At 40.9% G+C, this 72089-nt stretch overlaps 1 protein-coding gene across 2 annotated transcripts; it reads right to left on the bottom strand.

Moving 5' to 3' along the window:
- Nucleotides 1-28472: 28472 nt before the first annotated feature.
- Nucleotides 28473-50036, bottom strand: INSIG2 (insulin induced gene 2). Of its 2 annotated transcripts, none has more exons than XM_081142515.1 (6): nt 49983-50036; nt 41825-42205; nt 35350-35474; nt 31748-31914; nt 31480-31579; nt 28473-30416 (listed from the first exon to the last, which is right to left on the bottom strand). In XM_081142515.1, exons 2-6 carry the CDS (start codon nt 42066-42068, stop codon nt 30375-30377), a joined length of 678 nt encoding a protein of 225 aa, XP_080998641.1. In that variant the 5' UTR covers nt 42069-42205; nt 49983-50036; the 3' UTR covers nt 28473-30374. The 2 variants fall into 2 exon arrangements, with proteins under 2 accessions (XP_080998641.1, XP_080998640.1); XM_081142514.1 differs by having other exon boundaries at nt 49862-50031.
- Between the last annotated feature and the right edge of the window lie 22053 nt (nt 50037-72089).

Here is a 72089-nt window from a genome sequence, read left to right as displayed (position 1 = left end):
TTTTTTTCTTTTTTCTTCTCCTTCTTTTCCTTCTTTCTTTTGTTTTCCTCCCTTCTGTCTTCCTGTCTTTTTGTTAGATTGTTCGTTTCTCTTATTCTCTTTATTGTATTTTTAGTTTTTCATTTTCAACTATTATCCTATTCGTATTCTCTCCCTCAATTGTTTGCTGACCCTTCTTTCAGAATCTTTTCTCTGCCTCTATTATCTCCCAGTAGCTTCTCTATTTTTTACACTTTAGTTTATTATTATTATTTTTTAAATTTTAGTCACTATTAACAATATACTTCTCTCTCTAAGCTTTACTTTTCTTTTTCTTTTTTTTAAGCTATTTTTTTCCCCCTCTAGAACTTGTGTTCTCCCTTCACTCTCTCATTTCTGTTTTCACTTGGGTTATCTTCATTGTGACTGTCAAGATATTTTTGTAAGATACCCCTTGTTTCCTGGAAGTTTAGTTGTGTATTGTCCTGCCTTGCCAGCACCCATACAACAGCTTACACGATGAGGTGGGGGCTGAGACACACAGTTAGCCAACCTGAGAGGAGAGTCCTCCCAAGGACTGGTCAATACACTCTAGACCCAACCACAACAGGAGAACACAAAGAACCCACAAAAGAGGCACTCACAAAAGGGACATTCCTAGGGCAAAGAGCTCAGAAGTATAAGAAAAACACACCTCTGGGCTCCACTGGTCTCACAATACAAAATCCCTTCCCACAAGACTGGGAGACAGCAAATATACCTAATATATAGATACAAACACTAAGACCTACCAAAATGGGGGGACAAAGAAACAACCCCCAAATTAAAGAAAAGAAAACATCATCAGAAAAAGACTTTGATGAGATGGAGTTAAGCAAGTTATCAGAAACAGAGTTCAGAGTATTGATTATGAAGATGTTCAAGGAACTTAAGAAGATGCTAGATGATAAGATCGAGGACCTTAGTGAAAACATGAAAAAAGAGATACATACCATAAACAAAACTCAGACAGATAAAGAATGCTGTATCTGATATCAAGAATGCACTGGAGAGAATAAAAAGCAGGCTCAATGAAGCAGAGGATAGAATAAGTGACTTAGAAGAAAAGGTAGGAAAAAAATCACTCAATCAGAGCAGCAAAAGGAAAAAACACTTAAAAAGCATGAGGACAGTCTAAGGGAGCTTTGGGACAACATGAAGTGAAACATCATTCGCATTATAGGAATGCCAGAGGGGGAGGAAAGAGAGCAAGGGATAGAGAACTTGGTGGAGGAAATAATGATAGAAAACTTCCTTAGGCTGGCGAAGGAGAAAGCCACACAAGTTCAGGAAGCACAGAGGGTTCCAAACAAGAGGGACCCAAAGAGACCCACTCCAAGACACATCATAATTAAAATGGCAAATGTCAAGGACAAAGAGAAAATATTAAGGGCTGCAAGATAGAGACAAGCAGTGACCTACAAGGGAACCCCCATAAGGCTGACAGCTGATTTCTCAACAGAAACCCTTCAGGCCAGAAGGGAGTGGCATGAAGTTCTCCAAGTAATGAAAAGCAAGAACATGCAACCAAGATTGCTTTATCCAGCAAGGCTATCATTTAAAATTGAAGGTGAAATAAAGAGCTTCCCAGACAAAAAAAGACTAAAGGAATTCAGTACCACCAAACTAGCATTGCAAGAAATGCTAAAAGGACTGCTCTAAGAAAAAGAAGGAATAGTGAGAGAAAGATACATCACCATAAAGAGGGAAAATGGCATTAAGTAAGTTTATATCAATAGTAACCTCAAATGTAAATGGAATAAACAGTCCAATCAAGAGACATAGAGTAGCTGAATGGATAAGAAAACAGGACCCAAATATATGCTGTCTACAAGAGACCCACCTGAGAGCAAAAGATTCACACAGGCTAAAAGTGAAGGGATGGAATAAAATATTACATGCAAATGGAAAAGAAAAGAAAGCTGGAGTAGCAATTCTTATTTCTGACAAAATAGACTTCAAAATAAAGACAATAACGAGAGACAAAGATGGTCACTACATAATACCAAAGGGATCAATCAAACAGGAGGAAATAACCCTTATAAACATTTATGCACCCAACATGGAACAACTAAATATATAAAAAATTTCTCCATGGACTTTAAGAGGGAGATTGACAGCAACACAATCATAGTGGGGGACTTTAACACCCCACTGGACAGATCATCAAGACAAAAAATCAACAGGGAAACACAGACCTTAAATGACTCAATAGACCTAATGGATTTAATTGACATTTACAGAACATTTCACCCCAAAGCAGCAGAATACACATTCTTCTCAAGTGCACATGGAACATTCTCAAAAATATATCACATGTTAGGGCACAAGGCAAGTCTCTACAAATACAAGAAGATTAAAATCATATCAAGCATTTTCTCGGATCACAATGCCATGAAACTAGAAATCAACCACTATAAAAAAAAAAAACTCAAAAATATTCAAATACATGGAAGCTAAATAGCATGCTATTAAATAATCAATGGGTTACCAACAAGATCAAGGAAGAAATCAAACACTTCATGGAAAAAAATGAAAATGACCACACAACAACCCAAAATCTATGGGACACAGAGAAAGCAGTCCTGAGAGGAAAATTCATAGCATTACAGGTCTATCTCAAGAAACAAGATAAAGATCTAATGAACCATCTAAAGAAACAAGAAAAATATCTAATGAACCATCTAAAGAACTGGAAAGAGAACAGCAAGAAAAGTCCCAAGAAGTAGAAGGAAGGAAATAATAAAGATCAGAGTAGAAATTAATGACATAGAAACTGAAAAAAACAATACAAAAAATCAATGAAACCAAGAGCTGATTCTTTGAAAAGATCAATAAGACTGATGAACCTTTAGCCAGACTCATCAAGAAACAAAGAGAAAGGACCCAAATAAATAAAATCAGAAATGAAAGAGGCAATATAACAACTGACCCAACAGAAATACAAAGAATTGTAAAAAAACACTATGAGCAACTATATGCCAACAAACTGGACAACATGGGGAAAATGGACAAATTCCTAGAAGCATACAACCTTCCAAAGCTGAATCAAGAAGAGGCACAAAACCTGAGTAGGCCGATAACAACTAATGAAATTGAAGCAGTAATCAAAAAACTCCCAGCAAACAAAAGTCCTGTACCAGATGGATTTACAGGCAAGTTTTACCAAACATTCACAGAAGAATTAACACCTATTCTATTCAAACTATTCCAGAAAATTCAAGAGGAGGGAAAACTCAAGACCTCTTTTTATGAGGCCAGCATCATCCTAATACCAAAACCAGATAAAGATACTACAAAGAAAGAAAATTACAGGCCAATATTCCTGATGAACATAGATGCTAAAATCCTCACTAAAATACTTGCAAACTGGATCCAGCAATACATTAAAAAGATCATACATCATGACCATGTGGGATTTACTCTGGGGATGCAAGGCTGCTACAACATCTGCAGATCAATAAATGTGATACATCATATAAACAAAATGAAGGACAAAAATCATATGAGCATATCAATAGATGTAGAAAAAGCATTCGACAAAATCCAGCACCTATTTCTGATAAAAACTCTAAGCAAAGTGGGAATAGAGGGATCAGACCTCAACATAATAAAGGCCATATACGACAGACAACATCATACTCAATGGTCAAAAACTAAAATCATTTCCCTTAAAAACAGGAACAAGACAGGGATGTCCACTTTCACCACTTTTATTCAACATAGTACTGGAAGTTCTCGCCACAGCCATCAGACAGGAAGAAAACATAAAAGGTATCCAAATTGGAAAGGAGGAAGTAAAACTGTCATTATTTGCAGATGACATGATATTGTACATAGAAAACCCTAAAGACTCCATCAAAGTACTATTAGATTTGATAAACGAATTTGGCAAGGTAGCTGGATACAAAATCAACATCCAGAAATCAATGGCATTCTTATACACCAACAATGAACTTTCAGAGAGAGAAACTAAAAAAACAATACCATTTACATTGCAACTAAAAAAATAAGATACCTAGTAATAAACTTAACCAAGGATGTAAAAGACCTGTACTCATAAAACTACGGGACACTGAAAAAAGAATTAGAGGAAGATATAAACAAGTAGAAGAATATACCATGCTCATGGATTGGAAGAATTAATATCATTAAAATGTCCATACTACCCAAAGCAATTTATAAATTCAATGCAATTCCTATTAAAATACCAAGAGCATATTTCACAGGTCTAGAACAAACATTTCGAAAATTTATGTGCAACCAAAAAAGACCCTGAATAGCTGCAGCCATCTTGAGAAAAAAGAACAGAGTGGGAGGGATCACATTACCAGACTTCAGACAGTATTACAAAGCCACTGTAATCAAAATGGCCTGGTATTGGTACAACAGACATATAGATCAATGGAACAGAACAGAGTCCCCAGAAATAGACCCACGCCTTTATGGTCAGTTAATATTTGACAAAGGAGGCAAGAGCATACAATGGAGTAAAGACAGTCTCTTCAATAAGTGGTGCTGGGAAAATTGGACAGATACATGCAAAAAATTAAACTAGACCACCAACTTTCACCATACACAAAAATAAACTCTAAATGGATAAAAGACTTCAAAGTAAGTCATGAAACCATAAAAATCCTGGAAGTAAACATAGGCAATGAAGTCACAGACATCCCACGTAGTGGAATTTTCACTGATACATCTCCTAGGGCAAGAGAAACAAAAGAAATAATAAACATATGGGACTACATCAAACTGAAAAGCTTCTGCACAGCAAAAGAAAACAGCCTCAAAATACAAAAGAACCCCACAGTCTAGGAAAACATATTTGCCAAAGATGCATCTGATAAAGGGCTAATTTCCAAAGTGTACAAAGAACTCATAGTGCTCAGCAAGAGGAAGACAAACAACCCAATTTAGAAATGGGCAAAGGGCCTGAATAGACACTTCTCCAAAGAGGACACACAGATGGCCAAGAGACACATGAGAAAATGCTCAACATTGCTAACCATCAGAGAGATGCAAATTAAAACCACAGTGAGGTATCATTTCACACCTGTCAGAATGGCTCCATCAACAAATCAACAAACAACATGTGCTGGCGAGGGTGTGGAGAAAGGGGAACCCTAGTACACTGCTGGTGGGAATGCAGACTGGTGCAGCCACTGTGGAAAATAGTATGGAGGTTCCTCAAAAAATTAAAAATGGAGCTGCCTTTTGACCCAGTGATCCACTTCTAGGAATATATCCTAAGAATCCTGAAACACGAATCAGAAAGAATATATGCACCCCGATGTTCATAGCAGCACAGTTTACAATAGCTAAGATCTGGAAACAGCCCAAGTGCCCATCAGTAGATGAGTGGATGAAAAAGCTGTGGGACATTCACACCATGGAATACTACGCAGCTGTAAAGAAGAAGGATCTCATACCCTTTGGGACAGTATGGAAAGACCTGGAGAATATTATGCTAAGTGAAATAAGCCAGGCAGAGAAAAACAAACATCACATGATCTCGCTTATATGTGGAATCTAAAGAACTTAATAAACTGATGAACAGACTTGATTTGATGACATGGAAGCATAGATCACACTGAGGAATCTCAGAGGGATGGAGGAGGGCGGGTGGGTGGAGGGGGAGAGAGTAACCAAAGAATTTATATGCATATATGCACAACCCAAGGATACGGACAATGGTGGGGAGAGGAACTGGGGAGGGGGATGGGACGGGGTGGAGAGGGTCATTGGGGAGAAAAAGAGACATCTGTAATATTTTAAACAAAAATAAAAATTAAATAAATAAATAAATGAAAATGAAAATATTTGTCTCACAACGTGTCTTCTTTGGTGTCTGCAGCTGAAACTGAATAAAATGCATTCCTATCATCTTAAAGAGCAAATTGATCTCTCAAGCTTCCAACCTAGCATTTGGCAAATGCCAAATTAGGATAACTGCAGCTGAAAAATTGGAATGGATTTATTCGAGAAGTTCTAGGCTCACCTTTCCCAGTTTTCCTAGTTTTCAAGAGACTGAAATGATTTAGTTGCAGCCTAGCTCAGGTTCAAGGGAATTGCTTCAGTGGTGTCTCCAGGTTCACTGACCTAACTAAATGTTCTGATTTGCAAAAGAAGATTCTACTTAAAAGGAAGTGTGGGCAATTCATGCTTTACAACATAGGTTATCAGGAGCCTCCTATGACAGCAAGTGCGAAAGCTGAGCTGGGAATTTTCTCACTTGGTTTAAATTCAAGTCATAAATGACAGTGTATCTAGTAAAAGTGATGAAATGGCTGGAAAAAAGGGTGAATTTTGCATGAAACTGAGAGTAGATATATTGTGAGAACCAAACACCCTCAGAACCTCAGGTTTCTTGGGGCCTCCAAGATCATTTAGTTCAAACCATACATCAAATTGCTCCAAATAAGCTTTGGGTGCTCTGTTTGTGGGCAGGCTCCTCTTCCCATTGAGGGACACAAGTTATCTGTAGGGCATCTATTGCTTACATATTACCAAGAGCCCAGCCTGACTCAGTGGAGGGAACACTACCATGTTATCTCAGCCTTGTTCATTTAGTTAAGAGAACAGAACAGCACTCAGTTTAAATCCTTTTTAACAGGGTTTATTGGAGGGAAAGTGTCGGTTTCAAGGGAAGTGGGAAGACATCAGATGGATTTCCTCTCTCTTCCCTTTCTTCATTGTCTGCTATCCCTTACTTTCCCTACAATTAGCAACTTTCTCTTGCTTTTGCAGCTTCAATTTCATTATGACTTTTTGGCTCTAATAGAGGACACCTTTTATTTTACATTTACCCTTATTTTTGTCATAGTATCCTGTCTTCTCTATGGAGAACCAGCCATGGTGATTGATTTGGCAATGGATCTGACGTGACCAGAGCCAATAAGATATGATGAGACTTTTGCAGAGACTTCTGAGAGATGGGACACGGGTGGGAGAGCATATGAGGCTGGAGCTGCCAACGCCACCCTGTCTCTGGGAAGCTGGGACAAATGCCACACAGCAGAAAGGGCAAAGGGATGGAAAGAAGCTGAATCCTGAGGGCAGTTTTTGCAAACTGAATCCCAGCTATATTGGAAGCCAGTCTCACTCTTTAGTTTTATGAGCCGATAACTTTCTCTCTTCCTTAAGTCATTTATGAATCAGAGATTCTGTCATGCATAACCCCTAAAGTCCCAACATATAGAGCTGTGATCGATCAGTAGGATTCCCACTGAGCCAATCCTTCCCTCCACGTGACCTTGTGGCTCTAGTCTCCTGACTGGCCTAGTTATGGAGGGTGTGGTTGGGGAGGAGTGGAGTTTAATATGGTACATAGGACTATCCTTTTCAGATCTAAAGGTGGGGCAGAAGGAGAGGAAATAATTAACCTCTTGCATTTATATTCATTAATTGGAGTCCTTGATCTGATAATTAGATTAATCATATTTTTTCTGTCTTGTCTTCACTAAGGTTATGAACTTTAAAATATAAGAGATAATATGTAGCAATTACTTCCAATTTCATAAATAATGCCCATGATGTTTTTTCATATGCAAGTCTAATGGAAATTTAGAAAATAATGGGTCCATTTTATTTTTATTCATTTGTGGACATTCTAACAACATTTTAAATTTTTTAAGTATGCCAACTTTAATTTTAAAATTGAAGAAGACAGAATGGCTTAGAGGTTCAAATTTAAGTCACACATGAAAATGTATCTGGTGCTTTACATCCTATTTCTTCATTATGAGAATATTTAACCCAATTCCTTGATTTAAAAAGTTCTTCACTTTAATGTCATGATGCAAATAATCTTTCCTCACACCCTTCTAAGACATCCAACTTATTTCATCAAAAAAATAATAATTCTCAGGCTCAGAACCCATTCCTTAGCCAAGAATTGTACAGTGAAGTTGTTCATTGCTCCAACTGAAATTTAAAATTGCTTAGGAAGGGCATGGGCATGATTTTCGCATATATGTTTAAGCTTCACACTCAACATTTCATAGGAATAAACCATGTTCCACCAATATATTCCTGTGTTGGCGTCACAAGCAGTGCAGGTGCAACCTAAGGAGAGCGAGGGCTGGGCTCCCTCCCCAGCTGTGGTCTCCTGTGTGACACTGGCAGGTTAAGTTTGATCTCTGCAGTTCTGTTTCTTCACATACAAAGGACTGACTTTATACTTTTATAATCATATTTACCCCATAGTTTAAATGGGTTATTAAATAAGGTAGTATATGTAAAGCATATAATAAATACTCAAGGTCATTTACTAGCTGTTACTTAAGGTAACAAATAATTGTCCTTAAACATTCACAATTCATGAATGTTCATAGCGTACCAGTTGTCAACATTGCCATAAATATTCCATAGTTATAAAATTAAATCTACCTTTCACAAGAATTGAAATGTTAATGCCCTGTTAAAGCTACTAAAATGTCTCTTTCTGCCACTAATTGGCTCTGTGACCAGGGATGAGCACTTAACCAATGTGAGTTTTGCTTCTGCATTTGTAAAATGACAAGACTGTGTGGCCCTAGGTGAAGTTAGGGTCCCTTCCAGCTCTACCATTCTTCTCTGTGAATCTCATAATTCATTAAGTGGCTGTGTGATATATATGAATCGGCTTGAGCTAACTACATCCTGATTCTAAATGAATTCATAGTCTTCTCAGTACAAAAACTTAAAACCAGTCTCTCAAACAAGTATCAGCCTCAGGATAAAGAAAAGGGGGGGGCGGTTGGAGAGAAAGAGAATGGAGAGTTCAAGAATTCATATGCTCAGATTTTGTAATTTTGGAATCTCTAAAAATTATTTCTCAAAATGTAAAGATGAATTTTGTAACACAGATGTAGTTAAGGAAAAGTGTGTCGCAGGGCATGGTGGACACCTGCCCACTAGGCTTACAAGCTACTGCTCCACTAGAAAGCTCCAAGCCCAAGTCGCCTCAGTTATTGGAAGTCCTAATGACTGGTATTTTTCTAAACCTGCAAAACAGACTTGTCTAATTAACCGTTCCTTTGGTATTTATTTTGAAATCAACCACACATTTCTTGGCATCTTAACGTACTACTGATGCCAACTGCGACGCAGTTCCACAGAATTCTCATTCGGTTCTGCCTCTACCCAGTTTTTTTACACCCCCTCTGTTACCTCATAAATGGTGACATTTCAGAAACGATGATCCCATTGGAAAGACGTGTCTACATGTTCATCTGTGGGGCACTGGAGGAAAAATTCAAAAGATGCCTTCACGCAACAGTAGAAAACAAAGGTGCAGAGTTAAGTTTCTAATGGACAGGGCGCCAGAAGAAAGTGGTGCGCAGGAAGGGCCCGGACCCTCTGGCAGACGGCACGTGGCGCACACGCTGGCTGGGCAGTGCTCGGGAGCTTGCTCCATCGCAAATACAGAAGCAAGGAAATGCCCATTGATTTTTCAGAGGTCAGTAATTAAGTATGACATTCTAACAGACAAAGGTTCACCGGGGCAGAACAGCCGGGTTTAAGGGGTCTTAAATGAGATACCGCTTGATACAAATGTCATCCCTAGGATGGCAAAACAAGAGCTCCGACTTGTGTGTGTGTGTGTGTGTCTGTGACTACACACATGCGCACAATGAGATCTAGGGCGTTTCGTGGTGTGCGCCCGTTTGAAATCCTGGTGAGCTAAGAAAAGCAAAGGTCGCCGCCCTTACGTTCAGCTGCCTTGGGCAAGCAAAAAAAATATGTCAAGACCCAGGTCTCGCTGCTAAGGCTGGAGTTGAGAAATGCCCTCCAAATGCCTTCAAGTCAACATTAGCTATGACAGAAGCAAGACTATTATTTAACAGTAGCAGCAAATGTCAAAAACAAACCGTGCCTGGCGTTTTGACAAGGCGCTATTGAAAGAAGCACTTCCTCAGCGCTGGTGTAACCGTGGGGAGAGCCTGACAATTACTACCCTGAGGTCTGGTAATGGGATTTGCGGGCTGCTGGGTGGTTTCCTTCTGATACATATGAAAGGAGCAGGCAAGTGGCGGACGTGGGCAAAGGAATCCGAACGGCTGAGGCCTCCAGAAAAGAACTGCTACGTTAGAAACAGGTACCTCGTGGCTAATTAAAACGTAACTCTCTTCAGGAAGCAGCGCTCTCACGGTGGTGACACTGTAAAGGACGTGGACAGGGCCGTCATCCCCAGTCAAAAACAAGATGCTGACAAAGCCTGTCTCCTCTTTCCCACCCCTTCCTTCCCTCCGGTGTCCTCATGCCATCCCGTGGCGCCTCGCCTTCCCCTCCGGGGGAGCAGGCAGCCTGGCCTGGCCGAAGCTCCAGCCCCGTCAAAGGCTCGCATAGGAACACCCAGCAGTTCCCTCGCCTCCCTGCTAACTGACCTGGAGAGGGAGCTGCGCCAGGAGCGGGGCTCGGTGGGTCCACGCACCCCTTCCTCTCGTTGGCACGGACACATCGGGAAGTGTCCTAATACAAGGGAAATGCCAATGTGCTGGCTCATGCCCATGCTCTGAAGGGAGGGGAGGGGAGGGGAGGGCAGCGGAGGGGAGGGCAGGGGAGGGGAGGGGCAAACATTTCACTGATGTCCACTTACAGATCATCGCATTTAATGCTAACAGCCCTCAAAGAAAGGTGGTTAGTGGGTCTCCATCTTATAGATGAGAAGCTGATGTTTAGAAAGCTTGGGAGACCGGCCCAGGGTCCCAGTCTGTAAATAACTCATCCCATGTTCCAGTCTGGAGTCCTCTGATTCCAGGGCTGACTGTTCCCTGCTAAACGTCAGGGTCTCATCGTGATCAGTAGCAGAAGGTTCTTTTTCAGTAAAAGCCTGACGACAACGTCAGTAATGGGAGTGCTATGGACTGCGATCATGCGGCAGCCCCAGCCTGCGGGCTCCTAAAGGGGCCCCCATGGGCGCTCTGCACCCTGCTTCCAGGCTTGATGGGAGCCTGTCAAATCCCCAAAGAGAAGCAAACCCCGCTAAGTCCTACCTCTGCCACCCCCTCCCCACAATCTTCACTACTTCAGAGTGGGCCATGGATCCTTCAGAGTGCGTCCACCGGTCTGTCTGTGTGGTTTCCTGTCCGTCCCACACCAGAGCGCAATGCTCTCACGTCCTCCAGCTGAGCCTGACCCTCCCTTCGAGCCCGGTCAGCACCTGCGCCCGGCCTTTCGGAGGCCTCTCCTGACCACCGCGTCAGCACCCTGGCCTTACTCCTACAGACGGCCCATCGACACAACCCATTTGCGTGGATCCCAGAGGCCAGTCCTTATGTCTTAATGGGCACATCCAAACTATACCCAGCACAATAATTCACAGACTTCTCTCACACTGAACTTTTTAAAAGGTCAGAAGTCAAAACCTGTTTAAAAAATTTATCTCCTTCTCTTCTGTCCAATTTCCATATGGGACTGTGTGCGTGGAGGCCACTGCAGACATCTCTTATGGGGAGGCGTGAGATCCAGTCCAGGCAGTCACAGCCCGCTGAAGTCGCTGGTATTAACTTTCTGAAGAACCCAGACTGCAGAGTGGAGTAACACATGAGCCCATGTCTGTGAAATCAAGGTGCATTCGTGTCCGCAATGCCCACAGTGCCAAGTCACTCCCCTCAGCAACAGCTTTGGAAACACGTTGGAAATGCACATGAAAAACCACTTGCAGGAACTTGCAGAGATGGTACAGTGTGGTCACAAGGAGAGTCCTGCATCACCGCAGCGAAGTCAGGCCAGGCTTTGAAGCCCTCTCCTGTGTTCAGAGAGGCGTGGACCCTGGCCGCTGTAAACTGGCCAACATCTGCAATATCGGCAGGGGTTGGTGGGTGGGGATGTTCGTAGCAGGCACAGAGGAAACGCCTGAGTCATTCGTGCCCCCTCACTTCCCTTTCAGATGATAAAAAACAACAAAAGTGAGCCCTTTCCTTCTTTCCCGCCCCTCCAGGGTTGGAGTACAGAATTTACATTTTATGTATTTTAAAGACTGTAATTTTAAATTTACCACCAAAAACTATTTTCTTTCTTTCTCTTTTTTTTAATCCTTACCCGAGGATATTTTTTCCATTGCTTTTCAGAGAGAGTGGAAGGGAGAGAGTGAGGAACATTGATGTGAGACACATTGATTGGTTGCCTCCCGCACACACCCCAAATGGGGCAGGGGATCGAGTCTGCAACTGAGGTACGTGCCCTTGACCAGAACTGAACCCGCAACCCTTCAGTCCACAGGCCAACACTCTAACCACTGAGCCAAACCACCTAGGGCTGTACTTTATTTTCTTATAGTTGTGTTCACTATGCATCACTTAGGTAGGAAAATAGCCTAGTGCAAAAGAGATGCTATGAAACACTACTCCAACTGTGTGTGACATTCCCAGCGACCATTTATACGCTGTGCTCCTGTCCCTCAGTGAAGGCTGACACATCTCTGTCCCCTGGCAGGGAGTTGGGGCATAAGACCAGAACTAATCCTAACCAACTTGTAAGGATCACTAGTTTATTTTTTCTGGGATAAAAAGCTGAACTTGACTCAACTTTGCTTTACATTTTATGTATGTCTTGGAAAGAGTTGCTTCAACATATGCTGCCCGGCTTTCTTTTGTACAGGCATGTTGACACACGCTAGGTCTCAGGCATAGGAAATTCCATGTAGATTTGTCTTTACACACGTCCTTACACTTCACTTTCCATTTGTCAGTCTGCAGGCTTCCCAAGCCGAGTACGGAGACTGTGAGCAGCTGCTGCCAGCTGATGCTAGGACGGTGTTGGGAGCACTGTGCGTTCTATAACAGCCTGCTGGAAAATCCCAAGCTTTTGTAAAAGCAGAAAGAATTGTTTTAAAACAGAGCTGCCACTGTCATACTTTAGCTGAGCAGACACTCCCAGAAGATCTAGGAGTGACATGTGATGACTGTAAAGGGAATAGAAATGAATTTCATTCAATGGCAGAAATTCCCAGGGAATGTATTTTAGAAACTTTTCTTCTAAAACAAACAGATCCAGCCCTTGAGCTCTTTCTTTCCTGTCTACTCAGTTGCTCATCACAATGAATCAGTCCATGATCACATTCCTCAAGAAGTGTTTCTGAAAGAAATAAATCCTGCAAATGGAACAATCTTATAGAAACACAGTAGTGCTGGGTGAACTTGTCTTCAGAACAGTAATGAAACAGGATTATTTTTAAAAGGTGATACTTTTAAGTGCTCATTGCCTATAAAACCCACCTTTGGGGAAGCCACAGCACCACGAACAGCTACAAATCCGGGTATGGGAAAGCAGACTAGGACCCAATAGTACCAGCACACAACTTCAATTTGGAATCAAAACTGCCCCTTGTTCATGAAAAGCTTCACAGAGACTGCAACCAGAGACATGGTAAAAGGAAAAATTGCCCATATATGGCAATCAGTTTTGACACAGGGCTCATCAATAGCCCAGTCTCTCCCAGGCACATCATTATCTATCTGATCTGCCAAATCTGATACTTAACAACATTGTCTTCAGAACAGTTGACATACCCTGGAAAGTCTGTCTTGTAAATCACAAAGAAAGATGACAGGTTTCACAGATTTCATCAGTGATAAAAAGAAGGGAGGCATATAGGAACAGATAATGGTATACTTACACTTCCTGCCACAATGAACTCAATGAACGAAACGTATGTCAAGGGGGGGAAATCACTATGCCCCGATTTTTATTGAAACCAAGTAAAAGAACACTGACTTCACCTTTTTATCTTAGCTCTCAACTAAATTGAGTTTTTGAAGTGTAAAGACAAATGACCAGGCAAATGGCATGATTTGTGGTGGGGAAGGTTGAACCAGGGCAGCAGACTAGTCAAGTTGTGGATCCTCTCTCCTATCCCAAACCCATAGAAATAACAACAACAAAAAATCAATTTTTAAAAAGAAAAGAAACCCCAACTATTCTGCCAAACAAAGAAAAGAATCCTCCATAGATTAAAAACTACAAGAAATGCCTGAAAGTAAGAAAATTGCGAGCACATAGGTGGAGAGAAACTGCATCCCACAACACTCAGGAGAAGACTTGCTAAAACAGAAACCAGGGACATTCAAAGCTCAGAGGTGGTTGGTGCCCATAGCCAGAAATGTCAAGGGCAAGCTATCTGACAGTTTTGAGCAAGCTCCTGCAGAAGCAGCTCTCTGGCCAACCTTCTGTACTTCTACTGACTCATCTTGGACTGGGCAGAGACAACACAGTATCTGCCCGCAGATGCGAATGTTCGTGTGAGCACTAAGGTCAGAGAAGCATGGCAGGTGCCCAAGGTAAGCCAAGGCCCTCACACCCTGAGACAAGGCCAGTCAGGTTCATCCTGCCCTTCCCTACAGTGGTTCTTTAAAAGATTTTAGAACTTTAGAAGAAAGATGATTAATATCTTCAGAAAATACAAGAAGAACAACACACACACACACACACACACACAAGAGAGATGTTGAAAATTAGAATTCAGATTACTGAAATTAAAAACTCAACTGATGGTCTGAACACTGAATGTATACAGTTGAAGAGCAACTCATGGAGCCAGAAGCTCCACTTAAGTAATTCTCCCAAAATGTCACATAGCAGAGAAAAGCTAAGGGATATATGGAAAACAGAAACAAAAGCTCAAAGATCTCTTGAATAAAGAAATTTTAGGGTTTTTGGGAAACGATGGTGGCAGACTGAGTGGAAGCTACGTTGACACTCTCCCAGGACCAAACTGGAATTACAACTAAAATACAGAAAAAACATCCTGCATAATCAATTGCAACTGAAGATGAGCTGGAGAGCACCCCCATAACCAAGGAGGAAAAGTGGAGACCACATAGAGACTGGTAGGAAGTGCGGACACGAGAGGGCTGACTGGGATCCCACAGGCAGCAGCTGAAGGTCCAGAGGAATATCTCAGCTGTGGGGGGTTCCCACTGAGGACTCTGGGTCCTAAACCCCAGACTGAACTTCCCAGCCAAGAGCACCAGAACTAAGAAAGGTGCCCAAATAACATCTGGCTGTGAAAAGCAGCCGGGTTTCTGTCTGCCAGGGAGAGACCACTGGAAATGCAGGCACCCTCTTAAAGACCCAAAGCAAAAAATTTCATGTGCAGCCACTCACCTTGGGCTCCAGCAAAGGGAGGGCAGAGTGGAATGGAGCTATGTGAGAAGAATCTAAGGTTGTGGGCTCTGGAGATAGAGCTCAGAAGGCACTCATCTGGATTCCTGTGCCGAGTCATTCCCCCATACTGCAGAGGCAGACATTTATCTTCCAAGCAGCTTTTGTCTGAGGGGGAAGCAATGGCCCCACCCTGCTGGAAAACCTCTCACCCTACCCGGTGGAGTTTCTACAGCCTAAAGCTCATAAAGAGAATCAGATTAGTCAGCCTACAGGCAGAGGAAGACCTCAGCATGCTCTGAGTCTTTGCCTGATTTGCTGCTGGACCCCAGCCTTGGAAAAGCAGACTTTGGCATGCATCTTGGTCCTGTCCAAATGCACCCAGCCCCAACAGAGAGTTGTGATAGCTCCAAACAGGGTACTCGAGGCCAGTCACAAACAGCGTCTGATATTGGCCTGCACCACAGACCTTCCAAAAAGACTGAGAGTCCTAGCAGGCCTACCTAATATGTATAAATAAACCCAAATAGGCAGCCAAAATGGGGAGACAAAAAACAAGCCCCAAATGAAAGAACAAGAAAAGTGTTCAGAAAAAGAGCTAAATGAAATGGAGATAAGCAATCTATCAGATGTAGAGTTCAGAATACTGATTGTAAGGATGCTCAACAGCATGAATAAAGATATGGAAACTATGAAAAGTGACCAGTCAGCAATGAAGAATGACATAGCAGAAATAAAGAATACATTGGAAGGAATAAAGCAGATTAGAGGAAGCTGCGGATTGGATCAGCAGATTAGAAGACAGGGTAGAAAAAAATCACTCAATCAGAGATCCAAAAAGACAAAAGAAAAAAAAAACAGTTAAAAAACAGGAAGACAGCTTAAGGGAGCTGTGGAACAACATGAAATACAATACTATTAGCATCATAGGAGTGCCAGAGGAGGTCAAAAGTAAGCAAGAGATAGAGAATTTGTTTGAAGAAATAATGGCAGAAAACATCCCTAACCTGGTGAAGGAAAAACTCACACAAGTTCAGGAGGCACAGAGAGTCCCAAGCAAGAAGAACCCACAGAGGGCCATGCCCAGACACATTATAATTGAAATGCCAAAAATTCAAGACAAAGAGAGAATATTAAAGGCAGCAAGAGAAAAGCAATCTGTTACCTACAAAGGAGCTCCCATAAGGCTGTCAGCTGACTTCTCATCAGAAACTCTCATCAGAAGGAAATGGTATGAAGTATTCAAGGTAATGCAAAACAAGGATCTGAAACCAAGAATACTCTATCCAGCAAGGCTATCATTCAAAATAGATGGTGAAATAAAGAGCTTCCCAGACAAAAAAAAAAGGCTAAAGGAGTTTATCGCCACCAAATAAGCATTGCAGAAAATGTTAAAGAGACTGCTGTAATAAAAAGAAGAAATAGAAAGAGAAAGGTAGGCATAAAGAATTAAAATGGCAATAAATAAGGACCTATCAATTATAACCTTAAGGACTTTAAGGGAGAGATGAACCACAACAGTCATAGTCATGGACTTTAACACTTCACTGCCTTTACTGAATAGATTATCCAGACTAAAGTCAATACAGAAACAGTGACTCTAAATGGCACACTAGATCAGATGGATTTAGTTGATATTTTTAGAACATTTCACCCCAAAGCTGCAGAATATACATTCCTCTCAAGTACACATGGGTCATGCTCAAAGATAGGCCACTTGTTAGGATACAAAACAAGTTTCTACAAGTTCAAGAAGATTGAAATCATATCAAGCATCTCAAATCACAATGGCATGAAATTAGAAATCAACTACAGTAAAAACACTCAAAAACATTCAAACACATGGAGGCTAAATAGCATGTTATTACAATGAATGGGCTACCAATAAGATCAAGAAGGAAATCAAAAACTTCCTGGGAACAAATGAAAATGAAAACACAATGACCCAAAATCTATGGGACACAATGAAAGCAGTTGATTCTGAGAGGGAAGTTCATAGCACTGCAGGCCTACCTCAAAAAGCAAGAAAAACTTTTTGTGAACTCTATAACCCTACAACTTAAAGAGTTAGAGGGAAAGGGAAGATGGGGGCCCTGTGAGAAGCAGCAGAGCGCCCCCACTCCCAGCCACAGACTCAATTTACTCCTAAAATCCTAAGGAGCCAGCTTGGAAAAACCAGAGAAACATACCTGAGTGGACGGAGTGCGAGTGGGGAGCACTGAGGAGACATCACAGAGTCTGGTAAGAGAGGGGGGTGTAGGAAGGGGGATCCCCCCTGAAGCCTGTGCTGGGCTCCAAGTCCCAAGGCTGAGACTTGGAGGCTACAGGGCTCCCTCCCCTTGAGAGTGCGGACCAGCCTCCAGAAGCAGGGATCTCACACCTGGAGCAACGAGAGAGGAAGGAGCGCCCTGCGCAGAGGGCAGAGAGACCCAAGGGAGCGGTGAGTCCCTCAGGGAGGGACAGCACCTTCCTAGGAAACAAAGCCTCTACTGGCAGACGGCGCCTTCCTAGGAAAACAAAGCTCCTAGTAGCGGCTGCGACAGGCGTCTAGTGCTCATGGTGCCAACCATAGGGAAGGCTGTCCCAAGGTGTGTGGCACCCAAGTAGTAAAGGACCAGAGGTTGGGACTGAGCAGCTGCACACAGGGACCCTCTGCCTCCCTGTGGGGCAGTGTGTTGAGCCCCAGAAAGAGCTGAATCTGCATGGCTTGGGGGAGGGGAGGAGCCCTCCCGCCCTGGGCTCCCGGTGGGAGACTGGGATCTGTGACCAGCCCTGAGGGGTGCTATGGTGGCATGTGAAGCCGGCCCAGCTTTGCTGAGACCAGTGGGGTGGGGAGCTGCTTGGAGCTGGTTTTTGGGTCCCCTCCCGCTGGGGGCCTTGGTGTGCCGGCCGCGGGACCTTGCAGGGTGGACTCTCTGCCTGTGTATTGCTTTGTGCGTTTGTGAGTCTGATCACGGAACTGGCTCCCACCTTCCCTGCATGCACTGGGGGACGGGCCATCCGAGGCTGGGATTGGGGTCTGCACAGTACACGGTCTGAGGGGTGGGCCTGGCACGACCAGCCAACCAGAGCTGAGCAGGGAGGGGCGAAGCCCGCTGGCCTCTACTGCAGCCGGGAGCACCGCCCCCAACAGGAAAGGGGCGGGTCCGGCTCACTGAGGCCCCAGACACCCCCTGGAGGGCACAGTCCTGAGGAGGAAGGGAGAGCAGCTCACAGGAGGACTTTACAAGAATAAGACTCTCAGGGACTGTTGTTTGGGAGCTGGAGGAAACCCTGAAAACCCCTGCTGGGGGCCAGGCAGGCAAAGGGCTCATGGGAATGTTCTTTAATCGAACTCACTGAGCCCACGCTGCTGAAACGGCCCATACAGAAAAGGCAACAGGCTGAAATCAACCTGAAGCTGCAGCAGCACAGAGCCTGGGGAACTAGAATCAGAGGACAGGGTAGGGACTGAGGAGGTGGCGGTGGAGCAGAGACTAACTCCCGCACAGTGAGCACCTGACAGCAACACCTCTAAGGGGAGTGATACCCTGGGATACACTAAAGACTCTACAGAAGGCTCTGGAGTAAGACCAGGCAACTACAAGGTTGCAAAATAGCTGACAAGAGGAGGTGGTCCACGGAGAGCCTCAGACCAACCATCTACCTAAGGGCACCAGAGCCAAACCTAGATGGCTCCTCACATTGGCGGATACACAAGTACCTCCCAGGAGAAGGGAAATCAGCACACAAAACAGTGACCGGCAGACAACACAAGAAACCCACCTGATTGACTGTCTTATTTTTCTTCTTTTCTTCTCTTTCTCACTTAGGAAGAAGAGAAAGGGAAAAAAATCATTTGTTTTTTTTTCTTCTTTTTAAACTTTATAATTTTTTTTAAAAAATTTTTAATTTTTAATTATTTTTTTCTTATATTATTTTATCTTTTCAAAGAATTTTGTTTTGCTTAGCTTGTTTTTGGTTTTGTTTCTCTCTTTTGTTTTGTTTCTTTGCTTTGTTTTGTTCTATCCTTGCTTCTAATATCAAGACTTTCCTGATATTCCTGCTTAGGGCTGGGACTTTATCATTATAACCAAGTTTACTGCTTTTCTCTATAGTTTCCCCAATCTCATTGGACTCCCTCCCTGCCCAAGCTTTATCTCTCTCTCTCTTCTCAATCCTTTGCCATAACTTTTTTTTTCTTTTTTCTTCTTCTTCTTTTCCGTCTTGCTTTTGTTTTCCTCCCTTCTGTCTTCCTGTCTTTTTGTTAGATTGTTAGTTTCTCTTATTCTCTTTATTGTATTTTTAGTTTTTCATTTTCAACTATTATCCTATTCGTATTCTCCCCCTCAATTGTTTGCTGGCCCTTCTTTCAGAATCTTTTCTCTGCCTCTATTATCTCCCAGTAGCTTCTCTATTTTTTACACTTTAGTTTATTATTATTTTTTAAATTTTAGTCACTATTAACAACAAAATACTTCTCTCTCTCTCTAAGCTTTACTTTTCTTTCTCTTTCTTTTTTTCAGATTTTTTTTTTTTCCTCTAGAACTTGTGTTCTCCCTTCACCCTCCCACTTCTGTTTTCACTTGGGTTATCTTCATTGTGACTGTCAAGATATTTTTGTAAGATACCCCTTGTTTCCTGGAAGTTTAGTTGTGTATTGTCCTGCCTTGCCAGCACCCATACAACAGCTTACACGATGAGGTGGGAGCTGAGACACTCAGTAGCCAACCTGAGAGGAGAGTCCTCCCAAGGACTGGTCAACAACACTCTAGACCCAACCACAACAGGAGAACACAAAGAACCCACAAAAGGGGCATCTACAAAAGGGACATGCCTAGAGCAAAGAGCTCAAAAGTATAAGGAAAACACCTCTGGGCTCCACTGGTCTCACAATACAAAATCCCTTCCCACAACACTGGGAGACAGCAAATATACCTAATATATAGATACAAACACTAAGACCTACCAAAATGGGAAGACAAAGAAACAACCCCCAAATTAAAGAAAAGGAAACATCACCAGAAAAAGATATTGATGAGATGGAGTTAAGCAAGTTATCAGAAACAGAGTTCAGAGTATTGATTATGAAGATGTTCAAGGACCTTAAGAAGACACTAGTTGATAAGATCGAGGACCTTAGTAAAAACATGAAAAAAGAGATACATACCATAAACAAAACTGAGACAGATAAAGACTGCTGTATCTGATATCAAGAATGCACTGGAAGGAATAAAAAGCAGGCTCAATGAAGCAGAGGATAGAATAAGTGACTTAGAAGAAAAGGTAGGGAAAAAATCATTCAATCAGAGCAGCAAAAGGAAAAAACACTTAAAAAGCATGAGGACAGTCTAAGGGAGCTTTGGGACAACATGAAGTGAAACATCATTCGCATTATAGGAATGCCAGAGGGGGAGGAAAGAGAGCTAGGGATAGAGAGCTTGGTGGAGGAAATAATGACAGAAAACTTCCCTATGCTGGTGAGGGAGAAGCCACACAAGTTCAGGAAACACAGAGGGTTCCAAACAAGAGGGACCCAAAGAGACCCACTCCAAGACACATCATAATTAAAATGGCAAATGTCAAGGACAAAGAGAAAATATTAAGGGCTGCAAGATAGAGACAAGCAGTGACCTACAAGGGAACCCCCATAAGGCTGACAGCTGATTTCTCAACAGAAACTCTTCAGGCCAGAAGGGAGTGGCATGAAGTTCTCAAAGATAGATCACACGTTAGGGCACAAGACAAGTCTCTACAAATACAAGAAGATTAAAATCATATCAAGCATCTTCTCAGATCACAATGCCATGATACTAGAAATCAACCACTATAAAAAAAAAAAAACACAAAAATATTCAAACACATGGAGGCTAAATAGCATGTTATTAAACAATGACCGGGTTACCAATGAGATCAAGGAAGAAATCAAACATTTCATGGAAAAAAACGAAAATGACCAGACAACAACCCAAAATCTATGGGACACAGCGAAAGCAGTCCTGAGAGGAAAATTCATAGCATTACAGGCCTATCTCAAGAAACAAGATAAAGATCTAATGAACCATCTAACAGAACAACTAAAAGAGCTAGAATGAGAACAGCAAGAAAAGACCCAAGAAGTAGAAGGAAGGAAATAATAATAATAAAGATCAGAGCAGAAATTAATGACATAGAAACTGAAAAAATACCAAAAAAAATCAATGAAACCAAGAGCTGGTTCTCTGAAAAGATAAATAAGATTGATGAACCTTTAGCCAGACTCATCAAGAAACAAAGAGAAAGGACCCAAATAAATAAAATCAGAAATGAAAGAGGCAATATAACAACTGACCCAACAGAAATACAAAGGATTGTTAGAAAATACTATGAGCAACTATATGCCAACAAACTAGACAACGTAGGGGAAATGGACAAATTCCTAGAAGCATACAACCTTCCAAAGCTGAATCAAGAAGAGGCACAAAACTTGAATAGGCTGATAACAACTAATGAAATTGAAGCAGTAATAAAAAAAACTCCCAGCGAACAAAAGTCCTGTACCAGATGGATTTACAGGCAAGTTTTAGCAAACATTCACAGAAGAATTAACACCTATTCTATTCAAACTATTCCAGAAAATTCAAGAGGAGAGAAAATTCCCAACCTCTTTTTATGAGGCCAGCATCATCCTAATCCCAAAACCAGATGAAGATACTACAAAGAAAGAAAGTTACAGGCCAATATCCCTGATGAACATAGATGCTAAAATCCTCACTAAAATACTTGCAAACTGGATCCAGCAATACATTTAAAAGATCACACATCACAACCAAGTGGGATTTATTCTGGGGATGTAAGGTTGGTACAACATCCGCAAATCAATAAATGTGACACATCACATAAACAAAACAAAGGACAAAAATCATATGAGCATTTCAATAGATGCAGAAAAAGCATTCGACAAAATCCAGCACCCATTTCTGATAAAAACTCTAAGCAAAGTGGGAATAGTGGGATCATACTTCAACATAATAAAGGTCATATACGACAGACCTACAGCCAACATCATACTCAACGGGCAAAAACTAAAACCATTTCCATTAAAAACAGGAACAAGACAGGGATGTCCACTTTCACCCTCTTATTCAACATAGTACTGGAAGTCCTCGCCACAGCCATCAGACAGGAAGAAAACATAAAAGGTATCCAAATTGGAAAGGAGGAAGTAAAACTGTCATTATTTGCAGATGACATGATACTGTACATAGAAAACCCTAAAGACTCCATCAAAGTACTACTAGATTTGATAAACGAATTTGGCAAGGTAGCTGGATACAAAATCAACATCCAGAAATCAATGGCATTCTTATACACCAACAATGAACTTTCAGAGAGAGAAACTAAAAAAACAATACCATTTACCATTGCAACTAAAAAAATAAGATACCTAGGTATAAACTTAAAGAAGGATGTAAAAGGCCTGTACTCGGAAAACTACATGACACTGAAAAAAGAAATAGAGGAAGATATAAACAAGTGTAAGAATATACCATACTCATGGACTGGAAGTATTAATATCATTAAAATGTCCATACTACCCAAAGCAATTTATAAGTTAAATGCAATTCCTATTAAAATACCAACAGCATATTTCACAGGTCTAGAACAAACATTTCGAAAATTTATGTGCAACCAAAAAAGACCCTGAATAGCTGCAGCCATCTTGAGAAAAAAGAACAGAGTGGGAGGGATCACGTTGCCAGACATCAAACTGTACTACAAAGCCATTGTAATCAAAGCGGCCTGGTATTGGTACAACAGACATATAGATCAATGGAACAGAACAGAGACCCCAGAAATAGACCCACGCCTTTATGGTCAGTTAATATTTGACAAAGGAGGCAAGAGCATACAATGGAGTAAAGACAGTCTCTTCAATAAGTGGTGCTGGGAAAATTGGACAGATACATGCAAAAAAATGAAACTGGACCACCAACTTTCACCATACACAAAAATAAACCCAAAATGGATAAAAGACTTAAATGTAAGTCACGAAACCATAAAAATCCTGGAAGAAAACATAGGCAGTAAAGTCACAGACATCCCACGTAGTCTAATTTTCACTGATACATCTCCTAGGGCAAGAGAAACAAAAGAAATAATAAACATATGGGACTACATCAAACTAAAAAGCTTCTGCACAGCAAAAGAAAACAGCCTCAAAATACAAAGGAACCCCACAGTCTGGGAAAACATATTTGCCAAAGATGTATCTGATAAGGGGCTAATTTCCAAAGTGTACAAAGAACTCATAGTGCTCAGCAAGAGGAAGACAAACAACCCATTAAGAAATGGGCAAAGGACCTGAATAGACACGTCTCCAAAGAGGACACACAGATGCCAAGAGACACATGAGAAAATGCTCAACATCACTAATCATCAGAGATGCAGATTAAAACCACAATGAGGTCTCACTTCACACCTGTCAGAATGGCACCATCAACAAATCAACAAATGGCATGTGCCGGTGAGGGTGTGGAGAAAGGGGAACCCTAGTACACTGCTGGTGGGAATGCAGACTGGTGCAGCCACTATGGAAAATAGTATGGAGGTTCCTCAAAAAATTAAAAATGGAGCTGCCTTTTGACCCAGTGATCCCACTTCTAGGAATATATCCTAAGAAACGTGAAACACTAATCAGAAAGAATATATGCACCCCTATGTTCATAGCAGCACAGTTTACAATAGCTAAGATCTGGAAACAGCCCGAGTGCCTATCAGTGGATAAAAAGACTTTGGGACATTTACACCATGGAATACTACACAGCTGTAAAGAAGAAGGTTCTTGTATCCTTTGGGACAGTATGGATGGACCTGGAGAATATTATGCTAAGTGAAATAAGCCAGGCAGAGAAAGACAAACATCACATGATCTCGCTTATATGTAGAATCTAAAGAACTTAATAAACTGATGAACAGACTAGATTCAATGACATGGAAGCATAGATCAGACTGATGAATGTCAGAGGGATGGAGGAGGGCGGGTGGGTGGAGGGGGAGAGAGTAACCAAAAAATTTATATGCATATATGCACAACCCAAGGACATGGACAATGGTAGGGAGAGGGACTGGGGAGGGGGATGGGACGGGGTGGAATGGGTCATGGGGGAGATAAAGGGACATTTGTAATATTTTAAATTAAAAAAGAGAGAATGAATTAGAAAGCTTCCCTATGAAGCTGTCCGGACCAGGGCTTTTGTTTGCTGGGAGTTTTTTTTATTACTGCTTTGATTTCATCAGTTGTTATTGGCCTATTGAGGTTTTCTGATTCTTCCTGATTCAGTTTTACATAGTCTCACTCATATGTGGAATTTAATAAACAAAATAGTCTGAGGAACAGAATAGATCCAGAGACAGAGAAGCATGGAACAGACAGGAATCTCAGTGGGAAAGTGGGGGTGGGGGAATGGGCGGTGAGAGATTAATCCGAGAACTTACAGGCATATATGCAAAACCCATGGACACAGACGACAGTGTGGTGAAGGCCGGGGGAGTGGGGAGTGGGGTGGAGGGGATCAATGCGGAATAAAAGGGAGGATATCTGTAATACTTTCAACAACAAAGATAAATGTTTTTTAAAAAGAAATTTTAGAAACAAAGAATAGAGAAGATGAACAAAGAAGTAAGAGCAAAGACAGAAAAAAACTGCCCAGAGCTAGAGAGACGATGTCTGAGTGAGCAGGATTAATAGAAAAAGCCCCACTCCTAAACATTCTGTGGTGAAATTTCTGAACACTTAGCAGTGAAAAAAAAGACAAAGTAAATAAGTAAAAGGAGGTGGAAAGAGACTCTAACTAAAACCCCAATACAGGCAGACCTCGTTTTGTTGCGCTTCCTTTGTTGAGTTTCAGATACTGCACTTTCATCAACACTGAGGCAGGACCCTCCACCAGCAAAAAGATTATAACTCGCTGAAGGCTCAGATGATGGTTACCATTTTTTTTAGCAAAGTGTTTTTTAATTAAGGAATGTACTTTTTTTTTTTAACATAATCCTATTGCGTACTTAATAGACTACAGTATAGTGTAAACGTAACTTTTATATGCACTAGGAAACCAAAATATTCACGTGACTGGCTTTGTGATACTGACTTTATTGCAGTGGTTGGAAACCAAACCCGCACTACTTCCAAGGTGTGCCTGTACCATCGGGCAGCTGGGTAAGAAGTTCACAGAAATGGTTATAAGACTACAGATGAGCCTCCCTTTCCACCTGACCTCTGAATCATTCCAAGGAAGACTGATACTGGTGTTAACAGTCACCCAGGCCTTGGATCTCTACTTCATGGCTATTCATCTCCACCCACTTCACTGAACCATGTAAACAGTTGTTAAGATCACACCCTGCACCTCAAGATCTGGAAATGTTGCCCGAGTTCCTCTCTGACTATGAATTCCAAACCTATCCCCCTTCCCATTAAAGAGGGTTTTAACCTCCTTAAGACTTGTGTCCTTTTACCTTACCTTATTATTTCATGCTGTCAGGTCAGCTCTGCTGATTCAACTTCCTTCTACAATTTGCCTGGATCCTGTGATAAATCTCTTGATCTTTCAGTGGATGCTCCATTAATTTATCACATAGCCTTGTGTCATGTCTACCAATGAATCGACAACTAGACACAATCTACTTCATCACAACTGGCCTAAATTTCTGGGCTACTGAGCCCACTTAGACAGATGGGCACAACCATGCCAATTGGCTCCAAATTGATCTGATCTCTAGCTCCACCTGGATCATGGATGGCCTCAAAACTGTCTGACAATTCTTTCTTCATCTCCACATATCCTGTGTCCATTCTTCATAGATGTTGTCCAAATCTCCACCATTCTTTCTAAATCTCTAGCTGCCTCTAGTTCCTGTCACTCACAATAAATGACTTAGTATACGATCAGGCTTTTCTTAAATATATTTTGTAAGCTATTCGTATACAATGAAGTATTTTAAATGTTGATAAAATAGGTTAGAAAAAGCATTTTCAACATAAGGCATCAGATATCACCTCCTCTATCTCCAAGAGTGATTATTCCTTCCAACTGCACTTCATACCACTAGTTAGGCTTTACATGAAATGCCCTCCTGCCTTGGCTACATCCATAGCACTCTTCTGTTTTCCCTCCTACTTCTGACAAGCCAGTAAGCCTCTGATCTCTTCCCACTGTAACATGCTCCCTAGGTGACTTCATGCACTCCCACAGCTTCATTTATTACTGTCACATGCTGATGACTCCCTCATTTATAGCCAATAACCTTGACTCAAATATGTAGCTCCTAATGACTCATCTTCACCAGATGTCCCCCACATATCTCAACTTTAACATACACCCAACTCATTAACTTTCCCCATTCAACCTACTTCTCTGCATATTTCTTTTGGCTTATGGCAATACCATTCACCTATTTTCCCAAGAAAGAAAAATTAAGTTAGCTTTAATACTCCTACCTTAATATTCACACTAAAGTTGCCAAGTTCAGATAATTTAATCCAAAATTTAACTCTACGTGTCCCTCACTCTTCATTTCCAAAGTCACTACCCATCTTATCTCTCTCGCTCTCCACCTTTTGTTACGTGTATCTACACCAGTGATCAGCAACCTAGGCTGCACATTAGAATCACCTGGGGAATTTTGAAAATCCTAATGCTTAGGGAACATTCCAGATCAATTGTATCTGAGTCTCTGGGGATTGAAGCCAGGCATCAGCATATTTTTATAGGTTTCCATATGATACCAATATGCAACCAGATTTAAGAATCTTTCAAAATTGAGGACATGAACCCACAGATTGAAAGTGCATACCAAATGCCAAGCAAGAAACAAAAAAACAAATATACAAGTCAAAGTGAAACTGAATAACCTTGAGAATAAAAAGGAAGTCATGTAAAAGTTCCTGGAGATAAAATACAGATTGTCCACAAAGGAAAGAAAATTACACCAGTAGCAGACTAGTCGTCTGCAACATTAGATGGCAGAAGACAAAGAGTTAAAATATTCAAAGTGATGGGAGTAGGGAGAAAACTGTGAACCTAGACTTCTATGGCCTGCCAAAGTGTTCAAGAATGAAGTAGGCTTTTTCAGACACACAAAGGTAAGAGTCTACTGTTTAAAAATCACTACTGAAAGAATTACCTTGCAAAGAATATACTTCATTATGCAGGTAAGTGAGCCAATAAAACCAGGGAGGTATTTAATGATGTTGACTTAGAGTCTACCTAGAAAATGCAAGATGTGTGAAATCTATGCACCACTCAAAGGTTCCAATGACCTTAAAGATGGTAACATGGTTCAGTGCAAACAAATTTTATAACAAAAGTATTAGCAGGGTTCTGGCTAATTTTAATTATTTTCCTGTGTTTTTGTAGAACTTAGTCTCAATTGTCAAATCCTCAATTTCTATAACTATAAATAATAAAAGCAAGAAAGCACTGCAGTAGAGATCATCGCTTTACCCAGGCTCTGGTGTCCATCTCGGCTCTAACTGGAGACCCGGGCCAAACCAGGCTGGAGAAGACCCAAGAGTGTGAATATTGCTCTTGGAGCAGTTGTGTGTGCAGAAAGTGAAATCAGGGCTGATGTAACTGTAGAACCTAGGACAGTGATCCACCCTAAAGCAGGAATCATTTTGGAGGCCAGGCCAATAGTGATTGGTAGAACAAGAGCTGATCATGAATGCTCACCCTATAATATCACCTTGATACTGAAGACCCAGAACCGAAACCCATGATCATTGCACCGATAATGTGTGTGAAGTTGGCTGTTATTCCCAAGCCATGAAAACGGAAAATCACAGTATTGAACGAAAAGCATACGTAGGCAGAAACATAATATTGACAAGCAGTTGCATCATCGGAGCTTGCTGCAACGTAAATACATGTGAAATCAACCCTGAGAATGCAGTGGTCTATGATGTAGACTGCCTTTGTCGAGAAATATTGGCCATAAACTTTAGTTATACAAAAGACTACCCGTGATAAGGACATATTGTTATGTATTTACATTCTGCCATAAACTAAACTAAATAAAAATGTTCAAGACAGGAAAGAATAAAAGAAAGTATTGCAAACAGAGTAATGTTAAAAGATGTGTACTACTTACTTTCATTGCAAAAAAAGATGTAATATATTTATATATTTATCAAAATATCAAAACAATTTTTTGCCATCTTTTTGTTTTCTAGATGATCTGAAAATAATTTAAGAACCCCAAAATGACATCATTCAATTCCTGTAATACTAAACTTAATTTCCTGTCATCAGATCTTAGTAAATTCAACCAAACATCTTACTTTTACTAAAGTAATCTTCAGCACAATAGTCTATATGACTTAACACAAGAAAGAAAAGAAAGACTCTTAACCAAGAATATAATTATATATTTAATACACCTTGCTTTTAACAGCAATTTTCAAAGTAAACACATCATAGATCTTATAACTTATTAAAGATTTATAGTGCTTACAAAATTGATTCTAAAAATATACCTTATTTGTTCTAAATGAATAACATTATCTGGAAGATAGAATAATAAATTATAGTAGTATGTTTACCACCACTATAGTTAAGATTGTGTACATATATTCATGAAATCCTCTTAGGATTTTAACACTTTCAGCCTTAAAATGTAAAAAGCACATTAACGTTTGGTATACAGGATCTCAGTCTGACAGGAATGGTTTTAAAACCAAAAATTAAAAAAATCTCTAATTAACATGTTAAGAGAGCCTGGGCACATGCACATCCATATACACACATACATTCTCTCTCTCTCTCTCAGTTCAGCAAATATGTGTACACACACACACACATACACACACACACACACACACACACACACACACAGTAAGTAGAGGATTTCATTCACCCTTGTATATCAGAAAATTGCCATCAAATGCAAAACTAAAAGTCAGGAGAAAAGTCAACTAAAAATATGTCAAGCCATATTTAAATGACTCTAGTTGTTGAAAAGATATGCACAAAATTGTTATCAAGATCTCTAATATGCACAATCCGCCGTCTCAGCACACTCTCAAACAGGTTTGGGCTACTCACCAATGGGCATATGAATACACAAGGAAGTACGTGCCCATCCATTCCCCAGACGGCATTCCTCTGACGTCAGTCATTTGACCAAGCCCAACTAATGTGCTTTAATTTATATAACCCAATAGGTTATGGACCCCAAGAATAGAACCCAATAGAATTAGAAACTTCATTTAGATCTATTTGGGGGTTTTTTAGGTGTTCCATGTGCAAAAGCAGCAGGATTCTATGTTGCAAATGACAGTTAATATTACTTAGCACTTTGTGGCACTGAGGAAGATCATTTCGTATTTCTAAAACATACATTTATTCTAGGTAAATTCCCCAGTGGTCCTTATTTTTAATTATATATACTCTTCTAGGTTAAATGAAAAACAATTAAATGCTGATATAGCCTTTTCTGCTCATCACTTTTACCTCCAGTAAAATCTGTCAAAACAGAAAATTACTCTTTGGACTCTCTCCAGTAATACAGGTTTGAAAAATGTTCTATGGAAGCTCATTTTCAACACATATTAAAACATCCAAAGTTCTTTAAAACAATATTAAAATACAGGGTGGGGCAAACATAGGTTTACAGTTGTAAGAGAGTTTATTCTTGCATTATTATTTATTAATTATTGTATTATTTTCCATACCAACAACTGTAAAGATACTTTTGCCCCACCCTGTAGAAAGTAACTACACATAAGGGCACCCATTACCCATACTGCTGTGATGAGAAAAACAAACAGGCACAACAGCAAGCAAAAGAGAATATACCAGTTTTCTATTTGCTTTTTTGGCTTTCCTCTTATTTTATTACACTAAGTTTATAATTGTTCTAAGCATTCTTATACTCTGCATGACAGTAACAGAATATTTTGGCACATCAACATTGTGATACAATATATGGTATGTTTAAAAAATTAATTAAAAAATTTCATCTATTAATCAACATTTTTAATGTAGTGCATATATAGCTTACAGTTATTTAAGTCAAATACACAAAGGTTTGTAGATGATTTACAGAGGAAGCAATCACAGATTGCAGTAATATATGTGTGTGTGTGTGTGTGTATATGTATATACATACATACATACATACATATATATATAAAACAATCACGGTAAAAACTGCATCCTGGCAATTTTATAGTCCGTAGTTTCATTGGTATATCATTTACATGCTCTCTTCATCTTCTTTTTCTGTACAAAAAATATATTTTTGCCTTCTCATTCCTGATGAGACTTTTCTGCGATAACTTTACATTCATACTGCAATTGAAAAGGTTAAAAGGTTAACAGATAAAGGTTTATTTTGAATAGCAATTTAAACTAAAAAGTTCTAAAAATTAATACTTTATTAATCTATGCCCACTCTATTCCTCAAAGAATCTCAGAGTTATACAACTATTAGGATAAAATGACAAATATAATAAGGAAGAAAAAAATTCACATTCTAAAAGTGAAGGAGGCACAGCCAAAAGCAGAGGAAAGATGGGTTTCTGTATTACAAGCAAATAATGACCGCATATGGTTCCGATCAGTCCTAGAATGTGAAAGAGAGCGAAGTAGGTTCCTTTGAGGGCTCAGTAAGGTGAAATCGCAAAGGAAAGGTCACGAACTTAAGAACAGGACTGACACAGTGAGTTCACTTAATATTTTTCAAATCACTTTGTAATTTAAAGGATAAAAATCGATTACAGTAGCAAAAGCTTCTAGTCAAAACAATATTTCAAAAGTACAACTATGAAAACGTACACCTACAATTCAAAACAAAGGAAACCAATACACTGAATAATTGAGTAGTTAGATTATAAAAAAGACAGCAACATAAACCACTCAATTCTCCTACTGATTAAAATGGCAAAAATGACACTTGTTCGTGAAACTGGTGTGGCCTCTAACCCTTGCCACACATGACTGGGGTTCTCAACAATGTCCCTTCCTTCTCAACTAAACTGATCAAACATCTCCATTTGCTGGAAATAGCTCTAATTTATATCACTATAGCAATGTTGTTATTAATAAAGCCTCTTCTCACTGTTAAAATTGTTCATTGTTGAGGAGGAGAAACCTATAAATTAGTTTACAAAAAGGGAGGGAGAATAACTCCTATCACTCTGTCCACAGCACATTTTAGCTCTCCTGTCCAGTGCCTCCTTCAACTTTTAATACACTTGTGATTAAATTCTTCCAAATAATTTATTTCAATGGAATTGTGGAAAGAAATCAAAGAATGCTGTCTTCACAAATTGCTTTCCCTTAAAGGACTGTCATTTGGAGAAAACTTGTATATATCAATAACATAAAAGTGATTAAATAAGCATCAGCTTACCATTGCCAGTTGTCGACCAATGTTTCCCATTGTTATGCCTCCAGCAAAAAATATACATGGTAACCAAGAGCGAACATAGAGAAAATCTGGCGATGTATACCTACAATAAAAGAAATGTTTTTAACTGTACAATGATACTTATTAAAATAATTACAATAGAAATAAGTTACTCTTCAGACTAATGTGGCTAACCCAATTTGAAAACCTCCATCTGAATTCAGTTAACATTTCTCTATTTTAGCAAACAAGAACCAAAAAGAATACTTACTGATAAACACCATTATAGACTAGCAGTTGAGTGACCAAGGTTGCCAAGAAAGCAATTCCTACTCCAAGGCCAAAGCCAGTTCTAGATCTATCAAAAGTCCACCACAGTCCAATGGAGAGTGCAGCCAGTGTGAGAGACAATTGTATGTTGTTATCAAAGTCCACTTTCTGAGATCAGTGTTAAAGAGTCATCTTAAAACTTACAACCAAATAATATCACCTGCTAATTTTTCTAAAATAAGACATACTACTGTTAAAAAGGGAATTACCTGCTTATTCTACAGTGCATTCAGTCTTTTAATACAATGTATGAATTAGGTGGGATTAAAACTGTCTCTGGTATTTACTAAAGACATGAAGAGGACACTATACTTCATTAATAGAGCCTACCAACCTGTAATTCCTTAAAAAAAACACCACTTTATATACATTCCCGATTATAAGATCAGATCCATTATATGAGAACTGCTTTCTTTGCTAAAAATGTTAACAGGAAGCCTGAGAACACAAGTTTTACTAAAGAAACACTTTTGCTAAAAAGAAAACCAATATTACTTCTCAAACGGGTCGAGAATCATACAGGAACTTGAAAATAGAAGAGCTGACAGCTATTTAACAGGGTCCACATTCTCTATATGATTTACTGACAGACACATTTTATAATAATGCAGCTCAGAAACAAGAGTACCAAGGACACAGTATCCCTTTCTATTATGTCAACTGTTCTAGTTTTAATTTGTTGAGGATAAAGCCTTGAAGTGAACATTATCTTGCAACCTGCCAAGCTATTTTGGTGCCTGAGACATTCTGGTATAGGACAGTTTGCACAAATGATATTTTATTTCCATCACCTACTTAAGCAGCGATTCACAAATGTACAGCCCTTTTCTATTCCAAAATCTCTGAACAAAATGAAGCTTTACACATTCAATTTTCTCATTTCTTTGCTAGAGGATTACACTAAAGGAATTAATTTCAAGTATCATTAAAAGGACATTATCCCTGTCCCAAAGGCCACATCTTGGCTCTATATCCAGCTCCCCAGGGGAGACTACATTTCTTGCCAAACTAACTGGCCATGCTACAACTACAGAGAAGAGAGCAGAAGTTCAAAAACCGGACCCGAAACCATTTCCTTCTTCCTTTAACACCCTGTTGTTTACCACCTTCCTCCTCCCCTCCCAACCAGCTGGCATCCTAGCAAACACCCATTGTGCTTATTTCTCGGCGGTTATGGGCCACTCCTTCAAGGTCATTCCCTGTTGAGGCTGACTTATCAAGACACTACAGGTTATGAGTATGCTTTCTGGAAAAGCTTTTCTGATTCTTTAGCAGGCATAACACCTAAAACTCCACAAAGAAAGCTTGTGAGCTCTGATTTCTCTACACAATAAACATTCTTGTAAAGAGTAGGCTTTGACATTAACTGGGTTCTATCTTTGCTAACTAAACTAACTTCATTAAGAACCAAAGCAAAATAAGGAGGCTTCGAGGGTTAACAGGTAAAACATCAACCTTAAAAACAGTACTCTGTGATTTTAGGAAATCAAATTAATCTAAGTCTATGCTATAAATTTGTAAACACTCTGGGTTTTGCTTAAAGGATGTCCAGCTAAGACTGCCATATTTAATTATTTGATTGAGAGAGAAAGAAAAGAATGACCAAAGGAAAGAATTTAAATTAGATATATAAACATTTTTAAACTCCAGAAAAAAGGCTACTTAAATTTCTCAACTTAAAAAGAGCTGAACTGTCTGAGATAAAAAGGTCTAGTCCATGTGATGGAGCGCATTCCCACACCTATGGAGCTCCTGGGGTGGAGGAGAAACGTCCCTAGACTAGAGTCAGGGTTTCTGGGATCTGGTCTCAGCTGTGGCACAGCCTTACAGTATGGATGAACTCCCTGACTTTCATTTGTCCTACTATCTTTATAAATAAAATGTGCAACTAGGTGATTTCTAAGTTTTCTTCTAGATATAATATTCCAGGAGTCTGTCTTTTTAAGCCCTCCTAACCACTAGATTTGTTTGTTATAAAATCCTAAATATCAAAGATTTTCCCCAAACTAAACATGTTGGGAAGTTCTTTAATACAAACGGAAATGGAAAACCAACATAATAACAGCCACTGAGGGCCTTCCAAATCCACAGATCTCCAGGGGCCAGCACAACTGGAAACAGGAAGGCAAGATGTGTTTTTAGCATATAGAACCCTGCTCTTTCCTTGGTTCTTCCCAAACATCTCCAAAAATACTGCAATACTTTCTGTAAAAGGCACAGCAACCTACTTGCCACATGACCCACCCTCTCTCCAACCAAAGGCCAGCCCTGAGCCCAGCGCAGGGTGACAAGAGGAAACGTGGGCAGCCTGAGTCACACTTCCTGATCCCACAGGCTCCTGCCACGTCCACTCTCAGACACATCTTCTAGAAAAGGGAAGACTGAGCTAGCAGTTCCCAGATCCTCTTCTACAAAGGAAACTTGGGGTGGGGGAGAAGAAAGTAGGGAGGATCACAGAATGACAACCTTATAAGGGCAAAAACTTTTGTTCTGGGGATAGACATTTTTTTGAGGTAGAAGGAAAATAGAGGTTTTCTTGCCCTTCTAGACAGGACACTATAAAAATGATCATTAATCATCAAATAAAATGTCAGAATCCTTAAATGATCAAACTATAAAAAAAAGTACCTGGCCTGGCTGAGAGGCTCTGTGGGTTGGAGTGTCATCCCGTACACCAAAAGGTTGCAGTTTGATTATGGTCAGGGCACATGCCTAGGTTTTGGGGTTGGATCCCCAGTGGGGAGCATACAGGAGGCAGCCAATCGATGTTTCTCACATCGAAGTTTCTCTCTCTCTCCCCGCCCTTCCTTTCTTTCTAAAATCAATAAACATATCCTTGAGTGAGGATTAAGAAAATAAATAAATTATAGATATAGATAGATTAGAGATAGAGATAGAGATAGAGATAGAGATAGAGATAGAGATAGAGATAGAGATAGATAGAGATAGAGATAGAGATAGAGATAGAGATAGAGATAGAGATAGAGATAGAGATACAGATATATGAAGTTCTTTTTGACCAAGGTCTAAGCTGGATATTTCTACCATGCTACCTTTAAAAACATTTATGTAGTTTGCTGGTGTTGATTAAAACCAATAAATGACAGTCTTTTTTTAAAATTATAGGTTCTTGAAATTAAAAACAAAACAAAACAAAAACCGAACACCTGAAGCCACCACATGTCCTTACTGGCAAACCTTAAATGGAGAAAGAGGAAAGGAATCCTTTGAAAATTTACCTACTTCATTGCTAGAGTTACCAAAACTATATGTAAGTAATTTAGTAATCTAATTTAAGAAAAACATAAATGTTTTAAACATGTAAATTTTCTAAGTTATATTTGAAAAATAGGATTTAAATGAAAGGCTAAACCACACACATATAGATGCTACTGTGATGTTTCCACAATACACGGCGCATTCTTTTTATGACTCAGTGGGCATATCACAATTTGACAACAGTGAGGTTGCAAGGGATCGTTAACCTTTGGTTTGTCGGGAGCTGCTTTGTTATTATGCGTTTCATTACGGCAAAAAGGATACAGCACTGGCATGATTTATACCAACAAAGACGGCTACACACCGCATTACACTGGACCACTCTCTTTTAAATTTATGTGGTTCTCCTAGATGCCTGTCAATGCAGGGGTATAATAACCCAATCACCGCTGTGGAAAAAAATAGAAAAAAATTAAGTCATCTCCAATGCAATACTGGCAAAACTTAAGCTAAATCACTACAACCACCATACCATTTGAAAGATTCTTTTAAAAAGCTCTTCAAGTTACTTAATGTCAGTTGCTGATATTTTAAACTTACCTCTCAAAAGAAAAAAATAAAAGAACACCACTGAAGAAAGCATTATAAATGATTGCAACAGTATTCTAAATTATAACAGGCAAAACACTGTTTCAGTCTATGATTCAAATTTAGCAGAATGGACAAGGTGATTCATGCTACTTTTCTACTACTAATGTCTCTGAGACTTGAGAAGCATCAAACCAGTTGGCAGTTAAGCAATGTTCTCTCTAAGCTATATAACCACAAAACATTCTATTAAATGCCACAAATCTACAGAGAAGCTGGAGCTAACCATGTACCACCTTACACACAATATTCAGATGGCTATGGCTGTCCTGTTCCATGGATCATCCTTGCCCTTCCAGCTTCTTGTCTCAGTCTCCTGAGTCTAGCCCTTGATCTGACACTCCTTTCCACCCTGGCCCTCTAATAAGACTCTAGGTCGTATTGTCAAAGCAGGGAAACTCGCAACAGAAATCTACACATAAGACTCATTCTGCACAGAAAAAATGGAGGAAACATGGTCATTAAGAATTACTATTTTTGGTAAAAATTTAAATTCACTGTTAAAATATAAGAAATCATTTTAGTATATTTCTTACTTTTGGAAAGAACATCTTGACTGCTAATGTGTAATTAATTATGAATAAGTAGATGTACAACGTCCATAATTGAGACTCAAAATATTCTCACCCAATTTTGAACTTAAATACTTGTCAAACCTCAACTTTTTATTCCTTTAGTTGAAGAAGATTTAAAATGCTTAGTCATAAAAAAAAGACTATTTAATGAACCAAAACTTCCTTCAACAAGTCATACGGAAAATGTATTTCCACAGATTAAAGTTAGCAAATCAAAGCTGCCTAGCTACTTCCTGTTAATCTCCCTAAAAACAGAATGGTTACGCTGCCTCTAGGAAACAAAGACACAACTGTCACATGAAAAGCATGTTTAAAATGTCCAATACTACCTACGGCAGAGCATGAAACTACTGTACCAAAATCTGTGTGCCCAGGAGTGAGAAGCTTCTGCCTGGCCTGCCTTTGGCTAGCTATACCTCACAAAAGGTCATTCAATCTTCAAGGAAAGTAGAAATCAATTAATATCAAAATCGCAGGTTAGCAGACCAGGGGAGCAACATGAAGAGAAGGTTGCAATAACATATGCATTTTCTCATCCACAAAACACCTGAATGTGCCCTTTTGAGTTAGGCCTTTGCTGAGTAAAGATTGTTCACAGACCATCAAGTTTGTTATTAACAGCAAACTTTAGTAACTCAGACGTCCAAAACCTACTAGTAAATTTAAAAGTTTTACTTTACAACAGGTCCTTGAATAATGTCACTTCACTCACTGCCATTTCATTATAACATTGTAGGAGCTTAGACTCTTGTTTATATCAATTAGCTTACGATAAGCTTGGTTTTGTGGTCTGTCATTTCAATTAAAGTTGCAGAACCTACTGATGACCTCCATGAGGACTTACTGCACATTCCTATTTCAAAGGCTATGCTCTAAAATCCTGTAAGATTAACTAACAGCATTTCAAATTTCTACAAAATTAAAGGGGGAACAAGCATGCCTAAGAGCTGAAATATATCTAAACAAATAGCACCTTTTTTCCGTAAGGGGTCATGAAACTAACAGCTCACGTGCCACTCCTCACTCATTCCTGCTCTCCTTCTCCCTTGGCCTGTTGCCTTTTACTAGTCCCTTAGTAAAAGAGACTAAGATCAAGCATTTCAGGCCAATTTTCCTCAGCAGCTGATGCCGCAGGTGAAGAATTATCACAGAGGACTGACATGTGTGCGAAGATATAAAGTAAAATTGACTATATTTTTATGCATGTGATGTCAGGTTCGCAAGTGGTAGACAACTGAGGAAAGAGCAAAAACACAAAAGGAATTTAAACTGCCACGCTGCCAACCTTGGGATTTGCCAATAAAAATCAGATCCATTGAGTATGCATGGTTCTCGGGAGCTCAGGAAGAGGGAGGATCCGAGGAAGCCTGTCACTTCCCATTAAATGTCTTCTTTCTCCTCTTTAAATAAAGGCCTGGCAGAGTCTGATGGCAACAGCGGAGCTCCGCTGCTCAGCTCAGCACAGGGAGGTCTGGTCCTCTCTGCCTCTCCCTCCACTTGCGCATTCTAACAAGACTGCGATAGGCATGTCTGTGTAAAATCCTGTGCAAGCAAGTCCTTAATCAGATGGTTCTCTGGTGCAAAACCATGTTTCTTGGGATACCAGCACACCTCATTTTATTGTACTTTGCTTTACTGAGCTTTGCAAATATATTTTTTTTCCAGTTGAAGGTAAGACCCTCCACCAGCAAAAAGATTACAACTCACTGCAAGCTCAGATGATGGTTAGCATTTGTTAGCAATGAAGTGTTTTTAATTAAGGTATGTACATTGTTATTTTAGACACAATGCTACTGAACATTTAATAGACTAATGTATAATATAAACATAATTTTTATATGCACTGGGAAACCCAAAAATTCATGTGACTAGCTTTATTGCAATATTTGCTTTACTGTGGTGGTCTGGAAACAAACCCACAATATCTCCAAAGTATACCTATATACTTATTTCCCAGTGACTAGTTACAGCCTACCAAGACTATAAACAAAAAGAGTTTGTAAAACATCAATATTATCATCACTTTTACATGGTAATGTGTTTAATGCAGTGATGCACTAAAAGGAACAGTTAAATCAAACATTCTGCCAGGAAAAGGGGCTAAAAAACAAAACCACTGAATGAGATATACTTTCATGGAAACCTATTACAGGAGAGGCAATGTTTTCATTCAGTATTACTTAAGCTCCCACACACACAATGTGTCTGGTTCTTGGTCTTTGCTGGGGATTTAAAAAGAAAAAAAGAGTAAGATATGACCCCGGTCCCAAAGTGACCACAGCAACAATTAAACACAGTAATGTGACAGAGGTAGACTGACAGGGCCCCGTGAGGTCTCAGTTTTCTCCTGGCCTGTGCTGAAACGGGGAGAGATGCTAGGGTGTCAGGAAAACTTCACAGAAGAGGTGATCCTTGAAGCAGGAGCATGTAGCAGGTAAATGGTGTGGAAAGAGCTTTCTAACCAAAGCAAAGCATTTGGGAACAGAAAACACCCAGTATCACCTGGGAATTGGAAGGGTTAGGCAGAAAAGGGGCTCAGGAGCCAGAAGGGTTCTGAGGAAGATAAAGCAGGCAGGCCATATCACACAGACTTTACCCTGCAGATGTGGGGAGTCAGGAAAATAACGCTGTCACACACGCACGGGATAGAGAGGCGACCGCTCTTACAGCAGTGAGAATCCAGTACGTGGCAGGGGAGAGGAAGCTGGAGGATGGTACAAAATTAGAGGCAGAAAAAGAAAAGACCTGAAAATTCCAAGCAGAGTAGTTGGGGGTACGGCCCAAGAGAAAGACAGAGGAAAGATGTAAAACTTGGAAACTGGGGTGGGAGTTGAGAGAAACAGGAGGCTCGAAGGGCTCTCCAGAAACTGGGTAACTGACTGCATGGCTAAACAAGAAAGATTTGTTTTTCCTTTTTAAATTAGACATGAGTTTCATAGATAAGAATGCAATCTGGTAACTTGTAATTTTTGAGTCAGCTTCTCTACTTACTTTACCCACACAATTAGAGTTGTCTTTTCTCTCCTATTTATTCTTCAGGAAGATTCCTTGTGGCCCTCAGTAATGTCGAAGAGGTTCCTAACTCCAATTCTAAGGCACTGCACATAAAGAAGTTAATCAACTTGAAACACTGGTCATTATTAAACTAAAAACAGAGAAGGGAAATGAGATCAAAAGCAATTTACCAGAGTTCTCTACCAGTTGACCCCCCAGAAGCACCAGCAGCAAATTCCCCAACCCTATGTGTTATACAGAAAGGTAGAAATAAGCAGGAACCCTTCTGTTTACGTGAAGAGAGGTGAGTGCAGGGACCCTCGGACGGTAGCTGCTCAGTCCAGAAGGTAGCTACTAGTTGTACAGGAAAATCAAAGGACAAGGATCGGTTTTTCTGATTTACACTGGTGAGGGCCTAGAGTGCTTTGACATGCATACCAACACATACACAAAAATACGTGCATGCTGCATATACACACAGAGTCGCACACACTGTTTCTTACATCGTTTACTTTATTTTCCTTTACAGTTTCCCTAAAATTGGGGGGGGGGGGGGAGGGCAGCAATTATGCAAGAATCCATTTTCCATCTTTGGCAACTTCCCCAAATCTGATATCTTACCCTACAAAACCCGTAGCAGAGGTGACTGAAATATAGATTTCCTAATGCCTCTACTTTCTCCTGCCAGGTACCACATGGAATGCACTGCTTTCAGAAGAAACAGTTAAGCAAGAAATGCAAATCCCCAAATGAAAAGCTGTGATGCTGAGTTTGCCAGGTGAGAAATCGTGTGGCTGGGAAAAGGAAAGCAGGGACAAAGGAAATAAAACGTAGTTTTAACATTCGGCATTTTCCTTTCCTAAGTGTGTTTGTGGCAGGCGTGCCCACACCACCCTGTTCTTCTCCCTAATGGAGGGACAATAAGACCTCGGTTACGTTCTCCTGCCCCAGCCCAGAATGTGCAACGCACACCAGTGATTCCTTCCAAGCCTGGCACTTATGAGACGGAGGCCTTGAAAGAGGCACCCTGAGTAGAGGAGGTCCAAGTAGCTCCCTCTCCCCTTCCCCAGCATGGGACATTTGGCCCCACTGCACCATCATGGCTCTGGGACCCTGGGCTCACTAATATCCTCTCCTCATTTCAGCTTCCTCACCCCCCAAAATAGGCACAAGGCTCCCAAAGTTGCCCTGCAGATCCTTGGGGTGAGAGCATGTGCCTGGCACATCAGCAGACATTCAGTAAGTAATCGTTTCCCTCCTCTGACCTCCCTCTTGTCTATTCCTAAAAGACATGTTCTTCCAAGTCGCCAAAAGCTTCCATTGGTGGCCAGACAGCAGCTACACGATAGCAGAAAAACAACAAAGAGCTAGTAAAAGTGGTTGGGAGCACTTTTCAGAACTTTTACATGATACAACAGAAAATGATGAAATATAATGTATGCTGCCTTCTCTTTGTTTGGCCTATCTTACCTATTCTCTCCGAGAATAATAACTCTGTGGAAACTAAGAACAGTCACCTTTACAACTTCTCTCTTGATGTGAATGTTATACTAGTGAGACATCAATACACAAAGCACACTGGAGCCTCATCACCGTGACAATGCCCTTCCACCCATGCAATGGAACTGTGTGACTGTCTAGCAGGTGTCACCAGGTCATTCAAAATGCCTCACACCTAATGCCTTACCCTTCGAACTCCAGCTTCGGATATAAGTCAAGAAGGACCTATATTATACTGTATTCATGTACATTCGGTGTGAGATACCAAACAGACACTTAAGAAAAGCAATTTTCTCCCTCATTAGAATCCCCTTCTACCACACAATTATGGCTTCCATTACATTATATAAAATATTATTAATCCATTGGTCTCAGTCATTAGAAAAAGCTAACCAGCTACCAATTATGACATATCAGCATCATCAATAAGGCTTCTGAAAGCTCCACTTTATCCATTACACACTGTCCACCAAAAAAATAACAGGAAGCTTTTAACTTGAACAAAACTATTCTGTCTTTCAAGTTTTTATCTACTTCAAAAAGACGAAAACACACCCTTAAAACCAAGCCCTCCAAACAGTGGTGATCGTTACCAAAATAACCTAAGATAAGACTTACATGAGATGGGTTGAAGACAGGGAAAAATTAAGAGGTTGAAAGCCTCAACCCTAAGGGAATCAGGATTTTAGGATTACACTTTTGAAAGTCATAGGTCAGATAGAAATCAGACACAAAAGAGTACAGATTCTATGCTTCCTTTTATAATACATTTTATAACAGGCAAAAATAGCCTGGCCATGGAAGATCAGCAGAAGCCTGAGGCTGGAGCTGGGAAGTGGGCTGCAAGAGGGCACAGGAGAATTTGTGGGGAATGGCAATGGTCTATAACTAGATTGTGGTGGTAATTACATGACTGTATGCATTTGTCTAAACTCATCAAATTGTCCATTTAAAACAGGTACACTTACTGTATTTAAATTACACCTCAGTAAAGTCGAATTTAAAAAAAATATTGCTCAGACATAAGTCCACACTCATTCACCCCATTTTCTTCCTAAGCATTACGGAAACGACCCACATACCTGAAGCTGTGCCACAGCACGGCGGTACCCACCATGCTGAAGAAAAGATGCTTGCAATCACATCAGGTGGGAAAAGCGTCACATTCCTCTGAATCTGAAGTAAATTTAACACTAATGCCAGAAATACTCCAATAAAAAACAGCACTATTCCTCGAATCATCAAATTTATGCTCCGGCTAGTCACAGATGGGATATAGGGTCCACGCTTTTTGGGCCCAGGTAACTCTGTCTCTCCTTCCGCCATGGTTTCATAAGTTCAGTAAGCCAGGGGGAAAAAAAAAAAGGCTTCCCACTGAAGAGACAACTGTCCGTCTGTGAATTAAAGCAGATTGGTGTTTCAATAGTACCGCATCTTGCCCTGAAATAGGCCTACCAGAAATCCTGCAAGAGATAAGAAAAAAAAATTAATGTGGGTCTAATAAATGATTATATATTTTTCCTGATTTCAATACTAATTAGTTTAAAAGGACAAACAATGAAATAACAATCTTATGTATTTATTTAAATTAGTTACTTAATGAATAAAAAGAGGTTTAAAAGGCATATTTATATGAATAATTTTTAAAAAGTGCAACGCTTAACATTACTAGGGCAGAATATGTAACCTAAAAGACTTAAAGGTTAGAATAATAGTAAGAACAGCTTGCCCCACCTCAGAGAAAAGTGGAGCAGCTTATAGGAGATACTTCCATTAGAATCTGAAAGATCAAAATTCAGATTTCTGTTCCTTTACCTGAATCTTTATACTTTACAGAAAATAAGTTAATTTATACTTCACTGAAAATTAACCCCTTCTTTACAGAAAATAAATTTATACTTTACAGAAAATTAACACTGAAAATGTTGAACTGTTCACAATAAAATGTGACTTGCTCATGAGGACAACCTTGAATGGGGAACAAAAGGACATGTTTTATTGTTTAATGTTTATATATTTTAATTTCTGCACAAAAGTGCCTCACCAAAAGCAGACCACCATTCAGTTACCTACACATACACCAAGCACAGAAACCAAGCCTGACCGTTCTCTCCAGAGCCACAGCTGTGTCCCACCCCTGCCTGGACCCAACCCACACTTGTTGTAACCATGGGAGCTTTTGTAAAAAAGCTGGAGTAGGAAGCAGAAGAAAGGAAACTAAGAAAATGAAGAATGACCTAGATTCTAACGAAGAAGCTAGATTCTAATGAGTTTTTATCCACATAGATCCTCACTCCTAAAACCTAGAACTTTGCTAGTGCCATCAGTGTAAGTATTTGTTCACTCCTCTAACCAAAAGGACCTCTCCTTTGTGTTTGAGACAACATCTGAGGCTTTCTATGAGCTGAACACCTGACATATTGTCACTCATAGAACTCACAATAACTCTAAAAGGTAAGTGCAATTATTATGTCCATTTTACAGGTGAGGCAAAAAAAGCAAAACAGAGGTGAAGTGACTTAACCAAGTTTATACCCCTAATAAGAGGCCACTCTGGGATTCAAATTCATGCTGTCTGGCCCCAAAGGCCTCGTTCTAACCATGATGCTCAGCCTCCCAAAGTGTCACACATTCTTCTATGTGTTTTCTATAAATATTATCATTTTTAAATGGAAAAATGCTATACAGACTATTTTTGTAACTTACTTTTATGCCAACCAACAATAATATATCTTGGCCATCATCAGAAGTCAGGTCATAAATGATATTTCCTTTGAACCTCAAAGCAATTTAAAAGGCTAGGATGGCACCTCTAGGGGCTACCTTCTAATAACATGGATAGCTGCCTCATGGATTATGAACTTCTTACGCAGGCCTTATTCACTATCAAGTCTCAAATATGTCATGCAGCCAAAAGGGTGCCTGCCTCGCCCACAGTGGGAGTGCATCGTATTCCTACCTGTTTAATAAAAGTGGGTTAACTCTTTTGGAATCAAACTACACTGGGTTAAAGAAGCCTTCTGGAAGGCAAACTGAGCATTTAACCATCATTTAAAACACATTTCCTCTGAGTTACCAAGTTTCAAATTACCTTATAAATGAACTTTGGAACAAAACCCACGTCTAAATTGGCACAAGTGGGTACTGACTTTAGAAATAAGCAGCATGAAAATGAGAATATTTATAAGTACTAGCAACTTTCACAGCCTACAAGTTTCATGTGATATTTTACTGAGCCTCTGCCACACCCAAGGCTCTGTGCCCAACACTCAAGGGGGGAATTCTGTCCTCAAGCCAGTCCTCACAAACCTACTTAGTCTCCAGCATAACTAAGCTCTACAGCTTAGAGGGCTAGAGAAAACAGTACATGCTACAGCTAATTCATGGGCTCTAAACACCAACTGGAACTGCCTGGAAAACACCCTCCTGACCTGGTTTTGCAGACCATTCCTTGCAGTAGTATGCAGCATGCCAGCACACCATGGGTTCTAGTCATTCAGCAAGGTGTCCAGCAGCTACACAATTCTTCTTCATGCTCGTCATCACAGGGACTACTGACACAGCACCCATTTATGGAGAACCTATTCCATGCCAGACATACAGTAACTCTAATCTTCTAAATTACCCTAAGGGTAGATATTATCGTCCTCATTTTATAAATGAAGATATTAAGTCAGTGAGATTTAGCAACTTGCTTATGGTCACATGACACGGACTATCAGAACTGGAATTTTTCCTTACATCTGACTGATTCCCAAACCCTTCTCTTTCCTCTAAACCAGAGTCCCATTCCAGCCTAACTCCTCAGGCTTCTCTTTTGGCACTGGGTGTATAGAAGAGGATTTGGTTACTGAAAAGATGGGTATGAGGCAGAATAGTCAGAAGCCAGGAAAATCCCTTGGCAAGTGGGATGGGGAAGCAGCCAGATAGCTGATTCAAGCTGGCCTCCTCCAGCTCCCTGACCCCCCTGCCTCCTTCTCCCTGGCACGACCACTGCCTTAAGGAGTAAGCCCTCAGGACAATGAAGTTCTGATCACCATCAAATAACCTCAGGAACAAAGCCTCTGGTCTGTTGACCATGTAGACAGAGTTTGGGTCAAACTGGAGGTAACATCTAGGCCTCAGTCATGTTCACAGCTACAGGCCCAGAAAAGCAGCAAAACCAGATGAAGCAACACCATGACTAATATCAGGACCAACTGCAATGACAAATGACTCTCTACCCTAGTGCTGACCTTAGAGACCAGGATCCTGAAAGGACACTCCTGGAAAGCTGATGAATATTCTATTGAGATCCTCCCCTGAGACCTCCCCTAAAATGCCCACCTTTAGAAAACAAATAAAAACCCTTAAGACAAAGGACCCAGTGTGCTCTCTCTCTGGAGCAAGCCCATGCATTCCCTCTTCTTTCCTCCCTTAGGCGCATACCTTTGCTTTCTTTCTCCTAAGCTCCAAGGCCTTTCAAATTTTGCCTCTATAACTTGTTTCCTGAGTCCACACAGCCCAGCTGGCTCACTTCTTCTACTTCTGTGACTTTCTAAACAAACTTCTTATGCTAGAGTTCTTGGCTCTGAATTTTTTCTTTGCCGAACTCAAGAACTGAGGTCTAACACTGCCGCTAATAGGTAGACATTAGAAAACAATCTCAACTATCACATATTCTCAAGGTATCAATGCCAATACTAGTAGGTGACTGTATAATAACACAAAGACCATGAGAATAAATGTACAAACACCTTGAATTTTATTTAAATGTACTAGATCAAGGAGTAAAACAAATGTTTTAAAGAAAAAAAGTCATATTGCCAACTTAAAGTACTGCCTTAGACCAATAGCTGACTCTTCACTTCCTAAACTTCAAGTAGACACAGCAAACCCTCACTTTTGCTGTTAAAACAGCTACTAGAGGAAAAAGAGTATACCTGGACCTTTGAACAAGGCAGGGGTTAGGGGCACTGATGCCCCTGCAGTTGAAAATCTGTGTGTAACTTCTGACCCCTCCACAAAGCTTAACTAAATTGGCTCTCACTATCCTGGAGGGATTGGTTCCAGCACTGCTCACACATACCAAAATCCGCAGATGGTCAAGTTCCTTACATAAAATGGCAGAGAATAGCGCATACAATAGGTCTTACCTCTGTGGATCCCAACCAGGGATTGGAAATACTGCTTTTGATTCAAGGTCGGTTGAATTTGTGGATGCAAAACCCACAGTACCAAGGGCCAACTATATTTATTGGGGGGAAAATCTGTATATAAGTGGGCCCACACAGTTCAAACCCATGTCATTCAGGGGTGAACTGTATATACATTTTTAGTAACCCAAACTGCTCTAGTAAATCATTTATTTAAGTTTGTGATTTTTTCCCAAACAGGAATTAATGGAGGATATTTTATGTACAATAATATTTTTAAGAGCAAAATAACTTCAGTTTTAGAACTTGTTTCAGTTGTGGTAGGCCCCATTTCACAATCGCTCACCAGTGGTTGTCAAAGGGCTTTGGTATTTGGGGCTGGACAATTCCTTGCTATGTGGAACTGCCCTAGGCATTGCAAAATGCTTAGCATCCCTGGCTGGTGCCCACTAAATTCCATTATATGCCTTCTCCCCAACTTGAGACAATTAAAAATGCCCCTACACATTTCCATATGCCCCCAGAGAGGCAATGCCCTCCACTGAGAGCCACTGATTGCTAGAGACTCTTTCCTCATTCTATTTCAAGGCTGCTAGAGGTTTTCTAAACTGTTTGTTATTCTACCACAGCTGTTTATTCAACTTTTCCAGGAAGTGCTTGTTTATAGTTTCCTACTTCACTCCAAAAGTTTCCTTTAAAAATAGGAAATTTGGCCCGGCGGGGAGTGGCTCAGCGGTTGAGCATCGACCTAGGATCCAGGCGATCAGGGTTTGATTCCCGGTCAGGGCACATGCCCGGGTTATGGGCTCGATCAATGACTCTCTCATCATTGATGTTCCTGTCTCTCTCTCGCCCTCTCCTTTCCTCTCTCTGAAATCAATAAAGATTTTTTTTTTAAATAAATAAATAAAAATAAAAAGTAAAAAAAAATAAAAATAGGAAATTTGTTTGACATTTATTTAAATGAGGTGTTTTTTAAAAGGTAATTTTTAAAAGTCCAAAAATCTAATTTTATGATTACATAATAATACAATAGTATATAATTACTGTAGCCAAAAATAAAAGTTAAAATGCTTTAGGATCACAGTGTCATAAAATTTTAAAAATGGCAGGGAAATGAGAGATCATCTCTTCCAAGGGGTATGTGAGCCTAATGCAAAACAAATCCAAAAAGGCTGTGCATATGTGCAATTTCCGGGAAGAGTTCCACACTTAATATCAAGTACTCCAAAGTCCACGATACAAAAGAAGGTAAGAACCAGTGATCTAACTGTTCTCTCATTTTACTGGAGAAGCAAATGAAACCCAATGTGGTCAAGTGAGGTGACAAGATCAAGATTGTGTTCTACTGGATCTTGCTGCCACAAACATGTAAAGTGAACTCCTGGAAATGGCCAGACTCATCAAAGAAATAAGAAATTCCACATGACCATTCACTCCCTACTCTGGAAAAATTATGTTACTAAAAAAGAATGTTGTTTATGATATTAGTCACACACTAAGGAGTGTGTTCTGTTAAAGTGAAAGCTCATGGAATAAGTATCCCCTAATTTGTTTGCTTTAAAGTTTGGTTTTCCAATTATGTGTTGAAATTACTTTCTTAAAACAGAGTACCTATACCCTTATATATTACTCTTATATCAATGATAAATTTGATTTTCCAAAATTAAAAAATAATCTATATTTGGAAATTTTAGATTACTCAAGAAATAATTTGCTGATCAGGGAAGAAGTCTCTGGTATAAAGATACCCTTTACAGGACAATATCTCAGCAGATCCTCAACAAAATAGTCTTGGTAAATAGGCAGGTGTTTTTAATCCCCATTTTATAAAATAAAATAGGCTAAGTAACTTTCTAAAATCATAAAACTGTTACCAGAGAGCACCGGTCTTGGCCCCAAACATTCTGACCCCCCGTCCAGGGCACTTGCCATTCCACTCCATTGCCAAACATGGTACAAAAACAAGTCACATGCCACACAAGAAACAGTTTTTAAAGTCATATTAATAAACTACTAATACCAAAATAAGCTTTTTTTTTCCTTTCAAAAACTGACAAAGAAAAAACTTTCACAGGACGTGAAAAATTCTACCTTGAGCCCTGTCCTACAATTTCTATAAAGTTCATTACTGAACAAAAACAACAGCTCAAATAGTTTGCATAGATAAATAACAAATCATCAAAACTGGAAAGACACATGACTCCCCATTAATGGATTAATATTATTACTTCTAGATGAATAAAAAGAGGGTTATAAGTGACGCTGGGCTTTGTGAATGAAAATCAAAGTTGGTATTTGCCGCTGAAACAAATTTGGGCAACAGGCAATTGAAAACACACAAACAAAATCTCTTAGTGACCTTAAGAACCATTTGCATTCTAACAATTATAACAACCCGTAAAACCAAACAAGAACATTCATCTTCCAATGATTAGTAGTCACAGAAGTATGTTTGCTCCCTCACATTAACCTGTCTCTTCAGGTGCTTAGGTCACATTGGCTACTAAATATTATAAAATTAAATTACTACCTCACACCTTTTTCATTCATGTGCTCTCTTAATTAGAATGGCATTCTTGAAATAGAATAAGCATTAACATTAGGAAGAACACACTTAAATCAATGAAAAAGTTTAACTCTCCTTAAATATAAGCACACACGTTTGAGTCATAAGCTAAAATCTTTCAGGAAGAAAAATACTTGGCTTGAAGACACTGAAACTCACCTTTCCTCTTTACATTAAAACCCAAACACAGATACCATTAATCAAGCAGCATTCCCATCCCATTACTGCTTTTAAATGTCAAATCTCAGTCTCTAAAAAGGTTTAGGAATAATTTTCTGATAATAAAAACAAGATGTCTTTAAACTACTGAATTACATTGTATCCAATCCTTTTTAGCCCACCCTATGTAAAAGCAACAGTTGTCAGTTTTAAAAGAATCAGCCTGTTCCCCAAGTGTACACGATTCACAGTTAGTCACTTTATATCAGGTATCTGCTGGGAACTCTAACACACTACTCAACATAATGTCCGGAGAAAGAATGAAGGCAGAAAATACAAAGAATACATGGCTTTTTCTTTTTTTTTCTTTTTTTCCTGTGAAAACCCTATTAGAGGCAGCATCCTCTTCATTCATTTTCACAAAGTGGTTTGCTATCAAGGCCAAACCCAAAAGTTGGAAAGTGCAATCTAACCACCGCCCGGCTGCGTTCATGCCCCTGCACCCAGGACTGGAGCGTGCCTTCCCCGCGGTCCTCAGCTCCGCCGCAGCAGTGGCCCGGCCGCTGCCAGCTGTCACGCCCATCCATCCCTTCCTAAAGCAGTTCATCGCGCCTGCGAAACAGTGAGCTCTTCGAGGTCTATTTTCCTAAGCTATCGAGCTAACACCATACTTCAATAACTTTTTACCAACACTAACTGGGCATGGGTCGTTGTCGGTTTTTCAGCACCCGTTCCCTGCCCACCCCCAACCTGCTTTCCACGCTGCCTCCCTTTTCCAGGCTGCTCCTCCCCACCGACTAACCCTGAAATCCCATGCGGATAGTTACCAACCGACTTCTAGGTCCTGACAGGCGTTCTCCAAAGGCTTCTAATTCCAATCCAAATGCCCAAGTCCCACTCCTCAACGCAGTATCAACACAGCTTTCGGTAGATTCTAAACTCGCTTCAATATCTACCTTTTTGGGTCCACAGCCCTCCCGAGCCCGAGTCCGCCCGGCTGCAAGCCACCCGAGTCCTGACAGCTCTGGCTTGACAGCTGGTCGACCTCCACCCCCTCAGGTCTCCGGGGTCGCCCTTCCCGCCATCCTCCAGCCTTCTTCCCTCTCGGACACTCTTCCCCTGCCCGGGGGCCTAGGCCTCTCCTCGGGCGTCTCCCCGTCCCCGCCGTCCCTCCCGGACCTCGCCGACCCCTCTCCAGGTGAGCGGAACCCCTCGCCCTTCAGGCCCCATCCGCAGTCCCGACTCCCCGCACTTGCCAGCAGGGTTCCGAGGACGCTAAATCACCAGCACCTCCTCCTCTCGAAGGCCCCCCCACTTCCTCAGGCCGCTTCCCTCAGCACCAAGTCACCGGCGCTTCGCAGGGGGACCCCAACTCACCCCCACCTCCGCCATCTTCTGGGCCCGGCCCCGCCCCCTCCGCCTCTTCCTTTTCCCCGCCCACCGCTGGACCTGAGCTCCACTGCGCCTGTGCGGCCGGCGCAGACGCGCTCCGAAGGTCGGGGCAGAACAGCTTCCGGTTCACACCAGGCTCGTCCGCGGGCTCGCGCCCTGGGGCAAAAGGGCTTCCGGTCCGGCCGCAATCGGCGGGGGGTTGGAGGCGTGGTCCGTCGCGGCGGTGGGCGGGTGCCAGGTCAGCTGCTGCTGGCCGGCGGGCGGTGGCGGGTCGTGACGAGTGCCCGGCCTCTGCGGGCGTGGGCGAGGATCGTGCGCTGACACACGCACGCACTGGCCGAGGAGCCGTCGCGCGCCCTCGCCTCGCCGCCGGCGCGGGGCTCGGAGCCAGGCCGCCGGCCCCTCCCGCCGAGGGTGCGGCCTCTACCTCTGTGCTTCTGCCGGGCTTTCCTCTTGACCTCCTTTCCTTCCCTGCTAGGTCATCATCTCTTTCAGGAGGAGAGCACAATTGGTATTTTTGTCACCTCCATTCTACAGCACTTTATGCGGTTTTCATTGATGATCTATTCACCAGGTGCGACCGCTGACGAGGTTTTCGTGGAAAGAGCTTGAGAGGTTTACAGCAAAGTAGAGAAAATACAGAACCTTACAGTTAGAAGCAGTACTCTGATATGGAGGGGGTCAGATTACAGTTGTCTCGAGGAAAGTTTCCGATGCAATTGGGGCCTAGAGTAATTGCTTAAGAACTTTGCAAGGGAGTGTCAATTGGTGAAATTCCTTTGTTGCTTTTCCTTTGACCTGGTAAATGATAAGGTGGAGTTTTATGTTTCTGACCTTTGCATAGGTACGTTTATTTATGAAAATTGAAGGAGAAATTCAATTGCAACAAAATGCATCTAGGCAAGTATTTATATGACCTTTCTTGTTTTCTCTAATGTTCCCTATAGCTCTTAAATTTCTTTCCTGTGGGTTTTTACACTACCAGTAAATATATGTATCTGGGCCAATTATACTGAATAGATGAGGCATTATTCAAGATAAGAGAAAAACCACCCAGAAAAGGCATAATGTCCTGAGATCAAGACTCCCTGTAACGCAGTGTGAGTCTTACTTATCCAGCTCCTGTCTCCCTAACCCAGCTTTTTCAAACACTTAGGAACTGCTTTCAAGAAAAACCTTAGGGAGGATTTTAGCCTAGATAGGCATTTATTGTAGTTTAAATATTTATTGATTGCAAGAAGGTACAAGACTTAAAAAAAGCAAGAGCCATGTGGCACCAGTTCCTAAGGTTCTTACACCCGGTGCAGTCATTCCTGCTGCAGCACAAGGCAGAGTCCAGAATCCTTAGGGGAAATACAGAGCCAGTGTCCTCTTCGGACTAGGTTTGAGAACAGCTCTTGGAAGATGTAGGCTTTCAGCAGGCATTAAGGGTAAGCAAGCAAATATAAGGAGAACATGCGTTCTGGTGGGAGCTCAGAGTTGGAAAAGCATGAAACATTGCAGGTAGACCCTGGAGTGTAGAAGCATGTGTCCTGAGATATATGAGATCTGAGTGTCAAGCTCATGAATTTGTGCTAAATTTTTGTTATTATCATGGAAACTAAAATCTCAAATTAATTGATGCCAGTGTATGAATTGACTAAGAGCTTTGAGAAGTCAGAACAATTTGGATTACTTTGAAGTTGGTGTAATATGGTCGATAGAACACTGGTGAAGGATTCTTGAAACCTGGTGCTATGATAGCAAGTGCATATTCATTTCCAGTAAATTCATGTTTAGGCTTTTTTTCTCATTTGTAAAATGAGGGATTGGTCTAGATTTCTAATGTCCTTTTCATAGTCAAAAATATCAATAATTTGATAAATCTGTGACTTCAGAGAAAAGTTTTTCCATTACCCTTACTGAATGGAAGTTCTCCCAACTGAATGGGCCAAAAGGTAAGCTACAAAATAAACAGAAATTCTTTACTTAGCTAATACAAACACCCACAAGTTTATGTGCCTTACTGAAGTGAGATATTGTTAGACTAGCATAATTGCCCAAGAGTTGATTACGAAGCCTTTACTAAGCGTCTAAGAACCGTGGACTTGGACACTTTCCCACATTTAAAACATCTAGGGAAAAAAAAGTATGGAGATGATCATCATCTTTGTAGCTCTTGTCTCAATTTAAAGTCGTATATTGCCCTGGCCGATTTGGCTCAGTGGTTAGAGTGTCTGCCTGTGGACTGAAGGGTCCCAGGTTCGATTCAGACCAGGGACACGTACCTCAGTTGCAGGCTTGATCCCCCGCCTGGTCAGGGTGTGTGCTTCTGGCAACCAGTCAATGTGTCTCTCTCACATCAATGTTTCTCTCTCTCTCCCCCTTCCACTTGCTCTGGAAAGCAATGGGAAAAAATATTCTCGGGTGAGAATAAAAAATAATAATAATATATTAGCTGTTTACAGTGTGTTTTCCCAACTAGACTGCAAACTTCACAAGACCAGGCACCTTGTTTTGCATTCCCCCTGAGGTCCAGTGCCAAATGCTTAGGATGTGCTAGATGTTCAGGTGATAGCTGTTAAGGGATCAGTAGATTAATGGTCCATCCTGTAATCTCAAAAAGGCAAATTCCTTGACCTTTTGTGTCCCTTTATGTATGCCCTCATCATAACACTACAGCAAAGACCAAGCCAAATAAGTAGGATTGTCTCTAGTGTTTGGGGTTCTACCATGGTTACAAAAGTATTTTTATGAAGCCTTCTTACATTACTAATATTTGTCCTGACGTATTATAAAGAAATTTGTCTTAGAATCTGCACTGTCCAGTGTGGCAGGCACTAACCACATGCAGCTATTAAATTAATTAGAACAAAATAAATTTTAAAAATCACTTTATCACATGAGCCACATATCAAGTGTGCAATAGTCCCACTTGGACATTTCTACCATCACATGAAGTTTTACTGGAAAGCACTGTATTAGATGGTTTATATAAATTTCACTTTCTCAAAATACTGATAAGGTAAGAAAAAAAAATCAAGAAATAGAGGTTAAATGAAATCATTACCTACCAACAATTTGGCCACCTAAAATTTAAAGTCTTTTAGCATGTTGGAGACAGAATCAGATAATGCAAAGGAGTCCTGTGGTTTTAGTTTTACTTTAGGAAAAGTTTGAGTTATGGCAATCTAAACTTTACCTGGTACCAGCCTCTTCCAGAGGGACGTTTCCATTTCAAAAGCCAGTTTGGTTTTTCAGCAAGAATCATGAGTAAGTGGCCTGTAGAAAGTCTATAGCATGTAATATGGGCCAGATTATAAAGAAAAGTCCTCCTGCTGAAAACAAAAGTGTTTGTTGGAATATATTTCAAGTATCATCAAAGAACTGAAAAAGTAAAGAGGGATTACCAGGCCAAATTCTAAGGGAAAGTGGGGCCTTAGAGTAGTAAGCATAGCAAGGAAGCCACTCTTGCCCTGAAATTTTTTACAGGTTGGAAACAGAATTCTGTTATGACAGGTTTTTCAGACAAGACAATTATAAAATCTTTGGGCCTGCTAAACCTGGGAGTTTGAGGCCTCAAATTTAAAAGGTGGGACCCCAAGGAACAGCACCATTGGCATTAGAATAATATGAAGTAATACCACTTCTCACCCACAGGGGAATGAGCAGAGCAAAGGGAAATAAAAAATAAGTACCTGTGGAAATGTAGCCACAAGCTGACCCTCAGGCAAATTTGCATTCCAAATTCACCGCACTTCAGAAAATGCAAAAACTTCCTGTCTTTAATTTTGTTTAAAATGGTCTCACTGATAGAGTCCAAAATGCCTGTGAAGTGAACCCTTCTGAGTCCAGTCTTATACCAATGTCTAGCTCACATTTAATACATCTGCACTTTTTAAAGTAACATTCACCTTAACCAAGACGGTAGCTTTTAACTTATTTGTCAAAGACATAAAACTTCCCTTTTATATTTTCATTTCATCAATTTACAAATTTTGTATTGCGTTATGTAATTACAAGGACACAACTGGCAACAATCACAGCAGACTCTTAGTGGACACACAACTACTTGCAGGGTTCGACATGCATGGCGCAGCTCGCCCAGGAATGAAGAGGGCTCTACCAGGGAAAGGAGACTGCCATTTTACTCTAAGTGCAGGATCTGCTTACATCCTTTGTCAGTTACCTGAGGTAGACAGAGAGGCTCACAGACAGGATGCATTTGTCCAAGGTTTATGAGTAGTTGGGTCAAAATAGATATCAGATCTTTTGAGTCCTAATCTAGTGTTTTGGTGTGTTTTTCAAGCAGATCTAAGGACCATGTTTTAAATCTTTTAGATCATGTAAAAGACATTTTTTTCCACTGTTATTTAAAAGTCTTTGAGATGGTAATGGTTAATTCTTAGTATATTTGTAGAAAAGCTTTTATACATTTCCTTGATAATATGCCCAGACTATTCAATATGTTATTTATCACTTTGTAAATCACTATACTGAGGTTACCCACTATTTAGTAGTAGTTAACAAATGTGAGGCAACTTCATAATAGGGATGCTTATCTTCTTGGATATAAATTCATTAAATGTTTTCTGCAATTACTGACCTGATTTTAATTTTTTAATCAGTGATAAACTCTATACACCATATTTAAACAAACTGAAATAAAGGGGGGGAGTGGCAAAGGTGCTTATAAATCAATCTAGTCACAGGCAGGCAAACTAACCTGAATTCTCATTGCTGCAGTCTGTGATTATCAGTAAGACCAATACTGGTTACAGAAAAAAAAATATATATATATATGGCCAAAGAGGGGGCTCGATGGGGAACAGGAAGGTTGAACTTCCACAGTTCTGAAAGAAGCGGCAGTGAGAAGGGCATTCACCATTTAGAGGTGACATTGGTATACTCCTTTCGGGTGCTTTTGGGGTCTGTAAGGAAGCAGTGATGACTAAAGTCAATAAATTGAATGTATATAAAGTCAATGGTCCCTGTAAGGCTTGGTATGTATCGTCAGGCAACAAATAAACTAAACAAAGCTCAAACAGGGTCACCATGGATGAGCAAGCAAATGCAGAACAACTCTAAGACACAGTCACTGACGTATAAAACACAGGGTGAAGAGACAACTGGAAAGATTATAGACTATAAACTATTTGTCAGAGAGGCAATAATAGAGACCAAGAATAAAGAGGCAACACTAGCTATTATTACAAGGGCCCACACAATTCGAGGTCAAAAAGCATGACGAGGTGCCTTGGCCAGCTGGCTCAGTTGGTTGACAATTGTCCAGTACACCAAAGGTCTGGGGTTCGATTTCCGGTCAGGGCACATACCTAGGCTGTGGGTGTGATCCCTCATCAGGGCATGTTCAAGAGGCAACCAATAGATACTTCTCTCTCACATTGATGTTTCTGTCTCCCTTCCCCTCTCTCTTAAAATCAATAAAACATCCTTAGGTGAGAATTAAAAGAAATAATAAGATGTTTTCTAAGAGATTTCTCTTATGCTAATTTATCCCACTGTTGTTTCAGCTCTGTGACACTCATTCAGATTGAATTTCCTCTGATTTCCCCAATGATATATATATATGTGTGTGTGTGTATGTACAGAGAGAGAAAGAGAGAGGATTTCATCTGATAGTAGACTAAGGACACAAATGATCAAGTAGTTAAGAACTTCCCAACAGAAATATGTATAAGGCTAGAAACTCTAGGACTTGAATTTAGATTTCTTCTGGGACTCGGATTTGCCAAAAACTAACAAAAGAATTTTCCATAGAAATAGACAAATTGTTTGAAATGACTTTAAATCTAATTTCTTTGGAATATGAAAAGCATTGCTTTATTTATTTATTTTACTTTTATTTTATTTCATTTTTTTATTACCATTTATCCCCTCTATGCCCTCTTCTACCTCCACCACGCCCCCTCCCCTGAGTCACCACATGTTGTCCATGTCCATGAGTTCTCTCTCTCTCTTTTCTTGTATGCTCAAATCACCCAGCCCCAACCACCCCCAGAAGCATTGCTTTTTAAATTTTTATTTTTATTTATTTTTGTTAATCCTCACCTGAGGATATTTTTTCTATTGATTTCTAGAGAGAGTGGGAGGAGGAGGGGGGAGAGAGAGAGAGGCATCAATGTGAGAGAGACACATACACATCGATTGGTTGCCTCCCAGGGCGATGATAGAACCTGCAACCCAGGTATGTGCCCTTGACCGGGAATTGAGCCCGTGAACCTTAGGTTCATGGGCCAACTGTCTAACCACCGAGCCACACCAGCCAGGGTAAGCATTGGTTTTTTTTTAAAGTCTAGGAATTAATGATCCAATAATGATTAGAATTAAAAGAACTTAGACTTTTCAGGAGCAGATCCTAGATTTATAAAATTAATTTTAGTACTGAAGTATGATAGAACCATACAAGGCATTCCAAACTGAGAAACAATATGAGCAGCTCAATGGCGGCCTGGAGAGTCCTGGCGATGCTTAATATTCTCAGGGGGTTTGTTAGACACTTCAGCTCCAGTAGATCCCATAGCCCCTCTGTTATTTTAAATATTGATACAGCATCCTCTCCTAGAGCTCAGTTCTATTTTAGGAAGCCTGGGGAAGTGGAAAAGCATGTGTGCTATTTAGAATGAGGCAGACCTGGGTTCCAGTCTCTGCTCTGTATTATCAGCTGGGGATTCTTGGGCAAGCTACCTGACTTCTTTGAGCCTTCATTTCCTCATCATTAAAGTACTTCCTATTGTAAGGAATACATCTGATAAAGTCATAAAAGGTCCTAGTTTTGTGGGCATTAATAATCACTTTGCTATTCTTGACAAATGGCCTTCCTATTTCTATTGAATGCCTCCAAGATTAGGAATTTCTCACCACTTGAGGGAACTTCTTTTGTCTTTACTAGCTCCAGATACAAGAAAGGTTTTCCTAGGATATACTCAGCTCTTTCCGGCCCCCACCCTTTGGCTGCATTTCATGCGATAGCCTTACATTCTTTAATCTCCTCCCACCCACTCTGCACTTACCACAGATTCTTGTCCTGGCTAAATACACCCCATTTCTTTGGTCATTTTCTGTATGGCAGGTTCTCCTTCCCCTCCCTGACCATAATTGTTTTCTTCTGGATGTACTTTAATCTCTCAGTATCCCCTCCATAGGGTCACTTCCAGGACAAACAACAGAGCTGCTGCATCACGTCCTTTGTTCTGGGCCCTTCTTGTAGCACAACATCCCATCACAGTAGCATTTTTGGCAGCCAATCCCACTATTAAGTTGTATTGAGTTGTTAAATTTAAACAACTCTTAAATCCTTTTCATGTGCACAAACCACATTTTCTCTATCCTATTCTTTCATAGTTGTGGGTAGAATTTGGGGGTGTTTGTATTTTTCCATGTTTTCCCTTGAGGTTGAGGGGTGGATGCCTAAACAAAAGGGTTTATTATTTTCCTGTTGAATTTCTTCTTAAACCATGCCCATAGTTACTACCTATCAAGATCTTTTTGGTGCAGATTCCACCATTCAACTTAATGATGGGCCCTCTTGGCGCTGTGTTACCTGCAGCCTCCTTCAGCATGCCACCATGCCATCAAAATCTAATTCCAAGTGCCTAATAAACATTTTGGGGAATACAGTGCCAAGCACAGAGGTCTGTGATGGGCTCTACAGGAAGCCCTGCCTTTTGGTTGACATAAATCCATTCATCAGAAAGAAATCTTTGCTTACTATACACCCAGCACACATTCAGAGTGATATCATTAGAGACTGATAAATTCATACAGAAATTCAAGCTAACCATCTCGTCTTCACTAACTTATACTGACTTCTTAGCTGGCTTACAAGTCATGTCTTTAATGATTGGTTCTGGAAGACTTCCCAGATATTAAGCCCATCTCCTAGAGCTCACAGGATTCACCTTTGTTTTGAGAATAAGACAATTATCCTTTTCCAGTCTTCCTTTATTCTTAAGATTCCTAAAAAATTATTGACAATTGTTCCTCTATTTTACCCCCAAGTTCTTTCAGTGTCCAAGAAATGTACCTCATCTAGGCCATGAGATTTACATGCATTCTGAGCAGCCAATGCTTTCTTACAGGTTCCTTACCTACCTTCTTTTTTAAAAACTAATGTTAGTGCTGCCCTTCCCTTTCTCACAATCTTTCAGTTGGGGGGGGGGGGACACACAAAGTTAAAGCCCTGGCTTGTGTGGCTCAGTTGGTTGGCCATCATCGGAAGGCGGCCTGCAGGGGGCAGCCAGTCAGTGTTCTGCTCGCACATTGATGTTTCTCTCTCTCTCTCCCTCTTCCTCTCTCTCTAAAAATCAATAAAAAAAGTCTTTTTTAAAATGGGAATTAAAGCAGTTAAGTGGTTCTACTTTCCTCTTCTTTTAACACTGTTAGTATCAGGCTCCTAAACTTTAGGCACATTTCTGTGCAACCTGTAAAAATGTGCCTTGCGTGACTCACCACATCAGTCCCAACCCCTTACATCTGTATTGTCCATAACTTCAGGCCTGAGTGCTTGCACTGCACAGCCCGACCTGTTTCCAGCCTGACCCCATGACTTATTTATCTTTCAATTCTATTTCCCTCCTTAGACCTGATACTTCTCTGACTTTCCTCTTTGCTCCTAAGCCTTGCCTATACTCCTTTGGTCTCTAATGGTAAGTGTCCCACCTCAGCAAATGGATTCTTTCCTTTGGGCGACACTCTTGGGTCTGACATTCTCACCAGGTGTTCATTCTAGTTTTATCCACTGCTGCGCTTCAAACCAGGTAGCAGCGGCATCACCTTTAAGTCATAGGGCGTCACTTCTGCCATCCTCTGTTCAACTGACCATGAAGGTCGGCCCAGAGTCAAAGAGATGAGACATAGTTTGCAGACAAGTTTTTCAAACACGACCTGCTGCATGGAGCCCAGCGAGCGGAGCCCAGGCACCGCGCAGCAAAGGCACTTGCTATGTGTTCTTCCTGCTCCACCTAAGTGTTCAAGTCCTTTTTGATTACTTACATTTTTTGCACACCTCCCTTCATTCTGGACATTAACATCTAACATTCTTATAGGCTTGTATTGCTGTTTTATCTTTGAACATGATGGCTTTTCTGTTTGCTGTTTGAATTCATCGAAGAGCTCCCTCTGAAATGTATCAGTTTATTAGGATCTCTTCCATTGCTTCCACCCCGCTGTATTGCTAAAAATTAAATTTTGAGAATATTGAATTCCTTTTTTTAGCTTCCCTATAAATGGAATGCTAGCAATCCTTTTATTCCTCTGTCTGCATAACCCACTTTAACATATACACATAGACACACTAGATGTTCGCCTCATGTTACTGCTTGTCACCCCTTTCTTAGGGTGGGCACGGTATAATGACATGGTTAAGAGTCAGTCAGACTTAGGCTTTAATTCCCATTCTCCATTGCTAGCTATCGGTGTAACCTGAAAACACTGCTTTACCTCTTCAAAAATTAGTAAAATTTCAGCGATAAATGGGATGGCAGTGGGTTAAATGACAGTGGGATTAAATGAAAGAATACATGTAAAGAATTTAGCACACAGTAGGCACTCATTAAACAGTAGCTCTTAATATTATTCATCTCATCCTTTTAACTGAAAACTGCAACCGTCTCCTCCATTCTGGGCTCCAGTTCTTCATAAAACATCACCTGTCTATTCCAAACACGCTGGCAGGCGACTATGACATCACGTGTTCTTTATGAGCTGTTGCCTGCATTTTTGCCTGGTTTTATCAGCAATTTTAGTAAGATTGCTAGTCATGGTCACCCATTTTTTCTCTTTTGGAACCCTTCTAGCCCCCAGCTCAGGCCTGCACTGCGAAGTCTAGAGGTGCATCCAGGTGATATAAGCTGCCCCTATGTTGGGCAAACGAATGTCAGAGCCAGGACTCGCCCCAAATTTCTCTGTGCAAATAAGTCAAAGACACCTTCTTACAGAGAAGCTAACTTGGAGGGATGCTGCTTGTCCAGGCGACTGCAGTGCTTGCTGGTGTATAGTCACTGGTCAATGTGTAAATACTCTGTCGGTTGCTTTATTTGTGAATGTGAAAAGCTCTGCAGGAACCCACAGTATTACAGGAACCAGGCTGAACACAGGCGATAAGGCGTTGTGGCGAGAGGTGTCAGTGAGTGTCATGTATCCCTCTGAGGGACGAAGTTTATAGGTGCTCCCCCCTCGCTTTCTAAGAACACCAACTCCCCTGGGTGAATAATTTAAAGGACAAATTACTACTCTTCTGAGTACCAAAGCCAGCCATAAGCTGAAATTAAATTAAATCATAAAGCCCTACAAGAAACTGAGGGAAGAGTCAGAAATATAAAACCAAGGGAATCCAGAGCTAAGCATGAAATATTAGATCAGTGCAATGTCCTTGCCTTCCTGTGCTGATGAAGGGAAAACTGAAAACCATCCTGGTACAGACGTAAAGGACCACCATCAAATATCCATTGTTAAGTACTTGGCAGTGGCTATTGCAATGATTTCAATTCCAATGGGGTATTGGAGGGAGGTAGGAGAGGGGACACTAGATCAACTTCAAGTCCTTGCACTTCAGCTAAGTAGCTGGGTGACCTTGAGCCAGTCACTACCTAATCAGGGTCTTAGTTTCCTTTATCTATGAATTGAAAAAGATAAAATCAGAGTTTGTGTTTCTAAAATATTTTTTTCCAAAATATTTTTATTAGCTCAAAGTTCATAGTGCTCCAGTAAAAACATGTATGAAATTTGCCCATTAAAATATAGAAAGCTCTTATTTTTTTTCATACCACCAGCCCTAGTATCACCATTAAAATTCCCTTATACTCCTTAGTAAGGGGCCAGGAGACATAGGGAGCAACTTTAGAAACATCAAACCATAAAGTTTTGCACTAAAACACTGTGTCCACACACTTATTTCCTCCAGAGGGAAATGAAAGTTTACATGGTGGTTAGAGGGGTGGACCCACCCTGTGTGCGAGGAGTTAAGCAGCACTTTAAACACCCAAGATTGGCTCCTGAGAAGGGAAGTCAGCATACCTGCACTAAAGTAAAAATCCAACCTTCTAGTCATTCTACATCGACAGTGAGAAAGGGCTGTGAAAGAGTTCCTTTGTTCAATCGATACAAAGCAGGGACTTTGACAAAGCTGGCAGCTCTTCTGCTGCCAACGTGGCATGTGGCTCTAAAGTCAAGTAACAGTCTGCAAAGCAGATGGTGTTTTCTAAGGTGCTAGTATTGTTGAAACACCTGGGAGATGTCCTAGGTTGAGCCCATCAAGCTTAACTCTGTCATCATCACGGCTCAGCCTCACCAGGATTTACTGCCATGCCAGCGTCACCAGAACAGGGAAATAAAATGCTAAGATGCGGTGGTCCTTTCCCTTGCGGGAAGGCTGTACTTGACCTCTTTGGCCTACATGGGTCAGGGCTGCAATGAAGGCCAAATATCAGGAATGATCCCCTAAGTGGCGCTGCCCAGATCTTGAATTTCATGGTCCAGTAAAATTTCAAAGAGAAAGAGAAAGACTGTCACATGGACCCTGGCCGGGGAGCTCAATTGATTAGAGCATCATCCCAATACACCAAGGTTTCGGGTTCAATCCCCAGTCAGAGCACATGCAAGAATCAACCACTGAATGCATAAATAAGTGGAACAGCAAATCCATATCCCTGCCCCCCTTCCTTCCTCTCCCTCTCTCTAAAAATCAATCAATAAAATAAAATAAATTTTTAAAAAAGACCATCGTATGCAGGCCAAATTTGACTCCATTACTTCACACAAAAAAAGCATCTACTATCCATGGCCACTATCATTTTATTTTTATAAAAGGGTATTTTAACAGTAAAATGAAGGAAGGATGCTGTCTCAAAATAAAGAACAGTTCTTTAAATTGCTTACAATTACTTTTCAGACACTTACTATATTGCTCTTTACTTTGTTTAGTAGTCATATATCAATGTCCTGCTCTTTGTAAGATAGCATTAGAACTAAAAGCCTCTTTCTCAACAATTCCAATCTGAAATTTCCTCAAGGCCAAACCGTAAGCCCCATTTCTACTTTGAAGCTTTCGTGATTACCTATGATGATTATGATGTCACTACCCTCTGAATCCTTAGAGCACTTGTAATTTTAATATATAAAATTAGCACTTTCATTTTGTGGGAAATTTTTTGCAATTTACAATGTTCTGTAGATAACACTTTCATTTTTAACTGAAAACTTTAAAACTTTTGTTAATGCCCTGGCCAGTGTGGCTCAGTTCGTTGGGTATTGTCCCAGGCACCGAAAGGTTGCTTGTTCAATTCCCGATCAGGGGACACGCACATGCCTGGGTTTCAGGCTCCATCCCTGGTGGGGGGCTTGGTGTGAGAGGCAGCCAATCCATGTTGCTCTCTCACGTAGATGTTTTTCTCTCCCTCTCCCTTCCTCTCTCTAAAATAATCAATAATTTTTTTTTTTTAATTTTATTACCAACAGAGAGAGCCACACTGACATCTCTGAAGAAGATTGCAGCTTAGGAAAGAAAAAATAAATATAGAATGTAGAACAAGTATGAATCAGCCATGACTCAAAATGCATCTGAAGTTGGCTGAAGCCTTTTACAGTTGATAGTATAGAATCCAATATATTTTGATCAGTAAGCTGATGTGTTGAAAATGCTCTAGTTTACATTAAGAAAGGGTTACTAAGCCTCTGATTTCAATACTGTCCCTTCTCTTCACCAAGCTAAGTAAGCATCAGGACAGTCACTCCCCTACTTCTTGTTCCAAAGGATCCCATATTCTCATTTAAATAGAATGCCTGGGCGCTGCAAAATAGAAAATTGTCTTAGAGATTACCTAGTCCATCCCTTGTTTAACAAACGGGGTACCGAAGCCCAGCAAAATAAAGTGACTGGCCCCAAATCCCAAGCAGATCAGAATTAGAAGTGGGATTTCTACCAGGATGTAGGATCTTGTTGGCATTTAAAACATAATAGTCTCATGTCCCCGTATCTCGTGTGTTCTTGAAATCACCACAGACAGGCAGTAGTTTACTTCTGAAGTCAGTCAAGCCCTTCGGAGTTGGAATCTTGCTTTTGTCTGGTTCTCTCACTGCAATTACCACAGTCCTAGATGGTTAGTAATATTAACAAATCTGTATGAAACACAAGGGACCCTTCTTCCTTTCCTTTTTCAGGACTGATGTTTTCTTCTTTAACTAAAACCAAAGCCTTCACCTTTCCACTTCAGTACATTTTTGAAATATCTGAAATATTTTTGGATGTTATTATCAAAACCACTCATACCCAAACCTGGAAATAAGGGCTCCCATTTCTGCAACAAATATACCATCTGACCTCCGCCAGCTCTCACCTTCTCTGGCCAGTGTTCACATGTGGGAACTGGAGAACGTCCTGGAGAGAGACCGAGGCACGGCAGGTTGGGACCGCGCCCTCGAGTCTCCTGTGTGCGGCCGGCAGAGCCGGCCCTGGGCGCTGCCCGCAGCCGCCGGGGAAACGCTGGCCCTGGCCGAGGTTTCGTGCTCGCCGACGGGAAGGCGGCAGAGACGAAACGTGGATTTCCCCTCGCCCACGCTGCCCAGCAGCACCGTTCTCACTCAGAGACGAGCACATTTCGGAAAGGGGGTTTCATGAAACATACAATTTAATGAAGCCATCTGGGAGGATGATCGTCGGACAAATGCGAGATCCTGGTATTATCTGGCTACTTGAGGAACTACCAGGGAAATGAAGGTGCAGCCCAGCTCGACAATTCAAGTCAAATATCCATGTACAAGATCTGTGGATAACGGACTTTGAAGACTGATATTTCTCACAAATCTGAGGCTACTTTTCTCCCCTCCTTCACAGTTTTGCTATTTTTGCAGTAAGATTTCATTTTAATTGTTGGAAAACATCTTTTTTTTTTTTTTTTTTTAAACAGGAATCTATCAGTGTCAACTGGGAATCTTGAAAGAGAAATGTTACATGTCTCTATCGTTTTTTAAGCTTCTCTTCTGAAGCGAGAAGCGATGCAAAGGACACTGGCCCCCTGCTCTGCTGCAGGCGCCTCAGCTGGCCCTCCCCGCGGCTCTGCTGCGTCTGGCTTCTCCCAGCACGAGGATGCCCGCTACCCCCAGGCATCCCCAAGACTCTCCCGGGTGAAGCCCCTTCTCAACCAGTGCCACCTCCTCTCTCCAAGAGGCAACTGCTGAAGCAATGCCAGGTTCAGTCGTGCCAGTGGCCACAAACCCGACATTCTGCTGGGCTTGGCGTGCCCGGCCTTTCATGTGGTCAGGGAGGGACAGAGCATTTCTTCCACGCTTACGATCTGCCTCCTACCTCTGCTGAAGGAATTACTCCTGGCACTGAGGCAGCAGCTGCCCACTGTGTAACCCAAAGTTCCCCTGGGCTCCTCACAGTCTTCACAGGAAAAAAATGGGATCCAGGGTTCGTGACCACTTTCTAGAAATCAGGAGTCCATTTGGCCCTGGCTACCCCCAACCTCCCCTCTCACCACACACTCACCAAATCATACAAAATACAGTCAAGCACAACACTCCTCCCAGAGGGGGCTGGGTTCATGAGCACTGCCTGGGGGAGAGGGGTAGGTTTGCTGGTCCCGGGGCCACACATAGTGTCCATCTAGTGAATGTGCATGGCGGAGGGGGAGGGGGAAGCGGGATGGAGGCAGAGAGGTGGTTCTACAGGCTTTGACTGGCTGATGCCTGGGGTGGGACAGGTAGGGAGCGGGCGATAGTGCCCTGATCTCTAATCCTTTTATAATCACTGAAGAAACCATTTCTCCCACTGCCCATCTTCTTGCATCTCTAAATCACAGCCTAGCAAGCAAGCGTGCCCAGAGCTAAGGGCCGAGACACTTGCACGCCCTGTATCCCAGGGACTAACCTGCACACTCACAAGCAGGGTAAGGAGAATCCGCCCACCCATTTTCTCCCAGTTCTCTGCCAGGCACTGTCACTGCCCATCCCTGATGGAAAAACAATATTCTGAGCTTCACCTTAATAAGGCTGATGGTCTAGAGTCTTGGAAGCTATGCCAGCAAGCTCATTTAGCGAGTGCTATGGGCCAAACAGGGTAGGACGCATGGGGGTAGACGAAGGAAGAAAATCCAGTTTGTGCCCTCAGAGAGTTCTGTCCGGGAGGGAGCTCAGAGTAAATTTGACTATATGGATCTGTTAAGATTCTCAACATTCGTCTCAATTTTAAGAGCCTCCCAGTGTATTTTTCATGTAGCAAAACATTAAACTAAATTGCCAAGTGATGACAAAAATTGTCAGAACTATTTTTGACAATAATAGTCCAGAACCCGAGGGACTGGAACTCTGACTTCAGAGATCGCAAGCAGAGAAACCACCACATCCAAGTAGCTGACAGTAATGTATCAACAACAAGCATGTCGAGAAAAACAGCAGACTTGCTGTAAATAAAAAAATACGTGTCCTGGGAAAAGCCTTTTAATTTCTCATAAAACATTAGGCAGTTATGGGAATTAAACATTTATTTTAAAAAAGTGTCATTACATAGAGAAATTAGTCTCTCAGATAACCACGTTTTCCTAGCATTGAGAGACAGGGAAGGTGACAGTCTTTTTCCTTGAGTCACAATATTGGTGAGAAGATGAGGCTTTGCGCATGAAATAATTAAAGGGATATTGATTCACACTGTAAAATACTTTCCAAACCTTTGCCTGATATCTGAAGATTCTATGGGAGAAAAAGATGTATGACCATAACCAAGAGGTAAAAAATTGAGTTTAGAGGCTTTTTGTAGTTAATGGGGTGAGGGTGGGGGGACAATGACAAAGGATTTGAGGTTAGGAGTCTGGGAAGAGCTGGTAAACTGTTTTTCTGTGCAAATAAAAAAGCTAAATCCTTTCTAACGATTTTCCCCAAGTGATTTTCTATAAGCATCAGAAACAGAAGACCAGTAGGATTTCATACTCTGCCACTGAAGTGTTTGAGAAATTCTGAGTCAAATATAGATTTGTTTAAAAACAATAAGTAGAAATTGTTTTCTGATTATTTTTGTTCTTCATAGCAAAACATTCAGACTATATGGAAAACGGTAAAGAGAAAAGCAAAAATCACTCCTAATCGTGCTACACAGAGATAATCAATATTAGCATTTTGATGTATACTCTTCAGAAATACTTTTTTAGGCATGTATACACATGTTTTTTCATAAAAATGAAATACTAGTCATACTGCTTTATAATGGGTTTTTAGTTAATAATATCTCATTTTGCACCTCAATGAATATAGGTTTACTTAGTATAGTGAGTTGAGTAGTATCCCCAAATAATTCATGTCCACCCAAAACCTCAAAATGTGACCTTATTGGGAAATAGTGCCTTTAAAATTTAAGGCTCTAGAGATGAAATCATACTGGATTTAAGGTGGGACCTAAATCCAATGCCTGGTGTTTGTAATAATGGAAGGGAGAGGAAGATTTAGATGCAGAAAGACAAAGAGAGGGCCATGGGAACACAAGACAGACTGAAGTGATGCCGCTACAAGCCAAGGGACACCTGGAGACACTAGAAGCTGAAGGAGGCAAGGAAGGGTTCTCCCTACAGCCTCCAGAGAGAGTTTGGCCCTGCTGACACCTCTGACACAGCATAGGGACTTGGGCCCAGGAATGGAAAATACCGGTGGTCAGGAAGCCAAGTGGCTAGAAGGAACACAAAAATGTCATCACCCCTCCACTCCTTACTTAAAAACACAGAGGTAGCTGATTTTGTCTCCCTTCTAACTGCCTGCTTTAACTACTGACCCGCATGTGCTGCTGATCAAGGTGTGATGGCTATAGGAGTTTCCTAGGGTGGTGGTCACAAGCACTCTGCCATCTTGCCCCCACAGCATAGGCGAGGGAGTTGGAAAAGGATGTCACCTAACCCTGAAATGGAAAACTGCACAAGGTTGCCCTTCTCAAAAAGCCTGCCTTTTCAAGCATGCCCACTTTGTCCCAGCCCTCACTGTCCCCAGCAGCCAAGCAGAGCCAGCCCCCCAAGCCAGTTCAGAGGACCTCCCTTTCCTCTGTGCTGCCTCCCTAGTGCTCAAGCACAAGCTTAATAAAATCTGTCTGGAAATTTCTCTGGAGTTTTCTCTCAATTTCTGTCTTGGGGAACCCCAGAACCCTAACATTGGTAACTCCTTGATTTTGAACCTCTGGCCTCCAGGACAGTGAAAGAATAAATTACTGTTGTTTTAAGCCAGCATGTGTGAGGTAATTTGTTATGGCAGCCCTAGGCAACCAATACAATTAGCATTTTTATTGGCTGCATAGTATTTATTGTATTCCATTCCACATGGATGTACCATAGGGAATGTAGTATAATGAGGACATTGTTGATGGGCATTTAGGTTCCTTCCAGTTTTTCTCTATTACAGACAATGCTACAATAAACATTCTTGTCCAGACAACTGTATGCCCTTTTATTGGGAGGGAATATAGCCTAATGGTTAATAGCATGGGTTCCAAAGCCAAAGTCAGACTACCTGGATTCAAATATTGGCCCCATCACTTACTAGCTATTACCCTGAGTAGAAACTTAACTGGATACTTGTTGTTATATGGGAAGATTCTTTTTCCCAGTGTCTGACATATGGTAAGCACTAAGTAAATGTTTTCTGTTTATGATAAATTATCAGCGATGAATAATTCTTTCAAGACCAGAGAGATACATTTTCAAAAATCAAACGCAACTATAAAGGCTTAAGAATAAATCTAATAAGCATCACAGTTCACTTTTGTTCACAGACATACACATTTTCATAGAAAAGTTACAGTGCAAAAGGCTATGAACACTAAATTTCTAACATCTTTAATAAACCAAAGAGAGCCCATCAGTCATTTATTTTCATTGACTTTGAAAAGGCAGTTGTTAATTGTTCAACACATTGATTTAAGTTGTACTACATCTGATTTCAACCCTGTTTCTGCCACTTTTTAATCTGGAGAAAATTACTAAATTTCAATCATATGCTGGGATAGTTATCTCAACCTTACTAGGACTATTATTAGAGTCAACTGAGGTACTTTAGGCAAAAGGCCTAGTACAGAACCTGGAACACGGTAGAGACATAAAGTAGTGTGTTATTATTACTAAAAAAGGTCAAAGAAAACTCTGAGGAATAATTTATTGAATAAAAAAGACAAGCCTTAGATGTTTGCAATCACTTCAAGGATGAATAATAAATACATGTGGTCTACAAAGTTTTTTTATCTTGCACCCCGTAAGTAAAACAATTTGTACCATGCACCCCCCAATATATGTATATTTGCTTATAAATTATAAACATCTACAATGGTATTCATATGCATATTACAAAACTCAAAAATAGAAATTTCAAAGGGATGAAATAAAAATTTTAAAGTTCTGACATTTTTTCTTCACACTCTAGTGGATCATTTTGAACACCCCCCACCCTGGGTTCACATGCTCCACTTTGAAAGTCCCTGAAGACACAATATCTCAAATACAGAAGGGTAAGGGGTGGGCTCAGGGATCTGCTGATCATCCAAGTGTACATGGAACTAACCAGCAAAATATTTCTGGGGGATGTGAATGCCTAGCCGTCTGGTACATGGCCACTTGCTCACTTTTCCAGATTCGGTTCCCTGCGTGAAGCTTCTCCTGGCATTTCCAGGTGGAACTGACAACTGCTTCCTTTGGATTCCCCTATCCCTATGCAGATATCTAACATAGCATCTATAACATTTTATTGTATTTATTCCTTTCGGTGACTCTCTCCCCATCTTAACTGTCAGCCTCTCAAAAAGGCAGAGATCATGTCTTACTGTTCATTGGTTTGCTGCTCCTTAATACCTACCAAGAGCCCGGCCAGATGTGGCTCAGTGGTTGAGCACCAACCTAGGATCCAGGCGATCGGGGTTCGATTCCCGGTCAGGGCACATGCCCGGGTTGCGGGCTCGATCAGTGACTCTCTCATCATTGATGTTTCTATCTCTCTCTCCCTCTCCTGAAATCAATAAAGATATATTTTTTAAAAATATATATCTACAAAGAGAATGAACTGACAAAACTAGATAGCAATACAGTGCATAAAAACTAGAATGTCTGGGAAGCACATGGAAGAAACAAAAGAAAATGCTATAAAATGCTAACTAGAGCCTCTTCACCATAGAATTATGTTTCATTAGATTGTAAAGTCTGACTTGTCTGCAGCAAATTCCACACCATTTCCCAGTGAATTCTCCAGATACTGCGACAGAATTCTTGGTTGCTTCGCTCCTCTGCACAGCTCTGCCTCTGCTCTGCGGAGGCGGGAGCTAGGCCTGGATGGGGACGGTTATGTACTTGCTAATCATATGTTTGTTTTCCCTCTCAGCTCACTTCTGCCTGCCAAGAATAGCTCAGGATGACAATCATTTTCATGCTTTCAGTCAAACAAAGGCTCCAGAAGGACATGGAAGAAGGGAACAAAGCCAGAAGTTTAACATCAACGACAAGGCAAAAGAGGAAGAAAGTAAGTTTAAATATCCTGCTCCCCGTTTGCTGCTCCCCCATCTCAGCATGTTGGCTCCTGCTCGCCTGCAGTTGGAGCATGGCAAGTGAGTTGTGGAACAGGCAGACTTTAAATAGTTACAATACATAAGAAGCCGATAGGGGCACTTACAAGTTCCAAAGATTGAGCACCTGAATTAATCTGAAACATAATTATATTACTTATAAATTGTAGAACACATATACTTATGTGAGCAAGGGTTTAAGTTTCTTTTTCCTTAACTTTCTTTCTCCTAGGCCTTTGCACCCACACACTCCCCTTGATCCCGGATGAAGCAATTAAGGAGGTGACGCTGCTGTGGACAATGCACCATTGAACAGGCATGGTTAGGCCGGCCCAACCCGGAGTTAAGATATCATCTTATCAAGATATCACCAGACGACCAGGAACAAAAGGATGACGCTTGCAGACCTCCAGGGCTGTACATAGCTGCATTCCACTCCCAGCCTCAGTTTACCCCATTTCCCTCTATAACCCTATCCCTCAGGCCATTCCTTAAGACAGGTTTGGGGTGCTCATATGCTCCCTGTCTTCTTGGTTGGCCGGCCTTCTCAATAAAGGCCTTATATGATTCAACCCTGCCTCCGTTGAATTGGACACAGTGACAGGCAGCCTGAACCCCACTGGGGTTTCCCTGTAACAAAGCCACAATGGCACCCAATACTTACATCCCTCAAGAGTCATTTGAGTTTTTAAAGCTCTCTCTCATCACCCCCTCCCCTGTTTTTCATGCTAACTTGAAGCCACAACTAGAAACCTTTAGCAATATTTACATCAACATCTGTTTCTCTAAAGCACTGTTTTCCAAAATGGGTTCTATGATGCTGCATGGAAAAAGGTCCTGTGGTTAAATGTTTGAGAAATTTATGGTTATACAAGTTAAACAGATTTCTCTGCAGCAGACCTTCTCATGTCCTTTAATATTCTAATGTACCTGGTCGATCTCTGTGAGGAAGCACAGTCTGTACCATAGAACATCTGGCCAGACTTGTATTCTGATTAATACACTTTAACAAATATCACCCATTTGACTTCGGGTTTGGCTTAAACTAGGAGATCTTGTCATCAGAGACAGACCTTCAGAAGCAGTAGGTCATTTGGGCTGGTGTGGGGCTGTTGACAACACAGAGAAAACGTCACAAAGGAGTCCTCCCGAATACTCACACAATGCACGTCCTTCTTTCTGGGGGCTGACGTCGCTGTCCCCTGGGGCCTGAAGTGCCAATCCTGCAGCAAGAAAGGCTAGAAAAATAGCCTGATAAAAAGGAAAGAACCTAAATTGGGCTCCGTGGTTTTAGGGATATGCATCTCAGGACCTAATTTGTGCATTTAATCTCTAGGCGGTTGATTGCCAGGAGAGAAATGCCCCTCCCTCTTGGGATACTTTCATGAAGAAGCCCTTTTTTCTATTTTTACACAGAGAGCCACACAGAGCCTTCCTAGTATACATAGCTTTTGTGTACATTGTGTTCCCACCAAGGATATCACCTCTCCGACTCACTCCTACATAATCTTTCTCCTGCTACTGCGTGAAGACGCCCCTTCCCACCTGCTGCAACACTCCCTCACTTTTCTGAATGCCCACGCTTCTCAATGACTATGCCAGAGGTCAGCAAAACATGGTCCTCCATCCAAATCCAGCCTGCCATCTATTTTTGTCAATACAATTTTATGGGAACATAGCCACCCTTCATTCATTTATGTATTGTCTATGGCTGCTTTCTGCATACAGGAGCAAAATTGAGTAGGTGAGCCAGAGACCATATAACATGCAAGCCTAACATAATTACTATTTTCCTTTACGGAAAAATTTGCAAAACCCTGGTCTATACCATTTCTTCAGTACTTATCACATAGCCTTACTTCATGTTGCAACTCATATTTGATGTCTTGTATGTCTTTTGAGTTTTAACCTTTTAAGCCCACTGAGGGCAGAGCCTATGATTTGTACTTTTTATGAATCCTTTGTAAAACCTATCTCAAAATAGGTTATCAATAAACGTTAGTTAATCATCATTTTTTTTAACTGATCTTATTTGAAAGAGCACAATTTATCCAAATTCTCTGTAAGATGTTCCTGGTACCAAAAAGGAGAGGGTAAATGATATTGCGTTATTTTCAGACCATTCAGTCCTGTGGTTTGCCATGGGTGTTTAAATTGGTTAGCTTTGAATATTTTCTGAAAGTAAAATAAACCTCAAAGGGACAGCCACATGTTTCTTACAGGTAGCCTGGAAAATATTATTTTTTCTATACGCAAATACAGAACGTTAATACTTTCCTCATCTACCATATATTGATAGCAACTACCCCCAAACAGTTGCAAAACACACACACACACACACACACACACACACACGGAGGGCTCTGTAATGTGGACTGGTGAAAACTAATCAATACAGCTCTCTGATGGCCACCATGCTGATCTTCCTAATGGCCTCTTGATGGAATGAGTGGCCTGGCTGAGACCTGTGGTCCCAGGCAGGGCTGCTCTGCAATGGCCTGCAATTTAATACTGGAGGTCGCCTGCATAAATGAGCCTCTGGTGGATCAGACTGGAGGAAACAAGAAGCTCTTTGC

This window comes from Miniopterus schreibersii (genome assembly GCF_964146895.1).
Source record: "Miniopterus schreibersii genome assembly, chromosome: 7".
NCBI lineage: Eukaryota > Metazoa > Chordata > Mammalia > Chiroptera > Miniopteridae > Miniopterus > Miniopterus schreibersii.
This window is presented reverse-complemented; position numbering and strand designations above follow the sequence as displayed.

Coding starts and splice junctions, on each gene's coding strand:
- INSIG2 (XM_081142515.1), bottom strand. CDS start 42,068: ATGGCGGAAGGAGAGACAGAGTTACCTGGGCCCAAAAAGCGTGGACCC. Junction 31,915..35,349: donor GTATAAATCATGCCAGTGCT/GTATCCTTTTTG, acceptor CACTGATCTCAG/AAAGTGGACTTTGATAACAA. Junction 30,417..31,479: donor TTGGTCGACAACTGGCAATG/GTAAGCTGATGC, acceptor TTTCAATTGCAG/TATGAATGTAAAGTTATCGC.